We start from the raw sequence: 60948 nt of genomic DNA on the forward strand, positions 1-60948 counted from the left end.
TGCTTGAGAAAGAACCAAGTGGAAATGAAAACTAGAGACAATTAAAAACTCAGTAGCTGAGACTTCCGGCCAAGATGGAGCCATGGGTGCAAACACTGTGCCTCCTCGCACAACCAAAATTAAGGACAACAAAGATTTAGAAACAAAAACACAACCAGAACAGACAGAAAACTGAACCATACAGAAGTCTGACAACCATTCAACCAGATCAATAAGAGAGGCAGAGTCGGCAGCCGCCGGAGAGGGGTCCCGGCAGGAAGAGGCGATGGCTGCCAGACCCAGGCATGCCGGCAGCGCGGGGCCAGCAGACTTGGGTGCGGGGAGAAAACAAGCAGATCTAGTAAGGTGCGCAAGGCGGCCGGCTGACCGTGGACACACATTGGCGCACAGATAAACTAGACAAAAATGAGCACTGAGACAGACTGTGCAACTGAGCCCAGGGCTCCAGCGTCGGGTAATAAAGCCTAAAAGCACTGATTGAAAACGTGCTGGGAGAGAGTCCCAGCCTCACAGGAAGTTCCTTGGAGAGACCCACAGAGTCCTAGAACATACACAAGCCCACCCACCCAGGAACCAGCATCAGAAGGGCCCAATTTGCTTGTGGGAAGTGGCAGACGGGACCGAAATCTGAGAGTGAGCAGAGCAAGTGCCATTGTTCCCTCTCTGACCCCGCCCCCACATACAGCTTCACAACCCAGCAACTGGGCTGACCCGCCCTGGTGAACACCTAAGGATCTGTCCCTCATACCTAACAGGTGCGACCTGACCAAAAAATTATGGCTCAAACAGAAGAACAGTTCAAAGCCCCGGAGCCAATACTTTTATGCGACCAAGAGATAGCCAACCTATCAGATGCACAGTTCAAAAACCACAGGTGATCAGGAGGCTCACAGAACTGGTTGATTTTGGTCACAAATTAGATGAACAAATGAAGGCTACACTAAGTTAAGTGAAGCAAAATGCACAGGGAACCAATAGTGATGGAAAGAAAACTGGGACTCAAATCAATGGAATGGACCAGAAGGAAGAAAGAAACAACCAAACAGAAAAGAATGAAGAAACAAGAATTCAAAAAAATGAGGAATGGCTTAGGAACCTCCAGGACATCTTTACACATTCCAACATCTGAATTATAGGGGTACCGGAAGGGGAAGAAAAAGAGAAACAAGTGGAAAACTTATTTGAACAAATAATAAAGGAAAACTTCCCCCATCTGGCAAAGGAAATAGATTTCCAGGAAGTCCAGAAAGCTCAGAGAGTCCCAAAGAAGGTGGACCCAAGGAGGAACACACCAAGGTACATCATAATTACATAAGCCAAGATTAAAATGAAGGAGAGAATCCTAGAAGCAGCAAGAGATAAGGAGACATTTATCTACAAAGGAGTACCCATCAGACTGTCAGCGGATTTCTCAAAAGAGACCTTACCGCAAGAAGGGGCTGGGAAGAAGTATTTCAAGTCATGAAATCCAAAGACCTACATCCAAGATTTCTCTATCCAGCAAAGCTTTCATTTAGAATGGAAGGACAGATAAAGTGCTTCTCAGATAAGGTCAAGTTCAAGGAGCTCATCATCACCAAGCCCTTATATGAAATGTTAAAGGGACTTATCTAAGAAAAGAAGATAAAAAGTATGAACAATTAAAGGACAGCAAATTCACAATTATTAACAGCCACACCTAAAACAAAAGGAAACTAAACTAAGGACAGCTAGATCAGCAGCGGAGCCACAGAAATGGAGATCACACGGAGGGTTAGCAACAGGGGAGTGGGAGGAGGAGAGAAGGGGAGAAGGTACAGAGAATAAGTAGCATAGATGGTGGGGGAGGTTAAGAATAGTATAGGAAATGTAGAAGCTAAAGAACTTATGACACATGGACATGAACTGAAGGGGGAGAATGTGGGCGGGAGGGGGTGTGCAGGGTAGAGGCGAATGAAGGGGGGAAGGGGACAACTGAAATGGCATAATCAATAAAATACATTATAAAAAAATTCAGTAGCTGGCTTAAATAGCAGTTTAAATAGAGCTGAAGAGAGACGCAGTGAGCTGGAAGACTGGTCGGACCAGTCACCCACGACTCTGCTCAGGGAAGTCAAGAGCTGGAAAACGCTGGACAACAAGCATGGCACATGGAGAGCTGAGGTCTCAGACCATTCCAACAGGAATTACAGAGGAGGGATTAGCAAACACAGGAAAAGGCAAAATGCAGAGATAATAGCTGACAATTTTCCAGAATGAAAAAAAAGGATGAATATTCGGTTTGAAGAATTACCAATCCTGAACTGAATGATTAGCAAAAATCCATACTTGATTGTAGAATACCAATGACCCAAAAAAAGCATCTAAAGAAAACAGAAAAGTGAAAGATTATATCCCAGATCCCCCACTTCAAAGACGTGAGAGGCACAACACCGAGTCAGCAAGAGGGGGATCCTGAACCAGAGACCTGACCGGGAAATGGAGCCCCGTCTCTCAGAAAGTCTGTCAACTCTGGGTAAATGCCGCCCTCTCTGACTGTTTCCTCGCCCTAATGTGGGCGCCAGCCCCAGAGGACCGCGGCGCACATGAAATGACATTAGACAGACAGCCATGTAGAGACACGGCTTTACAGCATGTGCCACCCATGAGCACTCTGAGAAGATCAGCGGCCAGTATTATAATTAAATCACTGGCTCGTTCATGACCCCAGTTCTTAGGTTTCTATCTCTCGTGTTCAGAGCAACCACAGACTCTAGAAAGTGTGCATGTGTGGGGGAGGGAGAAGAAGGGGAGCTTCTGGAAGGAGAAACGTCAGTAGGGGGTGCCTCTCTATCGCACTGAGCCCCAACCCGGTCTTGCCCGAAACCACAATTTGTGCGGCAAACCCCACAGCACAGCTGGGGCTAAGAGGACTGGACTGACGCTGGGGTATCATCCACTAGAGGAGAGACAGGCACCAGTCCGACTCGGCCAGTTTAGGTCCCTACTAAAACAAAGCCAAAGAACGCAATCGATGCTTTTTGAATGCATGTAGCAGAGTCCGGAGAGTTCACGGCCCATAACACCACGTGCCAGGCTGCTGCAGACGCCCGTCCTGAAAGCAGAGGAGGACTGCGGCCATCCAGCACGAGGGGGGACGGCTCAGTCGTCTCCAGCTCCTCCCCGCAGCAGTGGAGGCGGGAGGCCTTGGAAACGCATCTTCAAAAGATCGATCCACAGCTTCACAACCTGTGAAATATCCTTGTGGAATGAGGATGAAATAAAAACAGTGTGAGAGCAAAAAAAGAAAAAACCCTAAGAATTTATTTTTAATACACCCTTTAAACACAGCCAGCCAGTGCAGACTACAGAAATGCAAAAAGAAGGACCGCAGGCTGAAAAGGAATGTTACCATTTGGAAATGTTGTCTTCCAAAGGAACTGAGAGCATTGGCCATGGCAAATATGTGGGAAAATATTTTTAAACTATTTTTCCCCTTAATTTCCTGAAAACACATACGCTGGTTTAAAGCAACACAAAGCAAAAATTATAACTTTGTACTGTGGAATTTATAACCTATGCAGATGAACTATGTAATAAAAACTGTAACACCAAGTAGGAGAGTAATGACTGGAACTACACTGCTGTCAGGTTTCAGCGTTTTACATAAAGTGGCGCATTATTAACTCCGAGGAGACTGTTTCTATCTCCACAGCTAAACCCGCTGGCCCTTTAAACCCTGGGACTGTGTCATATAAAGACATTGATTTCTATAGAAATCAGTCTCCCGAGACTCTGATTACCAGGATTCAATTCATGAGAGTCTCGCAGCCCCTGAGAAAGCTGAGAAAATCTAGTTTCCACAAAAATGAGGTGCAGCAAGTAGGTAGCTTCAAGCTGCCTGGAGCTGCACCCACGTGAGTTATAAAGCAACCAAGACATTAATTCATTCACTTCTGCTTGGAGAAATGAGAGCTCTTAGCTACAGAAAAGAGAGAAGGCCAGTCAAAACCTATAATATCACTGCTAAAATAAAAGAATGAATTCTAATAATCAATACAAAGTACATGACTTAATCAAAAATATTCAATCATTCCAACAATGAATATAGTAGAATTAAATTTTGGTAATCCATATTACATATGGATAAATTTTGGTAATATATATTATATATTCTACTATATATAGTAGAATTAAATTTTGGTAATACAGATTATATATGGAAAAGGGGAGGATAGAAGAAAGAGGTAAAATTCATCTGAAACAGTAACAAATGTGAATTATCGGGATTTGTTTTTCTTAAGAAACGGACTGCAGCTTCAGTCTCCTCCAGAACAAAGAACCAGGCTGCCCGACGGCTGCGGCTCCAGCAGAAGACAGCCTGCTGGGGGCTGCCCACAGCCCAGGAGACCCAGCTGCCCCCTGCCCCCGGTGGGCTCCACACTCTCAGACTGCAGCCCAGAGCCGGCCAGCCAGGCTGTGAACCCACATCCCGTCACCTGGCCTCCAAGGATGGGCAGCCGGGGACCGCACATCCCCAAGGGTGACACATGGAAGGTCCACTCCACGCCGCTACGGCACCTCGCGGGAACAAGACGCCGGGCCCAGCCTCCAGTCAGGGCAGAGCAGGCCTCCTCTTGGGGCCACTGCGTGGGTGCCGTCCTGCCGCGGGTGGCCCTCCCTTCCTGACGCAGAGCGGCTATGTCGGGCTGGATGGCAATTGCGCTCTTTTATTCTTGTCGTAGATTTTGGTAAAGTATCACATTGAACAACTGATACAGATCTTCTACAATGTGTTTAAATACAAAAAGGTTATCTGATGGACGGAATAATACAGGTGGCATACTGATAAAGCAGAAACAGGAAACCAGGCGCAAGCCACCCGCCTCCCGACAGCGCCGCCTCCCGACAGCGCTGCACTGGCGCAACCCGGGAACTGTTCCCATCGACAACGTCGCATCCCCGTGTGACAACTGTGCCTTGTAGGCCAGTACTGAAAGTCAATTTGGATTTTTTAAAATATGCAGGTGATTTCTCTTACCTGAATCACCATCCTAGCCCCTTTCGGGATTAGAAAATCGTACTTGAGTCCACATGAATAAGATTGTCGGTAGGATTATTACTATCTGCCTGTACATACCACATCAGATTTTTCTGACTACTCCGTGAAAGCAGCTGTGCACTAATTCGGGCACACAAGCAAGGTCTGGGTCTGCTCCCCTCTGAATGCACATGGCCAGCAGCATGTTTAAGTAGGTGGTGAGGGTGCTCTCCCCAGGCACCGTGACGGACACCTTCTTCCCAGGACCTGTAATGCCACCCTTCTATGAAGCCTTCGAAGGCACAGGAAACCTGTCGGATGAAGTGTGTACTAGCAGAGCAGGAGCTCAGCTGCAGCGCCGCAATGTGACCACTTTCTGTTGCAGGGGCTGTGCACGTGGGGCGTTCGGCTCCCTAGATGCCAAAGGCACCCACCCTACCCCCAAGTGATGACCATCAAAAGTGCCTGCAGCCGCCCAGTGGAGAACTGCTGTGAAAGGGAAAGGTGGAACAGGTGTGACTACCTGACCCCACTGGGAGAGGGATTTCTGGTTAGTAGGACCGGTCTGACTGCCTTGCCTCTCCAACCTCAGGCCCCACACCCCCTCCTCCAGCCAGAACCTCCAGTCACTTCCTGGGCTGAGGGCTATTCATAGGCCCGGTCCTCTCTGATAACTCTCTTCTCCTCTGATGAATCTTCGCCCACCCATTCTCTCAGTGACCCTCCCTGCCCCCGTCAGAGGGACACTGCAAGCCTCGCACCCACGCCCTGCCTGACCCTGATCTAGCATCTATTTTTCCAGGGAGCTCCTCACCGTCTAACACACATTCACTGCTGATGTTCGCTGCTCGCTGGCGGACGGCTCCCTGCCCTCTGCCCCTGTGCCCGCACCCAGGGCAAACCTCTGTGGCTGGCTTGGCGGCAGGCCTGGCACACGGCGGGCACTCAACCAAAGCTGATGCACGAATGGATGGGCCAGTGGACAGGGAGCATCTGCCAAGCAAGCATGTTGTGCCTCCAATGACTCTGGTCCCCCAGAATTTTCTAGAATGTACATTTGTGGCCACTGCTAAGAGAGCATGCTGTCTGGCAAGTGTCCACAAAAACCACGGCGGTGTCACAAGCAGTCGACCACTCAGCAAGTTCAGGTCACCCAGAGGCATAGGAATCTTAAGTGTCCTGTTAAAAATGAAATATGAAGTTGCACATAAATAATTCCTTGTTCAAGGTTTTTCATTATATTTCCTAACCTTTGAAAAAAATAAGTTACCTACTCTGTTCATAAAAGCTTCACAGCATGCAGAAAAGCCCAGCCCAGCTGTCTTGAAAAAATACTTTCTAATAGCGCTTTCAAGCCCTCTTGGTTCCATTTAAAATGCAACAACAGAAACCCGGTCACGCAGCCTCTACGTGCTCCCCACGCTGCGATGGCCTTCTAAGCAGAAGCGGCCAAGTTTCTGCCCCGTGTAGGTTCACTGGCAAGTGCACACAGGACAGCACTAACCCAGCTCCAAAATGACGCATAATTCATCACTTGCAAAGATGAGCAGGAGCAGAGCTTGGAAGAGCTGCCGGTCTCCCATCATATCTTGTGCACAGCACCGGTCCCCTGCCACACCCCGACATGCCACTGTGTCTCCCTGAACTGTATGGCCAATGTCCCGGCGACTCTGTCGCATCACACTCAGCAGCTATGGCTGCCACCTGCCCCCCAGGGGACAGTCCCAGGTTAGAAACCCAGCTCACAAGCTAAGGGATACACGGCTCCCCTCCACCATCTGACAAACGCAGAGCGGTCCTGCAGCAGGAGCCTGGAGCTCTCGCAAGCAGCGCCAGCACCGAACCCTTTTCAGGGACATCCTGGTCAGTGTGCAAAGAACAACAGGGTCTAGTGGCCTTGGACCCTGATGTTAGGTGACTAAGGAAAAACAAAAGGGACTCTTCCCTGATCAGAAGTCTCTCCTGAAAAAACCAACTTCCAGAACCTACCTACAACTCGGGAAAAAAATGCACCTTACTCCATGCTAACGAGTTACTCAAGAGTTATCTACTAAAAATAATGAACAGAATCAAATGGAAATAATGAACATCGTCAGTGTCTTCACCATGGAAAGCAGGCCAGGACATAACACAACCTGGAGGGAGCTCTGGGGAAAACACAGCAGGCCCTTCCTTGCCTGTGTGTCTACGGTGTCGCAAAGCACCAATCTGTCTCCAAATGGCTAAGTATACACATAATTAATGTTTCAAATACAGGGATGTGTTTACAGCTTCACAGTACAGTAGACATAATCCAGTAAAAGAGAGAAAGAAATGAAATTGTAGAGGTCACTTTGCATCAAGGAAAGGACTACAGGATCTAGTACTGGGTTGGCCAAAAATTCGTTTAGCTCTCTGTACAACAGCTCTTGTGGCGCTTAGCTGTCTTAAACTGCATTCGAAACAGTTTTGTTAGATTGTATTGTGACAGCTGTCATATCGACATGCACTTAAAAAACTTATCAAAACTGGTGAATTTTTGTGCAGACATTTTAATATTGAAGATGGAAGAAAATAGACAACATCTTTGGCATATTATGCTCTATTTCAAGAAAGGTCACAACACAACTGAAACGCAAAGAAGATGTATGCTGTGTATGGGGAAGGTGCTAAGACTGAGGGAACGTGTCAAAAGTGGTTTGCCAAGTTTCTTGGTACCACTGACATTTTGGCCAAGTGATTCTCTGCTGCGGGGCAGACCCATGCACGGGAAGATGTTCAGCGGCCCCTCTACTCACTGGAAGCCAATAGCAGGAGAGAGCTGACGTACTCAGAATATCCAAACCAATGAAGCTATTGGTGAAAATGAAACATTGGTCTTTTATTTTTTTAAGATTTCATTTATTTTCAGAAAGAGAGGAAGGGAGGGAAAAAGAGGGAAAGAAACATCAACGTGTGGTTGCTTTTCATGTCCCCCTCACTGGGGTCCTGACCCACAACCCAGGCATGTGCACTGACCGGGAATCGAACCAGCAACCCCTTGCTTCACAGGCCGGCACTGGATCCACTGAGCCACACCAGCCAGGCCTATTTTACAGCAGAACCGTAATGGACTTTTTGGCTAACCCAACACAAATACAGAAGGCATCCCTACAGCAACCCCACCTCCAGCATGCTCTTCCCCGCAACGTGGCTCACTGCAGGGACAACAGTGAACCCCAGCTCAATAGCCAACAGAGTACTGCTGATAAGGGATGAGAACGACATGGTCCCTTGATTCCAAAAGCTCCCAAGGGAACAAGGTCATTGTGCACACGACAGCCCCTCATTCTCCACCAGCAAGAGCCACTGTGTGAACAAGCAGGCAGGACCCCAGCTGCACTCGGAAAAGGGAGGAGGAGGTGGGAGACGATTCCGTGGAACAGAAGTGACATTTGAGTTGGGTTCTAAAGACCAAGCGGGAACCCACCCCATCGGAAGAGACAGGATCTGGGACGGGGAGAAAGAACATTCTAGATGAAGGAGAGAACACGCAGGGGAAAGTGCACTGAGTGCCCGTCTCGTTTCGGTGATGCCAGGAAGCCAGAGGGTTCCAGTGAAGACATGGAGCCCTGACTGAGCAGCCTCACTGGAACCGGTTTTAAGTTAAAAGGGGGAGAAAAGAGAAACCCAATAAAACCCAAACCCATTACACCCAGTGAGAGAGGTTTATTGGCCCGGACACAAGCAGAGATGGGGACGCAGGCAGGGCGTCACAGCGCGTCTCTCCCCGGAAGCACTTCCACTGAGAACCCCTTCTCCAGGTGCTCCCAACACGTACGGTTCTCCATTCACCACGTCATCCTGTGGCGGTGACTCTGTGTGAGACACGCCGCCCTGGGCCAGCCCAATTACCCATTGGCTCCAACGTCCTGTCTCTGACACAGGATGAGGGGACCCTGGCAGGGGAGCATGACAGGTGTGGCCACTCTGTCCAGGTCTGTCTTGAAATATCAGGGATGAGGGGCCATCACGGAGAAGGAGGCTATTCAACCTATGCACCAAATTTGTACTTTAAAAAAAGGACGTTTCATATGGAACTTACATAACTGATCTTTTTTAGAGCTTCCCATTAGCCACTCTTCAATGGATAACGACCAAGTCTGTAGGGCACGGGTGGCAAACACCAGGCCCGAGGGCTGAATCCGGCCCTTCGCCTTGTTTTACCCAGCCCGGTCCCTTGCTTCTACCTGGTGGCAGCACCGAGCTCTCCCTTAACTGTTAAGGACCAGTTACATTTACACAGTCCTAACATTACATTCGGCCCTTTGAAGGCAACTGCAAGGCTGGTGTGGCCCCCCGTGAAAATGAGTTTGACACCCCTGGGGTACAGTCCTAAATGACTTGGGGACAACTGAGTAAACCACCCATGAATGTGTTATTTAAAGCAGTTTCATCATCTTGCTGATGGGCGTACAACTACGACCTCAGGTTCCTGCCCTGGGACCACTCTGATAGCTGGAACAGACAAGCCCTCGCCATCTCGAAGACGGAGAGCCCTCCAGGCTGTTCACTGGCTTTTGCAGGGAAACCGACCTCCACCCAGGGTGGGTCCTGGTTGGCTTAACTAAATTTCAACATCAAGTTGCATGGGCAACTTTCTCCATAAAAACGTCATTCTCTAATGAGACCCAGGCTGATTTATTAGCTCTTGCACGAGCAGATCCATCCAGTGCACAACGCTCTCTGCTGCAGACCTTTGAGGGCTGCCCATGGTTATTGCCGGCACCGTGCAACAGGCTGGCTGAAAACACGAATTTAATGCACGAGCAGCCGTCTGTTCTACCCCATGCATGTATGGAAATTCCTCCTTGATTTGTGGCTTTCATCACAGCCTCCAAAACCTGTCATTACTTATGAGTCTGACTTTTACGTGGACGGCCAACAGGAAACATTTACTCGGGTTCCCTGACAGGGAGAGCTGCCGTCCAGGGCGACCGTGAGCTCCACTTCGATGCTCCACACCTCCGTTTTCACCGGGCTGCAGACGGACCCAGAGGAGACGGGGAGCTGGAGTCTCCACTGACTAATGAATAGGACGACGCTACTTAGAAATGTACCAACTTCTCTGGTCTAGTCAGACTTGAGGCAGATCGGAAAAGAAAAAAAGGTTATGAAAGAAAACCAACAACCTGCATGGGCTTGTAGGTCTCCATCTTCCTACTGTCCACAGAATTTGAAACAATCAAGTAACGCGGAGGAGCGTCAGGTCCCTTGTCCTCTGCGCCCTGACCACACCGTGGGGAAGGCGCCTCCCTCCGCCCGGTGCAGCGAGTCCCACGCCTGCCCTCTTCTGCTCTGCTGTCGTCCTCTTCTCACCGATGCGTCACCGCAGTTCATGGTCCTGCTCCCCCGTGCCTGATTTTAAAATTCAAAACGTTGGGGGGAGAAGGAAGCATAACATTCATACAGAAAAGTATGCGGATAATGAATTTTCACAAACTAAACAGGGCTAACTGACAGCACTCAAGAAAAACTTCCACCAGCACCTCCCAGCGCCCCACCGGCTCCCTCCCGCTTATGGGACCCCAGGAGGGACGACTCCCGTGCCTTCTCACCGCCTAGACTGGCTCTGCGTGTCTTGTACTTTGTGTAAATAGAAGCAGGCGGTTTGTACTCTTCTCTGTCTGGCCTCTTTGACTCGTCGTGATGGTTGTGACATTCGCCCATGTTGCCACCTGGAGCTGTAGATTGCGCGGTCTTCCAGCTGCACGGCTTTCCGTGGTGGAAACACGCCCCCAGTGAACACTCCACTGTGCTCATGATGAACATCTGGGGGTCCAGGTTTTGACTCTAAGAACAGAGCTCCTCCGACTGTGCCTTTTGGGAACCTACGTCCATGTTTCGTTGGACACATAACCGGGGGTGGAATGACTGGGCCCTTCAAATCCTATTTTTTTAAAGATTCTCAGAGTAGGTATAAATAATGCAGATGTGTTCTGGGCTCCTCTATCCAAGAAGAAAAGTAGCTGCCGGCCTTCCAGCCCCTCCAGTTGCTGCTTCTGGAGAAGCTACTTCCTGCCGCCGCCAGCTGGCACCTGGCATGCTCACAAAGGAAGGCCCGGCTCCGGGCCACAGGGGGCCTCACCCCCCCTCACAGGGGACCTCACGGTGCCTTCCCAACCAACTCCGGTCTGCCTGCGGGCACCAGGGAAGTGCTCACTGAGGTCACCACCAAAGCCCAGGGACGTTCTGCAGCCCTCACCTTACCTGACCCCCCTGTCTTAAGGGGCATGAACGATCACCCCACCTCACACTGCCTCAGGACCTTTGCCCTTGCTGTTCACTATGCCCGGCTGCTTTCTCTGGCTCCTCACGGGAATATCTCCATTCTGTAATTCAAATGTTAACTCAAGAGCACTTCTCAAAGCTCCAGAGCAGCCTTCTCTGGCTACTCGAGGTAAAGCAGCACGTCCGTCCATCCAGCAGCCCTGTCCGGGCACTTCCGTTCACACTCAGCTGTTATAACACCCTTCTCCGCACCTGCCGCACCTGGCACACCTGCCGCACCCAAACGGACCCCACTCCTTCCTGTGGCCTTTTCCGTGGCTGTCTCCGTCCCAGGACTGAAAGCCCCAGCACAGCAGCAATCCGGGTTCTTTTATTCACCCGTGTCTATGAGGCCTGGCCCAGGGGCCTCGGACTTAGTGAGCACGAATGAGCACTAGTCAGATGGACGGACAGACTGATGGCTGGCAACCCCTCCAAAGTGCAGTGGCTAAGAGTATAAATTCTGCAGCCAGGCTCCCTGGTTTGAGCTCCACCTCTGCCACTCGCTAGCTGTGTTGTTTGGGGCAAGTTACATAGCCTTTCTGTGCCCCACGAAGCCTTGCTTGGCAATCACACGGGGTTAAAAATACCTGCCTCATCAGGTTTTTGTAGTTAAGTTAAAATACTAGAGGCCCTCACAACAGAGTTTGGCACATTAATGCTAAATACATAGTAGTTTTGTGCCACTGCCCAGGTTGCTTCCTAAGACAAAAATCCCAGAAAAACATCCTGGGACACTACCACCTCTCAGGTCAAGTACAAACCCAGTGGCTGCTGAGGCTTTCTTCCCAGATGGTCTCCACCGCTTCACTCAGTCTCTGCCCACTCTTCCCCTCCAAGACTCCCCCTCGCCCCCCAGTCTCTGACTTTCTCACTATGGCCCTGCCTCCCTTTGCCTGGAATGCCCACCATCTTCCTTGGCCTGACCCAACTGAAAGGGCACCTCCCCTCCCACCCCTGGCGGAGGGCGTCATTGCTTTCTCAGTGCCCAGCTCTGCTGCCTGCACCATCTCTACACAGGCACCGCCCCTCCGGGCAGGAGCACCTCTGGGTAGAGCCCAAGGCACAGTCGCCCTTCTACCCCCACAACCGGCACCTCAGAGGACCAGGAGAGCCCTGGGTCACCGGGATGACTTACTCTCCACGCAGAAAGCAACCACCGCCCTCATCTCTTGTCTTCCACCCCCACCCCACCCTGCCATCCTGGTTAAGACTAAGTGGCATGCTGAAGGGCCTTTCATTAGCTGGGTTTTGCTGCAAGTTTTCCATTTAAAAGATCTTAATTTGTGATGTAGAAAGCCATTTTAAACTCTTTTTAAACAGAGACAATTTCAGGGAATCTCTGATTATGTTGGCCTCACAGGAAATGGAAAATACAGACAACCAAAGTAGAACGCATCACGATTTACGGGAAGGGAAGCCAAAGTCGACTCTGCTTCTGCCACTGACTCTCCTGTCCCCTGCCACCCTCATCCTGCTGGGAGCAAACAGGGCCATGTTTTTACTCTCAGCGCAGCAACAGGGAAAATGCTACACTAAGTCTGAGCGACTGGTCGGTCAGGGCTATTCAACAAAGCAGAGGTGAACATCTCAGCTCATCCAACTGAGTCTAGTCAGAGAGGCGGCCTGTCGGGTTGGCTTGGCTAATCCACAGACGTATGGGCTCTGTTAGGATGAAATCAGCTTGATTTAGAACAGCGGCTGGCAAACTACACCCCGCGGGCCATATCCAGCCCCTTGCCTGTGCTTGTGAATAAAGCTTTATTAGGAAACAGCCAGGCCCATTTGTTTATATTATGGCAGTCGGGGCCTCTAGGCTTCTCGGCTTCAGTGGTGACGTCAGAACTTTTGGCTCCAAAGGCCTAAAAATACAAGGGGCGACCCTCCAAAACACGGAATTTAGTTATTGGGTTAGCCAAAAAGTCCATTTCATTTTTTCCGTAAAATAAAAGACACATTTTTCATTTTCACCAATAGCTTCATTGGTTTGGGTATTCTGAGTACATCAGCTCTCTCCTGCTATTGGCTTCTAGTGAGCAGAGGCCAGGGGCGCCGCTGAACATCTATCTTCCAGTGCACGGGACCGCCCCACAGCAGAGAATTGGCCAAATGTCAGTGGTACCAAGAAACTTCGCAAACCACTTTTGACACGTTCCCTCAGTCACAGCACCTTCTCCATATACAGCACAAATTGGTTTTTTGCGTTTCAGTTGCATCTTCACCTTTCTTGAAATAATAAAGCACAATACACCAAAGATGTTGCACACCTTCTTCCATCTTCAGTAGTAAAATGGCCACACAGAAATTCACCAATTTTGATCTTTTCTAATGAATGCATGCTGATAGGACAGCTGTCCCAATGCAATCCAACAGAACCGTTTTGAATGCGGTTAAAGGCAACTAAGCACCAGCAGGGCCAGCTTACAGAAAAAACGTAAGGCACATTCTGCCCAACCCAATAGAAAAAATTGTGTACTCATTCTCACATGTTTAAATTTCAGTCACCTTCCACATACTCTCCATTTGATACATTACACCTACCAAGATGTTTGTTCCATTGCTCAAAACAGTTTTTGAACTTGTTTATTTGGGCGGCTTTTAGCACTTTGGCTGTTTTTTGCATTGGCAAAATGTTTCCCCCTAAGGACTTTTTTCATCCTGGGAAACAAAAAAAAAGTCACTCAGGGTGAGATCAGGTGAATAGAGAGGATGGGGCATGGGGGTCATGATGTTTTTGGTAAAAAGTGCTGAACACTCAGCACGGTGTGGGCAGGTGCACTTGTAAATCACCCATCATGAAATGGGCAAACGCACTGAAAGAGTCTTAAAAAAAATTCCACTGAAGCCAAACGCAGCCTCTCCCAACAATGCCAGCTGGTACACTGATACAGATGGGTTCCAAGAACACTCACCTAGCAGAAGCCTGTACTACAGGGGGCCTGCCCTCCAGAATATAATTCTACTGTTTTTTTGGGGGGCCCCCTTGTATTTACTATTTCACCTTTACAGGAAAAAAAATTGCCCATCTTTGATTTAGAAAATCAAAGATGTCTGGATTTTGTTCTATTTCCCAAGATTAACATACTCAAGTTCCTGTTCCTATTCAAACTATTTCACTTAACAGGGAGGTCTTTATTTCTAAAAAATTGACAATCTTTGATTCAAATTTATAGGCGAGGAAAGTTTGGTGGTTTGGTTTTAGGCTCAAATTAATATGGTTTCTCTGCTTTGGGGGCATCTGGCTTGGTCGGGGTCCTTGAGCAGAACATATTTGCAAACCTGGAACAACATGGGAAGCTGAAATGGACCTCTTTTTGCTCAGGAAGAAGTCTCCCATTGTAGCGCCAACAGACACTGCTCCTTCCAGCATTAAGACTCAAAGAGTCTGTCTAGAGTCCTCTGACTTAGCCAATCCTGTCTTCCACCAAGGCCCAGAGAACACCTGTTGGCACCTACTTCCCACTTCTTTCACAGTAAGTCTTAAAATACGAAACATTTTAAAAGAAGCGCAGTGGTCCCCAAATACTAATATATTCTGCATCTGTCTTCTGAAATGGAACGCTTCCAACAGCAACTTTGCAGCCAACTCCAGAACTACTATCTGGCTTTCCAACACTTTGTGCAGGTGTTTAACCCTATACAAGACTCTCATACTGTGTTTTAAAACTTTGCATTGTGGAAATGTTCAACTGTAAGCAAAATACAGAACAGTACAATAAACCCCATAAACCCCCTGGCTCAGCCACCAGCAGCAAATGTCAATATTTGGCTATTTCTCCCTATTTATCCTTCCGACTCCTTGTTTAGTGTTTGTTGTCATATTTCAAGGTAGACCTCACACATCAAATCATTTCAACCGTAAATGCTTGTTTGTTTCTGTTAGACAAGCCCTTTCTCCTTCTGACAAAACTGCAACACCACAATCCCATTCAACGAAATTTCCTAACGTAATCAATCTCACACCCAGTCCAGAGAGGCTGAGCTTCCCTCGACGGGTTTGTCTCACTGGGGATCCAAATTTGACCACATACCGCACTTTGTTGCCAGGTCTCTTGGTCTCTTTGTATCTTTGTATCTCTAACAGGTTCCCCTCATTTTCTGTCCCCCACCACTGACACACACTTAATTCTAACTGGCCGAGCAAATCTTACCAAGAATACCTCTTCAGGGTCCACGTACCAAGAGCACCCAGACGGCCACAGGCCTTTAAACCCCTTCGGCGAAGATGCACACAGCTCACCATCTACATGCAATCCGCCAGCAGGATCAATGTACCAGGCCATCCCCACACTTTCTGCTCTTAAGAGGAGGAAGTTAGATTGCTTAGCAAGCTAATTCTCTAAAATTAAATCTTTTCTGAGTTGCGATGGCCCGAAGACTTGGAATGATTTAAAGAAACGAGGCATGCATTCATTAAGGCTTCTTTTTGAAGTTAGCCAAATTTAATCAAGAACCACAAAGTAAATCAGATAAGCTTTCTCATCGGTTACTGTCACCAATAACATTAATTGAACACCTAGATCATGTCAACCATTGGGTTATAAAAAGGATGACCTGGGTCCCAGCCCAAAGCCATTTGTAGCCTAGATGGAGCGTCTAGCACATCGTTTAGACCAAAAAAACAAAAACAAAAACACACACACACACACACAAAAACAACCAAAAACCACCCAAGGATCACAACAGCCTTAGAACAACCCAAAGCAACACCCCTGCCCCTGCCACGGAGTTAAAAATATTTTTGAGGTCTGTGTGGTGGGTTAAAACAAAAAGAGTCAGAACAGCAGAATTCCCTGGCCAGTTCTATCATTTGTGAATCGTGCCACATGGGACAACTTACTTAAGCCCTGTCTCTCAGTCTCACCATTTGTGACATAGGAATAACCCCACCTACCTCACTGAGTAGCAGCTGCTGTCACAGAATCAGAAAATATTATGTGGAAGCCTAGCAATAATGATGATGATTAAAATAATAATAACAAACCCTGGCTAGTGTAGCTCAGTGGATGGAGCACAGGCCTGGGAACCACACCATCACGGTTCGATTCCCAGTCAGGGCACATGCCTGGGTCTCAGGCCAGTTCTCAGCAGGGGACTCATGAGAGGCAACCATACATTGATATTTCTCTCCCTCTCTCCTTCCCTTCCTCTCTAAAGATGAATAAATAAAATCTTTTAAATAATAATAATTATTATTATTATAATAACGAAGTCACTGAATGTAATGCTCATTGTGCCAGTCAGTCCCTGGGCTAAAATGTTTTATGTGCACTATCTCATCTACTCCTATCAGCCTGAGAATGAGTCACCTCCTACTCTCCCGTCTCCTTCCAGAAGAAGAGACTGAGCAGAGTGAGTGAGTGCTCTCCCCAGCGCACACAGCTAAAGGCAGGAAGTGGGTCACAGGACCTCAGGGCTCCGGCTGCCAATCATGGCAGGATAATGCCTCCCGATACCAGCACAGTAGGGTGTAAAGACAAGCCAAGGGCAGCAGAAATTATTGATGGCTGTTAGAGCAATTATGCTCTGTAAGGTCATGAGGTACAGCACCCCACAGGCCCCTCTCTGGAGGCTTGCAGAGCTGCCCTATCTGAGGCATGGGTATGTTCAGAGCCACAGCAGAGGTTCCCTTCCTTACTAGGGTAAGTCTTCAGGTGCCTGCTAAAGAGTATTTAAGGCCATCTTTAAACACTCTTTAAAGTAATACAACCCCCAAAACCCCAGTATTTGCTGAAATAGAGCCAGAGTAAAATCATCATAATTTTTCCAGTGAAATCTCTTACTTCCTTTTTGTATACACACTGTGTACAGAAAAGACTGGAGGAAGTCAGCTACAGGAAAGCGGTCCAATTGCCTGCAGCCGCCCAACCCTGAAAAGCGACCCCCACAAACCCAGCTCAGTGAAAGAGGCACCTGGAGGACCCAGGGGCTGACGCCTGCCCGTCTCCTGGCCCACAGCCAGGGAGGGGAGTGAAGCCAACGCAAAGCTTCTCACCTACTCAGAATTTAACTGGAACATGTGAAGCTTCTGTATCCCCCAGTCAATCCCTGCATGTCAGAATAATAAAATGCTTTTGGTTTAAGACACTACATTTAGGGGTAGCTTGGTAGATAACCAAGCTATCTACCAAGTTATCTACCAAGCTACCCCTTGGTATAACAGCCAGAAATTGGTTTTTCCAGCCATAGATCTGACATTTATCAGATCTGTGAGTGAGAGGGGCCTTAACAGCAACTCTCTGTTGTTTATCAATATCCTTTCATTTGAGGATATTCATCGGATGAAATTTCAGCTCAGTGAACCTGGTCGTACACTCTACCTGGGTCACCAGTGTCAAGTAAATATGGATAACAATCACATGAATAACAGTAATAATGGCAGCTAATATTTACCAAGTATTTCTTATGTGTAAGGCATCACACTAAACCTTTTATTAATTTAACCTTCACAAAGGTCTTTCTGGACCACTATTATGCCCATTTTACAGATGAGGCCAGTGAGGATCGGAGGGGAACAGGACTTCACCCTCTGATTCTGGGACCCATGCTCCTAGCCATTGCCTTTAGCGCCCCTTCAGGGACCATTCTATTTGCAAAAAGTTGCCCCTCCTAAAAGAGATAACATCCATAAATGTTTTAAAACTATGCCTCGCCTGTGATGGGTTTTCAATAAACACCAACACTTATGATCAGGAAACTTGTAGGTGGGGAGGGGAAGCGCACAGGGAGACTTCCATTCACGTGAGTTGGTTCGGTATTTCATACAGGTGCCTTGCATCAGAGAGCGTCTGGAATCAGGTCATTTTCTGCCTACAAGTGGGCTCTCCACCTGGACACTGAGCTCCCCGAGAACTCACCCAGATTCTGGCTCATCTGGGTGGGTCCAAAACAAGGAAGTGCTCAAGAAACGTCCGTGGGATGGAACGGAAAGCTTCATCAGCCACAAATGCGAATTTGCGCTTCCAGGGTGACATCTCCCCAGGCCATCTGCCCTTAAAGGGATTCCAAATGACAGGAAAGGAGCGGACAGGTAAGGACTTGTGGAGGAGACCCACTGAGAAATGTGGGCGCCAGTGATCAGCCTGGGACAAGAGAAGGCGCTGGGCTTGTGCCAGGGCACTGGGAAGTCTGTGCTACTCTGCGGCTTGCCACACGGAGAGGGGGACCTCCCCAACTCCCCAGTACTCGTAAAAGTGGGGGTCCCTCCCGGGCCGCCACCGCCGCAGGAGGAGGAGGAAGAAAAAGAAAGTGACAGCAAGTCATAAGTTTCATAGCAACCAAACTCCTAACCCCGGGAGGGGAGGGCTCCCCATCCTCCGCCGCCCCGCCCAGGGAGGAGGAACCACCACCAGCGCATCAAGACAGTTGGGGATCCCGCTCCTCTAGTTTTCACATGGTTTTCATTCTTCCTGAAAAGTAGGAGAATGAGTCTCAAGCCCTTCTCACACCTGTAGCACCCCGCCCTGCGCTCCATGCACCCCGGATTCTGAGACGCTCCCAGAGAGGGGCAGGGACGCCCCAACTGTTACTTACAATCCTCTAAGTCATCCTGCAAGTCCACAAAGTTCAAGGGGATCTCTGAAAACCAAGAGACACAGGAGCTACGAGGGGGCTGCCGCAGCTGGGTTCGGCGCTGGGCGGGGGTCCCTGAGCCCGGTGGTCGCCGCTAAGAAGGAGGGGTCCCGCAACCGCGCCCCCGGAGCGCAGCCCCACGTACCCGCCATCTTAGGATGGGCTTGGAGGCGTGGTCTGCGACAGGGGCGTGACCTCGGGCTCCTAGCCCCGCCCGCGAGCCCGCGCCTTCGCTGGAGCCTCGCGGCGCCGGCCTGCCCCGCCCTCGCTGCGAAGGTGGCTGCCGTGGTGGGCGGGGAGGTCAGGTGACCCGGCCGGCGTCCCAAGATGGCGGCGGCGGAGGCGCTCGGGAGGCCGCGGGACGGCTACTGAGACGGTCTTCACGCGGCTGGCGGCGGACGGGCCGAGCCGAGGGCCGGCGAAAAGGCGGTCGCCGCCTCTACGTGCCCCGCGGCCGGGGGCTGGGCCGGGCGGCGCCGGGGAATGCCCGCACTGGGCCTGGCCTGTCCCTCCTCAACTTAGGGCGGCGGCGGGCGCGGCAGGCCCGCGCCCAAGCTCCCGGGCCATGGCGCTGAGGGAGCTCAAAGTGTGTCTGCTGGGGGTAAGTGGCGGCGGGAGGCCCGCGGGAGGCCCGCGGGAGGCCGGGTGGGCCGGGATCCAAGCGTGCCAGCGTCCCGTCCGCCCCTGCCCCCAGCCCCCCGCGGGACGCCGCTTACCTGCCCGGACCCGCCCTGCTGCCCTGGTGCTCAGGGTCCTGCGGGCCAGGGGAGACCCTCTCCCTGTCTCTGCTGGAGCTCGAGGTCTCTCCCCCGCCCCCGAGGGGTAGCGAGCCCGCCCTGCCTCTCCCTTCTGTCTGAGTTCTAAACAGCTGTTAAGTTTCCTATCGCGGCACTAGATAGAGTTGGCCAGGTACTCCCAGAGGAGAACCCATAGCAGCTCCTTCGCTTCTTCAAGCACATGCATCTCCTTCCCCGTCTGTTTGGTGTTTTTCAACTTGTAGGTCCACCCTGACACTTCTGGCAGTTACTTTTCGGGGGGCGGGGCGGTTAAGTGAGGAAACCCCAAGACTAGGAGAAGCTGCCGCTTCCTGTCTGGTCCGAGCGGCGATGCCAGGGCAGAGCCTGCGTCTTGGGTTGCCGCCCTGCCCGAGAGGCTGCTCGGTGACCCGAGGGATCCCTAGATCTAATCTGTCCCCTTCCCAAGCAGGGTGAGGCTGGAATCTGCCCGGGACTGCCCAGAAGGAAATCAAGAGTCCATAGTTTACTTTACACAGTTAAGAAGCAAGTGAGTTTATCGCTGTTAACGCGAAGCAGGCACTTTGAGTCTTTCGAAAGGTCCTAACATTTCTTAAAAACTGCGAAACCCCTCTCCCACAATACGTTCGAAATCTCAGGACTCCCACTGAATCTTTGTGGAAACCTCCTTTGTATCCCTTAACTTCTAAAATGTATCCCACATGAGTTTTCTAAAGTCCTGAACTTACCCCACGGCGCAGTTTTCAGGTCTGCAGGCAGATGAGTCTTACTCACCACCTCATTCTCTTTCAGGACACGGGTGTGGGTAAATCAAGTATTGTGTGGCGGTTCGTGGAAGACAGTTTTGACCCAAACATCAACCCAACTATCGGGTAAGAGATTGTTTGTTGTGTATACATCTCAAAGTGTGTTGAAAGGCCTTCCAAATAAAGAGCGTGCCACAGGGGTACACATTAGCGAATGCAGAGACACCGGTTCCCATCATTTCTGGAAGGACTTGAAAGGGCACTCTGAGGCTTGCTGTGTTTTAAGAAAATTATCTTTTGATTTGTGAGGACTGAAAACCTCAAAAGGAAAATAGGAATTAAAATCCAAAACCTACAAAGATGTTTATGTGTCTTCTTCATTTATATATACGAAGATGATATATAATCGGAATGGACCCATTCCAATCGTGTATCAGTAGCAGTTGCACGTAAAAGAAGGCAAGTGAAAACAGGTCTGTGTTTCCAGGCACGTCAGCCAGAAGATGCTTAGGTGGTTTGCATTCTTCCTGAAAAGTAGGGAAATGGGTCCCAAGCCCTTCTCACACTTTCCTGCTCCAGTAGTAATAGTGAACTAATAAGCGAATGCTGAAATGTAAGATTTTTAGGGTGTCTAGGTTCTTTGGATAAGTGGCATTGACAATAGTAGGTTTTTGACACTCAAAAAAAACTTTTCAGGGTATTTGAATATCATAATATTAATACTTTCTCTGTGAGTCATGTTTTATAGGTTTTAATACTATATGCGGCTTATAAAACCAAAGAGCTGTTACGCGATTTCTATTGCAAACCCCCCAGTCGAGTGGTTTCTTCCATTGAAAGAGAAAGTCTGTTCTGCCTTTAGAGAAGTGTCCCCCGGCAGACACATACAAATTGGAAGGCCTGGAGATGACACCCCCACTCACTTTCTGAAATGAAGGTGCCTTTCACTGGCCTTCAGAAGAGAACTGGGTTTGTCCACGTGTTTAAAGGGTGATCTCATCCTCCTTGGGGCCTACCTGTTGGTGCCTGCTTGGGAAAGTGAAGTGACAGGAAGTGATAGCAGCTAGTGCCTGTGACTCAGTGAGTGACACACCAGACACCTAGGCAGAGCTGAAAATACAGCTCTGAAGCACCCAAGCGCTCCCTCAGAGAAGGGAGGAGAGACAAAGGGTGTGTTTCCGGCACCCGTGTGCCCGAAGCCCTGCCCTGGCGTCCACCCCCTGCTTGCCGGCCCTCCCAGTCTGCTGCGTGCTGGGTTCCTGGCCTAAGTCTTGTCTCCTCCCCAGACAGCCTTGGCTCCTACTTCACAGCAAAGAGGAATTCAAGGCTCGCCCCTCATTTCCTTCCACCTTTCCTTATTCCCTCAGCCTCAGCCAGTGTCTTCCTCCTTCACAGCCAACCCCCCATGCCTGACCCCTGCAGCTCCACTCCCCTCTTATCAGCTCCCTCCCCTCTTACCAGCTCTCCACTCTGTCCCCGGCCCTGCCGCTCTGTTGCAGCTTGCACACATGCTTCTGGGAGACAGTACTGCTCCCCAAACCTGCTGCCCACATTGTGGAGCCCTTGAAAGAGAAGTGACTACTTCCTCAACTGCTGCTCAGTCTTCAGACTGCTGTTGTCTCAATTCTCCGCCCCCCCACCCCCCATTCCCCCGCCACTAAAACCAGCTTCCCTGAGCACCATTTCCCTTTAACTACAAAGACCAATGGCTTTTCTTCTCTTTCTTCATTCATTGCGTGCCTGCCACATATGCCAGATGCTAGACTGGCTGCTGGTGGTTTTTAGTCCCAGGATTAACAAACTGTGGTCCATTGGCCCACTTCCAGTTTTTCTAAATAAAGCTTTATTGAAACAGTCACACCCATTCATTCACGTATTGTCTACACGGCTTTGGGGCTACAGTAAGTGACAGGATCAAAGACTCATGACTAAGGCCCACAAAGCTGAAAACATTTAGTGTTTGGCCCTTTTTGGGAAAATGTGCCAACCCCTGATTTAGATAAACTTGGTTCCTGCTTTCATGGACCTGGCCTACAAGGAGAGACATATTCTGTAACCTGTGTACAGGAAGTGATTTATTGGACTATTTCCTGTGCTACAAAGAAGTGTGGCGTGAGCGACTTTCTAAGGGGCCTTACCTAGGCTCCAGGGAATGACTGATTCTTAAGGGGACTAGTAAAGGTATAGAGGACTTGAAAGCCCTGACATTTAAATACTGAAAAATGAGTGGATTATACTTTAATAGAAAGTTTTAGGGGGAAAAGTTTTTGAAGAACAGAAGTTAACTAGGTGGTGGTGCTGAGGGCTGTGATGAGTAGCAGGGGGCAGGGCTAGTTGAGAGGGTGGCCTGGAGGCTGGAGAGGCAGCAGGCCGGAGAGGCAGCAGGCCCAGGCCCTGGAGGTCAGAGGAGGCCTCCGTGTCACAGGGCGTCTGGGAATGGAACCCACCTCTTCCCTGGTTCTCTTCTGTGTCAGTGGCCCTGCCCCTTCACTGTTTTCTCCTGCTGCTCCTCCCACGTGCTCCGTCCATGGCGGTCTCCCCGAGGCTGGTCTGCTCACGTGTCCTCCCACGGCTCTGTTCCACTCGTGTAGCCAGACTCCAGGTCATCTTCTCCAGCCTTCATCCTTAGGGCCAGGCCCGTATCTGCAGTGCGTGACCTGGACCTTGTTCCTCCTGCCCTCCCTTCCACACTCATGGCCTTCCCTAATGGGCCCAGTGTGTCAAGTGGGGGAGAGCACAGGCCCCGAAGAACTGTCCTGCCAGGACTTAAGTCTGGGCCTCAGCCATGTGCCAGCTGGGAGAGCTTCCAGGCAGTTGTCTGAGCCTCGCTGTTGCAGGTAAGGACAGTGCTAGTGTGCCCACCACCTGAGGCAGTTGGGAGAATTTGGTTACACTGGGTGTGCACAGGAGGTGTGCAGTGAGTGTTGGTGGTTGGTAGGAGCAGTGTGATCAGGTGGCATTTGTCCTCACCCCTCTCCGCCCTCCCAGTCCACTTCCCCAGGCCTGTTCGTGCCAGTTGTGCCCAGTCGCTGGGCCCAGGCTGCCCTCTTCCTGCCTTGCCCGGACCGTCGTGCCACACAGGCTATCACTCCAGTCGGCACTCACTTCTGTTGTCTGAGCCTCTTCAAAACAAGTCTGATGTCCCTGCTCAGGACCAGGGCAGAGAGACCTGTCCCAATGTGGGCCCAGGCTCAGCTCACCTGCCCCCTCCACGCCCCCCCTCACACCAGGTGATACCCTTCCCACACCAGTGTGCTCCCTACATGCTGTTGGCTCCTGAGTGCAGGGCTTCTCTCTGTCCCTTGCGTAAGTGCCTGTTTATTTGTTAAGATTCAAGTACTGCTTTTAACCCCTCCAAAGCTGGAAAACCCAGTGCCAACAGGGGCCTGGCAGGAATGTAAATGAGGGAGGTGGCCCAGATAGAAGAGTTGAGGTTCTCAGGTGCAAAGTGCTCTATTTCCTGTCTGCTCTGCACCATACTCTCCTTATCTTCTCGCCTCCGTGGGGACTTCCTTCAGCCGCCTCTGCTTCCTCATCCCCGGCCGCCCCTTTCTCTATTCCATCCCAGTTGGGCCTCTCGGGCTTCATACTCCTGCGTGAGGCCCTTAGTCCTCTGGTGGCCACAGGTGCACCCATAACAGGGAGTTTCAAAGCTGAAGCTGTGTCCAGACGTGTACATGCCCATGGCCCCTCTCCCCACAACACACGTTCCAGGGAGGACACGGCCCCCGAAAGTCCCTGCAGTGGTGAGCCTCGGCCACTCGTGGGAGCACATCACGCTCCTCTGGTTGCTGGGATGAAGGAACAGTTAAGGATCACCAAGAATTTTACTTCCTCCTTTGTAATCTATGTGCCTTTTATTTCTTCGACTTGTCTTATTACATTAGCTAGGACCTCTAGTACTTTGTTGAGAAGTGGGAAGAGAAGACACCTTGCCTCATTCCCTATCTCAAGAGGGGAACGTGTTCGGTTCGTTGTCATTAAGGGGACAGCCAGGCTGTAGATTTTCTATGGGTACCTACCATTTGGTGGTAGGTGTGCCTCTCTGGCCCTAAAACAACGAGATTTTGTATTATGAATTGTGTTGAATTCTGTCAGGTGGGTTTTTAAACATCTTTTGAATTGTTCTTGTGCTTTCTCTTTTTTAGTCCTAAAATAATGAATTACAGCAATCAGCACTGAAATATTAAATGAATGTTGTGTTCCTAGGATAAATTCCACTTGGTTATCATTATTTTAATACATTATTGGATTTAATGTACTAAATTTCCCTAAGGATTGTTACCTTCATATTCGTGATGTATGTTGAGCTACAGTTTTCAAGATTTTTCTCTAGGTTTGCCATCAGGGCCTCCTGAAAGATGAGAGGTGTCTCCTCCTCTCCTACTTTTTTGGAAGAGTTTATGTAGAATTGGTATTGTGTTTCCCTTAAAGATTTAGAATCATTCACTAATGAAGCCATCTAAGCAAGGAGTTTTCTTTGTCTGAAAAATTGTACCTGCAGGTTCATGTTCTTTCATGGATGCAGGCCTGTCCTTTCTTCCCAAGTGTTCTGTGTTGGTTTGTGTCTTGGAGGAATGTGCCCTCTGTATCCGTTTTTTAAAATCTGTTGGAATAAAGCTGTTTATAATATTACTTTATTATCCTTTTAGTGTCTTTAGAAACTGTCCAACTATAAATATATCAATTTTAATGGTCTTCTCAAAGAGCCACTTTTTTATTTTATTAATATTTTGTTCTCTATTTGGCTCAAATTGTTCTTTTTTTTTAAACTGGAAGTTTAGAATATTGATTTTTCAGGCCTCTTTTTTCTTATGTGAGCATTTAGGACTATAAATTTCCCTGTAAGTACTGGTTTAAGTGAATTCCACAGATTTTCATATGTTGTGTTTTTATTTTCATTCAGTTCAAATTATTTCTTATTTCCTTTGTGACATCTTTGACTTGTGTTTTTAGAAATGTGTTTTCTAACTTCCAGTTATTTGGGGATTTTCCAGAAATTTATCAATTATTGGCTTCTAGTTTAAATCCATTGTGGCCAGCAAATGTACTCACGATTATTTCAGACCTCTTACCTGTGACATTTGTGTCCTAAATGTGGTTTTGTGGCTGTCTCGTGTGTACCAGGAGAGGTGTCCCGCTGTTGTCACGGGCGTGGGCCGTGAGTCTGCAGCAGGTCCCCTCGGTTGACAGCAGCTTCATTGTTTCTGTCCTCCCCAAACCCGCTCCTCGCAGGAAAGAAGTGTTTGGAATTCAGCCCTAATTGAGGGTTTGTCTATTTCCCTTGTCGGTTGACTCAATTTTAGCTCCCACGTCTTGACCGGAATGTCTATACACACCCAGTGGTGGTGTTTTTCTCAGTAACTTGACCCCTTCGCCATCACGAAATGTCTCACTCTCTCGCGGTCCCGATTCTGGATTCCCCTCGTCCTCGCTTCAGCGCGGGCTCCTCAGCCTCCGCTGGTGGGCTGGTTTTCCCGTCCATTTGCATTCACTGCCTTTGTACATTCAAAGTGAGTTCCTTACAGACGCATCGTGAGTCCTGCTGTGATACAGTCTGACATCTCTGCCTTTTGATTGGAGTCTGTAGAAGACCGCTTGTTCAGTACGGTTACTGGTAGACACGTGTGGCTTCATGGAGTGTAAGTTAAATCTTGATGTTCATTCCTTCGGTCACACAGACTACTTTTCAGAAGAGCCCTCCCTGTAGAAAGCTCTGTTGGACAGTACTAGTTTAGGCCGTTTTCATGTATCATGGCTATCAATATGGTGTGATCGAATCCACCCTCTTACTGTATTTTGATCGCTCCAGGTTAGTGCTTCCATTTCGTCTCCACTGCTGGCGTGTTGGCACTGCCTCTCTGCCTTGTCGTGCTGGCAGCCACGCTGAGCGGGCAGTGTGCTCCCTGTCCGTCTGCTTTCAGGTGGCGCCTTCAGGTGGCGCCGAGGCGAGCTTTGATTTCCCTCCCCTGGTCCTTCGTGCTGCTGCCGCCACGTTTGACTTCTGCGTCTTCTAAAATCCGCAGACACTTTCTATTCCTCAGTCGGTGATCTCGTAAAGACACCATTAGTCCTTTTTCTCTGTCCTCGTAGCTGTGTCACAGCTTCTCAGGTTCCGTGTCTTTGTAATAGACCCGGTGACCAGTGATGTGAGTCCCCCGTGTTATTCTTCAAGAATGCCTGCGCTGTTCTTGGCCTGTGGCACTCACACACGCCCATTTAAAGTGCTCTCTGTGTGCACACACAGCTCCTCCCACTTTACGTCTGACGGGCCTCCCGCTGAGCTTGTAGATTGGTTCGGACAGAAGTGACACCTTTACGATACCGAGTCTTCTGTGCGCTCTCAGTCGTTAGGCTTCTTCATTTTCTTTCAGCGTTTTCTTCTGCTCTGTGTAGTGGACCTGCGCGTCTCTTATTAGATTTACTCCAAGGGATTAATGCTTTGTGCTGTATTTTTACCTCTTACCTTATTGGCTTTTTAAACTTTTTATTTCATATTTTCTCGAATCGGGTGTGGTCTCCAGGACAGTGTTGAGTAGAAATGGTGGTACTGGGTACTCTCGTCTTAGTCTGTTCTTAGCGCGGACACTTTCACTCTCATACCATTAAGTTCGCGTGTTGTGTGTTTTCCTCCCTACCCCTTACCACGTTACGGAAGTGTCCTTCTTTTCATTTGCTGGAGTATTTTTTTGCATGATTAATGGTTTTATCAAAAGAATTTTCTACATCTATTGGGTTAAACACGTTATTCTTTTTCATGCTGTTAATTTCATAAATTACATTGTTGTGTTTTTGTGGGATAAATCCAGTGAGATCGTGACGAGTTCTTATGAATGTATTTATATTGCTGGCTTTGGTGTGCTGTGATTTTTAGGGTGTTAGTGTGTGTGTGTGAGTGAGGTTGTTGCGTACTGCTCCTTTCTGTGGTGTGCACGGCAGGTCTGCTCCCTGAGTTCTGCTTGCCTCATCACACTAGTTGGGAAGAGTTTGTGTAAAACCGCACTGATGTCCTCCGTCAGTGAGTAGCAGCAAAGGCAGCGGTGATGCCATCTGGACCATGTGAGCAGGTTTGTGCAGTCAGTTTCTTTGAGAAAGTTGTAAGAGTATTCAGATTCAGATGTTCTCTTCTTGTACTGGTTTTGATTGTGGGGTTTTGTTTAATTTTTTAAGGAATTGTGACTCATACACATTTTCCTATTTGTTGGCATAAAGACATTGAGATTCCATGCTGATAACCCTTTTACATCTCCTTTTTTAAAAAATATATTTTGTTCCTGGCTGGTGTAGCTCAGTGGATTGAGCGTGGGCCTGCGAACCACACGACTGCGGTTCGATTCCCAGTCAGGGCACATGCCTGGGTTGCAGGCCAGTTCCCAGCAGGGAACTCGCGAGAGGCAACCATACATTGATGTTTCTCTCCTTCCCTTCCCCTCTAAAGGTAAATAAATAAAATCTTAAAAATATATATATATATATTTTTTTTGTTCTTGTTGTTGTTGATTATGCTATTACAACTGTCCCATTTTTTTCTCCCTTTTTCCCCCTCTGCCCTGCACACCCCCTCCCACCAGCAATTCCCACCTTAGTTCATGTCCATGTCATGCATATAAGTTCCTTGGCTTCTCCATTTCCCATACTATTCCTAACCTTCTGCTGTCTATTTTGTACCTACCATTTATGCTTCTTATTCCCTGTACCTTTTCCCCCATTCTCCCCTCTCCCCACTGATAACCCTCCATGTGATCTCCATTTCTGTAGTTCTGTTCCTGTTCTAGTTTGCTTTGGGGGGGTTGGTTTTTTTATAGGTTCTGTTGTTGACAGTTGTATTTGTTGTCATTTTACTGTTCATATTTTTTATCACCTTCTATTTTTTAAATAAGTCCCTTTAACATTTCATACAAGAAGGGCTTGGTGATGACGAACTTCTTTAACTTGACCTTATCTGGGGAGCACTTTATCTGCCCTCCCATTCTAAATGATAGCTTTGCTGGGTAATCTTGGGTGCAGGTCCTTGCCTTTCATGACTTGGAATACTTCTTCCCAGCCCCTTCTTGCCTATAAGGTCTCTTTTGAGAAATCAGCTGACATTCTTATGGGAACTCCTTTGTAGGTAACTGTCTCCCTTTCTCTTGCTGCTTTTAGGATTCTTTTCTTATCTTTAGTCTTGAATAATATAACTAGGATGTGCCTTGGTGTGTGCTTCCCTATGTCCAACTTCTTTGGGACTCTGAGCTTCCTGGACTCACTGGCAGTCTATTTCCTTCTCCAGATTAGGGAAGTTCTCATTCATTGTGTTTGCAAATAAGTTTTCAATTTCTTGCTCTTCCTCTTCTCCTTCTGGCACCCCTGTGATTTGGATGTTGGAATGCTAAAGTCATTCCTGAGTTTTCTAGGCCTCTCCTCAGTTTTTAGAATTCTTGTTTCTTTATTCTGTTCAGCTTGAATGCTTATTTCTTCTGCTGCTACAAATCGTTGATTTGAGTCCTGGTTTCCTTCCCATCACTGTTGTTTGCTCCCTGTACATTTTCCTTTATTTCACTTTACATAGCCTCCACTTTTTCCTCTATTTTGTGACTATTCTCAACCATTTCTGTGAGAATCCTGATTACCAGTGTTTTGAACTGTACATCTGTTAAGTTGGCTAACTTTTCATTGCTTGTTTGTATTTTTTCTTGAGCTTTGATTTGTTCTTTAATTTCAGCCATATCGTTTTGTCTCGGCGCTCCTGCCACGTAGTAAGAGGTGGAGCCTTAGGTGTTCACCTAGGCGGGGTGACCCACCGCACTGCGTTGTGCCCTGGTTTCGACCAATGTTTCTTCTTTAGCTCCTTGGTTGTTGGACTTCCATATAGTTCAATTTTTCTGGAGTTCTGCTTGCATTTTGTTTTTATATTTGTTGTCCTTTGATTGTGTGAGGAGGCAAAGTGTGTCCACCTGCACCTCCATCTTGGCCAGAAGTCCCCACATTTCTGACATTAGTTTTGCCTTCGATCGACTCCAGCGCATGTGTACTCTCTGTTTCACTAGTTTCCGCTCTGATTTACTGTTATGTCCTGTTCTCTTTCTGACATTGATATACATGATTATCTCACTGATTTCCGGTCTTTATTCTTTTCAGTTGTAGTCCTTATATTTTAAAACTTTAACCATGGCTTTTGCTGGACCCAACAAATTCTTACATATCATAATTTCATTATCATTTAGTTCAGAATATTTTGTTTTCTAATGTGATTTCATCTTCAATCCAAGTTCATTGAGGTGTTTGTTTCTCAGTTCTCAAATATAGGGACATTTTCTAGTTAACTTGGTTCATGATTCCTAGCATAATACATTGAAGTAGAGAAGATATTTGATATGATTTAAATGCCTTAAAGTCTCAGCATTTTCTAGGTGGCCCAGCATGTTGATTTTAGTCAGTGTTCCATATGTGTTTGAAAAGATTGTTCACTCTGTAACAATTAGGTGCCGTGTTCTATGAATGGAATTAGGTTAAGTTTATTAATCATGTTTACTTTTTCTGAAACCCTTGCTGGGTGGTTTTTTGGTCTCGGAATCCTTCAGTTACTGAGAGAAGTGGGTTCAGACCTCCCACTGCGGTTGTGTATTTGTCTGTTTATCCTCTTCATTCTCAGTTTTGCTTTGTTGATTTTTGTAGCTTCATTAAGTGTCTACAAAGTTAGAGCTTTCTGTCTTTCTTACTGAGGACGCAGACCCTCTAATACTCCGAAGACCCTCAAACACCCTGAATCGCGTCCTTCAGCTCCGGGGCCACCCGATGCCGGAGCCTGATCTGCCGCCCTGGGAAGTCTCTGTCTGCGCTGGCCAGTGTCTGAGCGGTGCTCCCTTTCTCGCCCTTTTGTCTGTAGCCTTTCTGTGTCTTCATCATTTCGGTGGGTCTTACAAGCAGCTTAGGGTCTGGTTTTGATAAAGTGTACCCCCTTGGGCCACTGCTAGAAACTTCCATCACCTCAGCAAGTTCCTTATGGGAACCCCACTCCCCAGAAGCAGCTGCTGCAGTGATCTCGGTCCCTATAGACTAATTTGTTCTTGAATTTCACAGAAATGAAATATTACGGGATATCATCTTTGACGTTCCATTTCTTCTCTATAAAACAGTGTTTTGGAGATTCAACCATACTGTTGCATGTAGCATGGGCCTTTTTTAAGAAGTTGGTGAATAATATTCTCTCATGTGAATAGATAACGATTGCTTTATCCATTCTCCTGGTTATATCCAGGTCATCTTCAGCTTTGGGCTATTATGAATGTAGATGCAGTGAAAATTGTTTTACAACTCTTTCTGTAGACATGGGCCTTCATTTCATTTCAGTAAATGACTAGGAGTAGAATTTCTAGTTCATGGGGAAGGTGAATATGTAAATAACTTCAAAAGAAGTTGCCACCAAACAGTGCCCAAGTGGTCGTATCGTGTTATGCTCCCACCTTCAACCTATAGAATTCCAGACATTCTCCATCCTCACCCAAGTTTGCCCGTCTTTCTCACTTTTGTCATTCTGTTGGGTATAAACAGTGTCTCATTGGGTCTTAATCTGCGTTTCCCAGATGACCGATAATGGTAAGCATCTTCGCATGGGCCTGTCATTCACATATCTTTTGTGATGTCACTATTCAAGTCTTTTGCCCACTTGTATTTGGGGTTTTTGTCTTGTGTCTTACAGATTTGTAGAAATTCTTTGTATCTTACAAGTACAGCCCTCTTACCGGCTGCATTTACCACGTGTATTTTGGCAGGCATGTTTCTTCCACTCCGCGTGTCGCCTCTGCCTTGTCCTCAAGGCGTCTTCTGTTGAAGAGAAGCGTTCGTTGTAATGCAGTCCGTGTTATCCGTTCTGTCCTTTTTGGTTTATACCTTTTTGGTCCTCTCTAGGTGAGTTCTGCCTGCCCTAAGGTCTCGGGCATTCTCCTACGCGTTCTTCTTAGTTTTGGCTTTGCATTTTGTTCTTTGAGCTGTCTCAAATTAATTTTCCTGTGCTGTGGTTTCCGTTGAGTAGCTATCATCATCTTTAGCATCTTTGCACTGTATCTTTTTATTGTCTGGCTGCTTTTAAGGTCCACCTTTGTCCTTGGTTTTCAGGAATTACTGTAACACTGTGGGTGCGTACTCCGGGTCTGCTTAGTCTCTGTGGTCAGAGATTCTATTGTCTGAGGCGTCAGTTACTGTTTCTTACAATGGCTTGTCTGCCCCATTCATTCTCTTGCTCCTCCTATGGGATTTCAATTGCCTACTTGTTAAACTGTTAGATACTATCTCACAGGTGACTGAGACCCGGGCGTTTGGGGTTTTTCCATCTTTTTCCTCCGTTCTCTGGATCACGTTCTTTCTGTTGCTCTGCCTTCAGGCTCGACTGCTCGCTCCCTTGTTTTGTCTGCTCTGCACGTCTAGTGTGTTTTTTCCATCAGATGTTGTCTTTAATTCTAGCATTTACATTTGGTTCTTTTTTATGTTTTATGCTTAGATTCCCCATCTGTTCACTCAATATGGCTCTTTTGCTGTGAGTCCTAATTATATTTGTAAGAGGCACTTTTAAGTACATTTCCGCTGATGCCAACATCCGGATCAGCCCAGGGTCTGTTGCTGTATACCCTTTTTCTCTCTTGACCTTGGGTCATTTTCTTGCGTATCAGTAATTTCTTATTCTACAGTACAGCATGCTGCAGAAGATACATTGCAGAGGTTAGATTCTCTTCTGGTGAAGAGCGCAGGGTTTTGTTTAGTGAGAAGTCAGATTATGGATAGGCCGGTCACCCTGCAGGTGTAGAAGCTTGCTGTTACACTTTGTTGGATGGCTCCGTTGGAGCAGTGCCTCCAGCCCTTGGGAGAGTCCTTGTTCTTGTCTTTATGTCTGAGGTAAGGCCTATCTGGGTTTCCGTTCAGTGGGTTCCCTGGGCCCCCCCGTGAGCAGGCAGGATTCAAACTCCCCACTCTTCCTTTGCTGCAGTCGGCAGCAACTAGAACCTCCACCCAGCTCTTGTCGGCCTTCTACTGTTGCTGTCCTTGGGGTCTGCCCATCGTGTGTGGTTCAGGAGTGGCCTCAGGTCTGGAGAGGAGTCAGGAGGGAAGTTTGCAGGCCCTCCTGTGCAACACCATCCCTCCCAGGACCCAGCTTCTCCTCGCCATCCGCGCTGGTGGCCTGGGCCTTGTCCTGCGGGGGAGGGGGGGGGGTCAGGCACTGGTTTCTCTGCCGTAGGTCTGCAGGTCTGCACGTAGGCAGGTGAGGCTTTGTTCTGGGTGGGCTACCACCACCACAACGGGCTTGTCCCTCCCCAACTTTGACTTCTGATTTGAGTTTGTAATTATTTTCGTTTCAGTGTAATGATGACTTTGTGTCTAAACCTACTGCTTTCTACTTTGCTTTTCAACTGCCTGGTCTGTTCTGTGTTCTTTTGGATTGCACTTTGTTTTTTAATCCCATGTTGCCAAACCAATTTGTTACCTTGGTAATTATACATTCTTTTATTTTTTAAGTGTTTCCTCTAGAAATTATCCTTTGCATCTTTGACTTACTCAAGTCTAATATAAGGTGTCACTCTTACCACGTTCTGACAATGCAAGGATCTTAAATCCAGTATCTCCGCCTCCCGTCCTTTGTGCTCTTTAGTGCATTTTAATTTTGTACCTTGGACCTCCCAGGACATGTTATTGTTATGCGGTCAGCACTGCTGTCAGTTTCCTCCATGTGTTGACTCTTTCTGTCGCTTTATATTCTGCCTGCATTTCTGACTTTTCATCTGGGATTATTTACTGTGTTTTGGAGAACACTCTTTTGTTTTTCTTTTAATATACTCTTCTTGAACTCAGTTATCCGATTTCAGATGTCTTAATACCATCTTTTTAATTCAGCTTTCATTTGCATATAATAAAAAGTTTGTTCAGTGAATTTTCACCTGGTACTTGTGTCCGTGTCATCACGACAGAGAACCTCGCCGTCACTACTGAACGCTCCCTTCCGGTACGGCCACCCTCACTTCACCGACCTGCCCCCCTTTCTGTAGTTGTAAGCTCGATGAAATGGAGCCGTGTGTACTCGTTTATGCTGCTGCCGCTTCCTCAGGACACTGTTTTTGTGTTCAGCCACGTTTTGTATGTATAGTTCGTCCCTTTGACTGATGGCTGGTGTTCCATTCTGTGAGTATACCACAATTTGTGTGCCAGTTTCCTGTTGATAGATGATTAAATGGAGTCCAGTGCTGACTATTATGAATAAAGCTGCTGTAAATATTTGTATACAGTTCTTTTTGTGGGCACATACACGTTACTCTTGACTATGTACCTGAGGGTGGGATCTCTGGTTAATCGGCATGTTTATTCACCGTTGTCTAATAGGGCCCCTTAAAACCACGGGGGCTCAGGTTGTCTCTCCCGGTTTTTGTGGGTCAGGAGCTCAGGAGCAGCTCGCCTGGGTTAAGGCTCTTGAGGATCTTCTCAACCTGGGAGCCATCTTCCTCCCAACGAGGAATCCAAGGGGCCCGATGTGAGCTAGGTGTCTTTGTGACCGCCTCAGTCGTTTCCATTCTGGCCTGTTGGCAACAACGGCCATCCTGTTCACGGTGGGGCGGAGACTGCACAGGGCCTCAGGTACCAGGAGTGAAGACCCTTAGGGTCGGTTGTCTTGCATGCTGACTGCCGCCGTGGGTTCAGAGGCATGTTTAACTTCATGAGGATCTGGTTTTCTGGGGTGGTTGTATGTACGTGTTTATTCCCACCAGCAATACATGAAAGGGCCATTTGTTGCTCATCTTCACGAGCGGTTTTTAATATTAGCTCTTTTGGCAGGTCATAATCTTTTTTGAGGTCTGTGTTCATTGGATATGGCATCCTTAATTCTCCGTGCTGTCTTTCAGACCTTTGAAAACAGGCATCCCATTTCCTCCTGTCTCCACCTATTTTTATTGAAATCCTGTCGGCCATGTTGCTCTCCTGACGCCAATGCCACTTCTGCTAGGTGCCTCCGAGCGCTCTCCGGTGTGTGCGGGCAAGGTTGGCACCGGCTTTATCCCACTGGGCTCACAGCGCTCCTCGAAGCTGTGGTTCGAGGTCTCTCGGGGTCGACGATTCTTAACCGCTCCCTCGCCATGTTGCCTTGGCTGTGGTTTCTTCTCGCGTTCTCCGGCCGGTACTTCCGAACGCTATCACTTCTTGTTCTGTTTCCCAGAATACTCTTTTCTGTATTTCCATCATTTTTCTCATGCTCCAGTCTAAGTATTTGGTTCCAGCCCTTCACTCATTCCTTTTGTCATTTCCCAACTCATTCTCGTCTGAGTGTAACCCATCCATCAAGTTCCTGATCTCAGTTATTATTTTTCTGAAGTTCTGAAACACCCAATAGGTTTTGTTTGCTTTGGTTTCTTTTTCTCTGCTGAAATTGTTAGTATTAGTTTTCATTCTCTGAAACTTACTAGGCGTAGTTATTTTAAAGTTCACTTCTAATACAAAAACAGAGTGGAAAGTAGATGATTATTGGAGTTGAATAATGGAGACTACTTTGTGTATAAGTGAAAAATTTCATAAGAAAAGTTGAAAACAACCCAGGTTGGTGTGGCTCAGTGGAGTGAGTGCCGGCCTGTGAACCAAAAGGTCGCCGGGTCAATTCCCAGTCTGTACATGCCCCGGTTGTGTCCAGGTCCCTGGTTGGGGGTGTGCGAGAAGCAGCCCATCGGTGTTTCTCTTGCACGTTGGTGTTTCTCTCCCCCTCTCTCTCCCTCCTGTCCCCTCTCCAAAAGATCAAATGAATATCTAAAAATTAAAATATCAGTCTGAGAAACTATCTGTTCCTAGGATCACCTGCATTTTCTTCATTGTCTGGTGGCTTGATGGCCACGTTGCCCATCCCCTCGTCCACATAGTTGGTGGTCGCTGTAGTCCATGTGTTGTTTACTGAAGCGTGTCACAGATGACAGGGGGCTCTGGGCTGGGGCCCAACAACCTGCAGCCCCGGGGCCGGGGCCGGGGCCGGTTGTTACAGCCGGTGTGCACACTGCCTGTGGCCCCCGCGCCGCAGCAGCGGAGGTGACGGAGGCCAAGCCCCGCTCCACATGTTTCCCCAGACACACAGACCCAGCCCTACTACCAGGCTCCTCCCTGGGGAGACAAAACCTAGATCAGCTTCCTTGGTTTGGGTCTCTGTTCACCCCGGCAGTCTCTGCTAACACCTCCTGCTGCCTTTACCCCAAACCAGTCTTTACCCATGTTTTTGCCCGTTTTGGGCCTTATTTTTTTGGCCTTATTGTCTTGGCTAGACCCTCCAGTATAGGGTGAAACATCCATGCCTTGTTCTTAGGACAGGGCTAAAATTAAATAATGACAACCAAAATGTTGGTGAGAATTAGAACTTGAAACATTTCCGGAGGGAGTGTAAACTGATGAACCACTTTGGAGGCCTCTTCAAATCAGGTTAAGCTGACAGCTCTCCTGTGACACAGCGACCGCGCCCTTAGGTGTCTGCCCGAGAGAGATGAAAATGTTCACAGGAAGACTTGGGAGAGAGTGCGTGCTCCAGCCTTATGTGTAATAACCAGAACTTAAGCCACCCAGACACCGTCGCCGGAAGGATGGGCGAGGTCAGAGGACTGCCACGCTCAGGGCTGGGCGGAAGTGGTCTGCAGCAGTGAGTGTGCGGAGCAGCGGGCCCCGTGCTGTTGTTTAGTGTCGTGTTGTTTCCCGTGCAAACAGCTGTGGGCCTCCCTCTGCCCACCTCTGTATGCATAGGTTTCGAAAACGCTCTTCCGTGGAAGAGGCTAGACACAACAGAATACATGTGTTCCGGTTTCACTTCCATGAAATCCAGAGATAGTGAAGACTGATCCCTGAAGTAGAAGGCAAAAAGGTATACCCTGGCCAGTGTGGCTCAGTTGGTTGGAGCGTCATCTTGTAGACTGAAAGGTTGCGGGTTCAATTCCCGGTTGGGGCACGTACCCAAGTTATGGGTTCGGTTTCCAGTTGGCACATTCGTTTTTCTCCCTCTCTCTCCCTCTCCTTTCCCCCTCCCTTCTTCTCTCTAAAAGCAATGAAAAAAAAAAATGTCCTCTGGTGGAGACTTAAAAAGGGGGCAGTTCACCTGGGGTAGGTACAAGAATTAATTGGAAATGGGCACTAGGGGACCTTTGTGGGTTATACAAATGTTCTTTTTTTTGGGGGGGGAGCAGGAGTTACACAGGAATAGAAAATGTCAGAACTTGCTGAACTGAAAACTTACACTGTGCACCTCTTTGTATGTTAATTATACTTCTACAAATATATATAATATTTTTAAAGCCCTGTGTTATAGCTGTTGAAGTTACTCCTGGTTTTTAAGTGAGAGAACAGAGGCAAAGAGGTGAGTGGGCTTGCCCAGCGGCGCACATAGCGGCGGGGCTGGGGTGCGAGGCCGCGCACCCGTCAGTGTGCTCCTGCCTCGCACCCCGCGGCTCGGCACCTCTGCTTCCAGGGCTGTGCCCTCCGGCAAGGGAGGCTCCAAACCCCGAGGCTAGTAAGTGTACAGAGTTAACGGCCGCAGCGTTGTGGAGTAGTAGGCTCTGATCCTATAAATTGCCGCACAGCCCTTCCGTATGAAATGATAAAGGAAAAAACTTTATACGCTTCTCTTGGATGATCTCCTGGGTGTAGTACAGAGTGAAAAAAAATCATAGATACGTAGTAAGTGCTACCACCTGTGTTAAAAATAAATGAAGGCGGATGGATGCAGGGGAAGCTGCGGAGTGCGCTTATACGAACCCGAAGTGTTTCTGAGAGGAAGCCCAAGAAACTAAAAGGTCAGTCTCCAGGGTGAGGAACGGAATGGTGAGGTGAGGGGGGAGGAAAGGCGTTTCAACGTGTGCCCGTTTGGAGCATTTCAGGTAATAAGGCATGTTAATCATCACCTATTCAGAACATTAATGAGTCCGGTTATAATTTGGAACCGACGGAAATAGCTCATGAGACATGCAGTTGCCTGCGCAGACAGAGGCCCGCCTTGGACTTGTAGAAGTCCCCATACCCTCACACCCGCAACACCCCCGGCCCCAGTGTGTGCGCCTCAGAGGCCCCTTCTGTTCTTCAGGCCTGCCGCGTCCTTCCCCGGGGCCCTTGTGGGGCCTCCCAGTGTGCTTCCCTGCCTTTCTCCCCATTCGGTGCCCTGTCCTGTCCTTAGAAACGGAGACCCAGCCCTGGCCCCGCAGATCAGGTGGTTAGAGTGCTGTCTCATGTGCCAAAAGGTTGCGGGTATGATTCTTGGGCAGGGCACATGCCTAGGTTTCGGGTTTGATCCCCAGCTGGGGTGCGTACAGGAGGCAGCTGGTGTGGGTGTTTCTCACATGATGTGTCTCGCACTCACTCGCCCTCTCTCCCTTCCTCTCTAAAATTAATCAGCATATCCTTGGGTGAGAATTTAAGAAAAGACTCGTCTCACTCATGGATGGTTTGCTGAGGGCCCAGTATTTAGCAGAGGGGCCCGTAAGTTAGGGTCTGTTGCCTGCTTCCAGAACCCATCTCCAGAACGGGTATGGTAACGTTGCCCTTCCTCCCCTCACTGGTTCCCCTTCCCCTGCGGCTGTCTTTCCCAATCATCGCCTGTGAGGGGACTTCAGCTGGTACACAGGTGAACATTTTAAGTTTACATGGCTAGGTATTTATGGTTTGTTAGGACAAAGAAAACTAGTCCATGAAACCTGTGTCCTGTCCCCATCTGCTCCCTCCCGAGCTCTCCTCTGAAGCCCTCCATAGCGTATCAGGTTTCTATTGCTGCCGTAACAACTTACTACAACACCTTCAATGGCTCACGAGGACATGCACTTACTGTGATGTCACTGTGGAAGTCGAGTCTGAAACCACTTTCACTGGCTTAAGTCGAGGGCTTGATGGAGCTGGCGCCTCCCCGAGGCTCTGGGGGAGGATGTATCTCCTTGCCTCACCCAGCTTCTCCCGGCTGCCTCAGCCGATGGCCCGTGCACTTGCCTTCAGGCCACACCCATGCAGTCCCCACGCCATCTCACGCCACCTCCCTGGTTCCCACCACTCCTCATCCCTCCCCTGAGGACCCTTGTGGGTTACGCTGGGCCTAACTGGGTAGTTCAGGCTCTCTCCCCATTGCAAGATCCTCAGGCTGGTGACATCTGCAGGCTCCTGTTTGCCACGGAAGGCCATGCGGTCTGGGTCCTCGGGTCAGGCATGTGCACCTGTGGAGGGGCATGGTCCTTCAGCCTCCTCCACCTGCCACTGCTGCCACTCTCTGGGGACGCAGACCTGGGCCCACCTGCACGCTCCCTCTACACACCGTGGGCATCTCCCCGAAGACCTGCCTGCCTTGTCATGAGCTGTCCACCAGGCCAGTCCTCCCACTGGAGCCCCCTGGGGGCAGGGATGCATGGGGTGCTCCTCCCCTGGCCTGCCTGGCAGTGCTGCGGTCAGCTAGCAGGCCTTGCATTTGAGGGCATAGAGCAACCAGTGCAGAGCGGTGATTGCCGGATGAGCAGCCACGCCCCACCAAGCCCCCAGGGAGGGGCCCCGACCTCGGTGAGCACCCCGTTGGGGCAGCAGGTTTCCTGTCCACACTGCTGGTTTTCTCGTGGACGCCGTGTGAGGTTGCATGTTATGCTGTTCTTGACAAGCTTGGGAGAGAGGAGGCCAGACTGTTTGTTGTTAAACTTTATATTCAAAGAAATATTTTTGTGATATTAAATATTTTCCTGAAAGTTGTTACAATGACAGAATGTAGAAATGATGAAAGGATTTGCTTGGGATGGCCCTGAACCTGGGGAAGAAGCCATCGGTGGTGCACCCCAGCATGAGTGGGCGGCAGAGGGAGGCCTGAGCCCATGGCTCTCGGCAGCTTACGGGACGGGGGTTAAAGGACGAGTTCAAGCTGTGCGTGACTGTGGAACCCACTCGAGTGACGGAACTTACGGGTATTCCTGAGGCCCTGGCTTCCTGAAGACAATGCGCCCTCGAGGTCGGCTCATGCTCATGGAGCCCCTGGAAGACTCCTTGCACGATCTGGACCTCTCCTGAGGGCCTTTGGTGTGTCACTAGAGAAACCACGAGCTTCCATGTGACCTTTTCAACGTCCCTGGGTTGGTGTGTACAGTGGTGTTTTCTGTGTACGTCCTGGAGGTCCACACACTGTCTGCGTGAGATCAAGAGTCATTGAGAAGTTCGGTGCTTTGTTAGTTTTTAAGTGTGCCAAGTTGTTCATCCTTAAAAGGCACCATACGTCATCATGGGCATGACAGCTAGCATCCCACGTGCCACTCCAAGAAAAGGGCTCTAAGTCATAGGGGCACTGGGATGGGGGACAGGGCAGCTGCAGGACAGGCACTGCTAACCCCATGGGGCCCATGCTTTCACTGGGACACGCAGTCGTCTCCCAGTGACTGCTTGGTGTGCGTGAAAGTCGTGTGTTAGGGTGTTGTGAGAAATGGAGAAGTCTGTGAAAGGCATTCTGGCTGTAGGAAATGATGCTAGTAGGGATTTTAGATTAAAGAGGTAATAAGATCTGCCTAGGCAGAGTGAAGAGAGATGGTTTAGTGGTGAAAAATAAGGTTATCAGACAAGTAAATGGCAGGCTGGGAAATAATGTGTCACTTGGATGGCACAGAGCCACTGCAGTTTTTCAAAAAGCCAGATACTGAAGTTATCACACCCTCCACGTCATTCCGCGTGAATGGTGGAGGGGTGGTCCCAGGGCTCAGGTGACGGTGGGAGGGAGGACTGGCCTGGGCCGTTCAAAGATGGGGGCCTGATTTATGGACCGCCATCAGGGCTTGAGGTTCCAGTGTAGATCAGACATGAAATGAAGAACGAGACAATTGTACAGAATTGAATGCGACAGCAAAGGATGGGGACTGCTGCGGACCCAGCCCCGCTCCTCGGACAGCCCTCGTGTTCTGAGGGGTGTGCAACCTGGGGCTGTCGGTGCTGGGGTGGCGCTGAGTGAGCCCTTCTTTCCCCCAGTAGTGCGAGCTGATGTTGAAGGTTTAGATCGTGCAGTTAAGCTGAAGTCCATCCGACTTAGAGTAATGTTGTCCTCAGCAGATAAAATGCGACGCTATGGGAAGACATTCATTCACTCAGGTCATTCTGCCCCAGAGCCCCCGGGGGACCAGAAGCAAGAGACAGCAGGCCACACTGCGTCTCGGATGGACATGACCCCGCATCTAGTAGTTGTCACTCTATAGGCCGGCTGAGTCCAGATGCTGAGCGGATTGAGATGGTTCTTTCCAAGACTGCAGACTCTTTCAAAAATCAACCAACAGAGATACCTGTTGCTGTAAGGAGGCATCGATGGGGCTCAGGGAGGAGAAGGGAGTGGAGTGGGGCATGGCCGCCTCACCAAAACCACCTGAGCCAGGACCCGGAGGCAGGGTCTGATTGCACACAGGGAGCACCAGCGGGGAGAACACGGCAAGTGGTATGACTTCTTCTGTAGCAGGATCCCAGAGTCGGAGGGAGGGAGAGACTGGTGAGTCTCCCCTACGCCTCCCAGGTTCTGCCTGTTGCCTACAATACTGGTTATAGCTGGTGGCTTGGCTGACAGGAAGGACTTTCCTAGGCATAGCCAGCCTGGGGCCAGAGGCCACCCGGCCAGTCAGAGCTGGCGCCGTGATCTCAGCTCCAGGGCACTTCGTGGCCCCTGTCACTCCTCCGTGCTCTGTGAGGGGTGCTGCCAGCACCCCCTGGAGCAGGGATTGGAGACAGCAGCACAGCCAGCATTCCGTCAGAACTTTGGGGACAGCGTGGAGGAGGTAGAGAAGGAGAGGGACAGCAGGGTCCCTGCTCTCCTGGGGCTTACATGTGTTCTAGGTAAGGGAGACCTTGAACAAGTAAATTAAAAAAAACAACACAACTAAGCTGATCAGACATTGCAGACCTTGTGGTGGGTGCTCTGAAGACAAGACAGGGCGGTGTGTGTGCTGCAGAGTGAAGGTGGCGGGGTCTCCCAGCTTCCTGTGACCTTGGGCTGGTGACCTAAAGCCTAAAGAATGAGGAGCATCGTGCCACAGGAGAGCCAGTGAAAAGCATTCAGGAACAGGGACAGGTGGAATGAAGGCAGCAACAGGCTGTTGGAAGGATTTGACACTTGAGAGGAGGCAGCTAATTTATGACTTCAGTGGCTTGGGAAAGATATGCTGGCATCTGGCCCAGGGCAGAGGTGATGGGCGGCGAGTTAAAGACAGGGCGTGCCTGACTCAGCCAAAGGCAGGAGAGTGGAAATCACAGTGAGTGTGAAGAGAAATCTGCTTCCTCTCAAGTCAGGGGTGGGGGTGGGGTGTTGAACGAGGACCAAGTTGGAGGACTTAGGGTTCCTAACCTCTGTTTCTTCCACAAAGGCCAGAGTGAGCTGCTGCCCAGGAGTGTAGTAGGGAGTGGGAGGGAGCCGCAAGCAGGTGGAAGAATGTGGAGTGATGCTGTGAGGGGTGGGAAGCCCAAGAGGGGGCCGAAACAGCCGAAACAGGACGGTCCTCACGCTGGCCTGCAACAGTTGTCTGGCTTCTCTCCAGCAAGGCGGCTGGCCCCGCCCACCCCCAGGTGGAAGGACCCCATGGAGAGGCTGCCTGGGGCTCCTCTGGGTGGTTGAGTCAAAAGGACAGATGAGACTCCTGAAGAACTGGCAGTGTGGGCAGTTCTTCCCAGGACGAGAAGCCAACAGATGTAGACCCAAGAAGACGCAGGTGCAGAACTCTGGACAAGATGACCTTGGTGTAGAGAGGAAGGGTGTGTTGGGGTGACCCTGGGGGCGAGCTGGAAGGATGGCCCAGGGTCAGAGACAGGAAGTTGGGTTTCATCCTTTGATCTACTTCCGTTATGTGACAGCCCCCCTCTGCCTCTCCCTCGGGCAGTGAATCTGTGCTCTTGTGGAAGGGGAAGTGGTTGGCAGGTAGGTGGGACCTCAGTGAATTCCGATCCTATAATGAAACATTTCCGTTTAATTGTTACATATACCTTTCTCAGCTTTTAGTTTACGCCAAGTGCATTTCTTCTCCCATCCTGTGAGCCGCTGTAATGGATGTGTCCAACGCCCGGGCCCTGCTAAGAGGCCTCTGTGGGGCGCCTGTTGTCACTCTAAATGGAACGCGGCAGCCATAATTGATGGAAAGTGGGGTTGCAAGCTTTTAGGACTAATGGTAAAGTGTAAACTGAAGCGTTTCCGGGAACTGCCTTTAATAATAGTAACAGCAACCCCTTGTGTAGGCGTAGGACGTCACAACGTAGCTCACAAGGTACAGAGCGCTTTCATGTCCACCGTGCCATTGAGTCTGCGCAATAAACCGAGGCTGTTGGGATGCCTAGGTCTCTCCTGAGTGAGAAACCGTTCTGCACGTCCTGACTTAGTCATGGTGGGTTGCCAGAGGTTCTCAAAACAGCAGCCATTGATTGAGCACCTTCTGTGCATAAAGCACTAAATTTCCAATAAGTGAGTATCCAGTGAACAGTACCAACCCAAGATGTGGTCTTGCTTCCTGACTCACCTTTCCTTCCTCATCACTATCACTGTTTCAGAGGCTGCTTGTTAAACCATAAATTTATAAAATATTGCCAGGAATTCAATTGTAGCAGAATTTAGGTTTTAAAACCAAGGATTCTGATACTTAGCTGAGCTCAGTGATCCTGTAGAGAGTCATTCCATCTATTTCGACTCGCGCTGTCTTGAAGTTGATAGCGCTGTTAAATGAGTCTCAGAAGCATCCCACACATCCAGCACATTGAAAGTGCCCAGCCCGTGAGCCCATTTTCTTGAGTCCGCTGCTCAGAGTGTGGTTCCAAGAGGCAGCAGGGCCCTTGGTCCCACAGGCTTACTGTCCAGTAGAAAATAGGGCGTAACCATCTCTGGGCCATCGGTGTGTTGGGGAGCCTGGGAGCTGAAGGACTCCCAGGCGGGAGCTCTGGGTGTAGTGAGGGGTAGAAAGAAGCGTAGGAGCCAGGCCCACGCAGGACTGACTGAACCTGCGTCCAGGAGCTTCACGGTACGTGCTCTGGACCGCTGTGGCTCCTCAGAGATTCTCCAAAAAGTATGAGATCCCCCAAATAACAGGAACCCCTACTTCAAAGGCCCCTGGGCAGAGTGGTCCCTCAGAGGGAGTGGTACGAACGCACATCATCATCTGTTTCCCATGGAGGGTTGAGTCAGGCCCTGATGTGGCCCATCGGGTCAGCTGAAGGGCGTTGTCGCCGAGTTGGAGGTGATCGCCAGGGTGTTGCGTCTCTGGCCACCTTCCTGCTCCTTGGGTGGAGCAGTGTCACACTGGCCTTTCCCCGGTGGTTCATGTGGCCGTGTGCTGTGGGAATGGGGAGTACAAATCCAAATGGCCTAGTATTTTTTACTGGAGTACTCATTTCCTGTTCTAGAAAGTTTTTCCTTGATACCATATTTTAAAATAACTTCTTTATTTTACAAGGGAGAGTAATGTCTGGATTATCAAAGTATATCTCTTGATTCTTCTGATACGGAGCGTAGGCAACCCCAGGTCAGAGAACTCCTGCTGCCCTGTGCCAGGCAGACGTACCTCAGGCCTTGCCGTGACACAGGCAGTGCGGCCAGTGCCCGCACATCTCAGGAGCACTCCAGAGAGGGCCGTGGTGCGGACGGCAGGAGCGGGAGTCGGTGTGTTGAGGCCGAGTGATGTCTCCGACTGGGGCTGGCAGCATGCTTTAAATACTTGTGTTCTGATCATTTAGGTCTCTCTTTGTAGGGCATCTTTTATGACCAAGACTGTCCAGTACCAAAATGAGCTACATAAATTCCTAATCTGGGATACAGCTGGACAAGAACGAGTAAGTCACTCTTTAATTTCCTACGTGTTTTTCCAAGGCCCAAATCAAGGCTCCTACTGAACCGTCACTGTCCCTGTCGAGTCTCGTTAACTCAAACTCCCTTTTCTCCTGCGTGCCAGAGATGCGTCCGTTGGAGATGCATCCGTTCCCATTTGCAGAGGCTGGCCTGCTCCTTTGCAGTGAGAGCCACCACATCCAGGACGGAGCAAGCAGTGGTGGGCACTGCGGGCATTTCCTTTCTGCATAGTGTCTTAAAGTGAAAGCTGCCTCACGGCCCGTGCAGGCCCTGCTCAGGTGTTTTGTGTGACAGGGGTGTCCTCTAGCGCAGATAGGGCGGAAGTAGTGGCAGAGGGGAGAGTTAGACACGTCTTGTTTAGGGCCACCTTTTAAAAGCTGCAGACGGAACCTCACAGCAAAGAAGTCTAAGCTCTAAGTGAAGTGGATGCGCTAACACAACGCCTTGCAATAGGCACTTAATAAACTGACGAAGAAATTGTCGGAGACGGCTCTCTGCTTAAGGAGCAGCCGGAGCTGAAAATGGGAGCCGGGCAGAGGCATCGTGGCGCAGAGTAGGCATAGGTGAAGCCCAGTCTAGTTACACAGCAGTGTGGGGGCAGGGTGGGGGACTGACGCCTGTCTGCTGCCCCGTCTCGTTTCCCCTCTGGGCCCTCAGTCTAATGTCCCTGTCCTGATGCGTCTAGCATCCACCCCGTTACTCTGATTAATTTTTTTTCCAACAGTACTATCAAAACAACATTGGATGGATGCACGGTGCGCTCTCAGACTCTTAAACGTATAGAAGTGACCGGGAGAGAGAGTCTGTCCTCACAGTGTTATCCGAGACGGCGGGGATACCGTGTGTGGCAAAAAGCCCGGCAGGACCATCCCAGACACATGGGGGGACACAAACAAGCCCGGACCATTGTCCTGGACGTAGACACCACGCATTTGTACGGGTGTAATATCCCAAGCTTGTTCTGTCTGGTTTCTTCTGTTTGTTCTAATGCTGGGCCTCATACCCTCTGTTCAGTTACTCACCTGACATCCATCTGCTTTGACTCCCGCCTCCACTCCTGCGTGGTTTGTGCATCTGAATGGGGCATTTAGGACAGGCGGGCCTTTGTTTGCCGTCACCCTTCCCTCCTCCAGGGGTGTTGCTTCCCACAGTTTTCCTGGTCGTAGACACAGGTCCATTGTAGGCACAGCTCCATTGTCGTGTTGGCCAAGAACTGGTGTGGCTCTTCACACTGCTGTAATACACACACCCTCCCACCCAGTCCCAGGTTCCTGTCACCCTTCCCACACGTCTGATAACACAGCAACGCCCTTGTCATAAAGACTCACACTGTGATGCAGAGTTCGTGCTGCTACGGGTCAGTTCACACAGGGATATACAATGTCTCTCTTTTCTAGACCCTAAAAACGAGTAACAGGATTTCCTACCTCTCCCTTACTGCTACCATAATAGCAGGGTTTTGTTAGGTTTTATAATTAGCTGGCTCACCTGCCTCTTCTTCCCCCACTTCCGTGATTCTGCATTAGGAATAGGTGCTCTGAGATGTGAAGAGGCCTCACCCCTGCCTGAAGGGCCATCTCATAGCCAGGGGCTTGCCCAGGGGGGTACAAACGAGGAAGGCAGGTAAGGGTCGAGAGAACTGGCCGCAGAACCTCGCCAGGAGACCAGAGAGGAGCACCAGCTGGTCAGCATGTGCTCCAGCCAATTGCTGCCCACCCAGAATGCCAGGCCACCACGTTGAAGATAAGCTAAGCATCTAATAGCCAGTCACAGATTGTGTGAAGGGCTGTGAGCATTGTCCAAGATACACTTGTGAGCCTACTCTGACTACCAGTCTGTCCTTGGCACAGCCTCCAAGGCCCTGACCAGGCCAGCCTCAGCTAGAGTCCCCATCTGCACCTCCTCCAACCGTTTGTCCTCTGGGCCCAAACCCTGATGCCCTACAGTTTCACACCTGCCCACCCATGCACCGTGGTTCTCTCTGTCAGAGTACTGCTCCCACTTGTAGTCCAGAGAACTCACCTCTGATGTCACCTCAAGGTGGGCTTTCCTACCTGTCCCTGCTATTCTCAGATGAGGACCCACAGTGCCTCACGCCCACATTGCCCAGACCCAAATCAGCGGTGGTCTTTGATTCTTCCCCCGCCCCCGGCCCTCACCTCTGCCCTATCAGCACGCCCTCCGCACACATCTCAGCTCGTTCACTGCACCCCACCTCCATTGCCAACGCTCTGCTCTCAGCCATCTGTAGCTTTCCACCCAGGTGTCCCTGCTGTCCCTCTTCTCAGCCCTGCCACCCTGTGTCAGGTCTCCTCATAGGACCCAGAGGAGCTTTTTGAAACCATGAATCAGACCTACCATCTTCCTGCTTAACACCCTTAGGACCTTCCCATGGCTCCGCTCCGGTAACCAGACTTGGCCCGCCAGGCCGTGTGGCCTNACATCTCAGCTCTTTCACTGCACCCCACCTCCATTGCCAACGCTCTGCTCTCAGCCATCTGTAGCTTTCCACCCAGGTGTCCCTGCTGTCCCTCTTCTCAGCCCTGCCACCCTGTGTCAGGTCTCCTCATAGGACCCAGAGGAGCTTTTTGAAACCATGAATCAGACCTACCATCTTCCTGCTTAACACCCTTAGGACCTTCCCATGGCTCCGCTCCGGTAACCAGACTTGGCCCGCCAGGCCGTGTGGCCTGCTCTGCCCCATGGGGTGGTCTGAGGCTGGCCAGCATGGCCTCCGTGGCCCCTGGCCCACACCCGAGAGCACCCAGCTCCCTCTCCTCCAGTGCCCCTACGTGTTTTCCTCAGGACCCTTGTCAGAGGTTGTAGTTGGCTGTCTCCCCGGGGACAGTGAACTTGCAGGGCTGGGACTGCCATGTCTCGTTTGAGCGCTGCTATGTCCCCACTGCCTCGCACGGTGCCTGACATGGAGCCGACGTGTGGAGGTCAGTGGGACCAGTTGGCAGGCGGCTCTCTAGCCTATTTCTCTGTATCCTGAGGACTCATTGATTGCCCTAAACCATGGGATTGTCACCTGTTTCCTTCCTTGTTACCTTCTGTCAGATTGTGAGCTCCTTTGGGGGTAGGGACTGTCCTCTTCTCTTTTTTTTCTTTTTTCTTTTTTTTTAGAGAAGAGGGAGAGAAACAGTAATTGGCTTGTGCACGTCCCATCTGGGGACCTGGCCTGCAACCCGGGCACTTGCCAGTGACTTCAGTTCGCAGGCAGGCACTCAGTCTGCGGAGCCTGCCAGCCAGGGCGGGGGCTGCCCTCGAGTCCGTACTCTGCACCCCGGCACCCAGTGCAGGGGCCAGTGGACGGTGTCCTCTGGCTGTCGGCCCTACCCTGGCGCAGAGAGGGACAGAGTCTGGTTTTGCCCCGTGCCTCAAAGTATAAGTTCCTGATACTTGCATGTGTGTTATTCTGTTCTCTTTAGTAACAAGATTCTTTGCAGCACGAAATGAAAACCGTTTTGGATGAATTGAGCACTCAAACACCCTCCCACTTGGACCCTGCAGCCGCTGCTGTGCGGACTTGCGATGGTCCGGCTGAGCTGCAGTGGCCGCAGAGGGACCTCACTGAGACCTCACTGAGGCAGGGACCTGCTTCGGGAGGACTCCACAGGTGTCGTGCCGGCATGACTGATGGCCAACGTGGCCAATGTCGTTGGTGTTAGGGGTCTTGTTAAATGGGGAGAAAACATCAGGGCAGTGATGCAGTGCTTCTGAAGGTAATGATTCGTGTTTCTAAGGACCAGGAGGCCTAAGGAGAACTAATGGAATCCTCAAATGTTTTTATGAAAGTCACCTTCTTTAAGTAGGGCCAGGAGAGGCAAGATGAGAGGAAGGATATCACCTTCTGCTAGCACGTAGCTTTATCAGGAGAATCACAGGCAGAGCATCAATCACCCTGGTGTCAGCGCTCACTCAGGAAACCAGCTCCTGGCTGCAATAATAGACCTAAGTTTTTTTCAAATATCAGATAACATGAAACTTGTTTCCATAATTTAAAATGTATTTTCTCAGGACGGAGCCTGTCAGACCTTTTTATCCCCGCTGTCTCCCCTGGAAACGGACTCGTTCTCCTCGGCACTTCTTCATCCATCACCCTTCCCCAGGGAGGGCTCGTGCCGTGGTGGGGGTCGGGCACGCGTGCGCGCCACAGACTCATGCCGCAGGTTCCTGCGGTCGGAGCAGCACCTCGGGTACCTGCGGCCTGTGTCCGAGCAGCAGACGGCGGCTGCTTCAGTGTAGCCCCATGGGGCTGCTCTCATCCGCCGAGACTCGGGCCCCTGAGCCCTGGCACAGCTGGCCGTGGTCCCATAGTCACTCGAGGGCTCACTCCTGAGTTTCAGGTCCGGAGCAAGAGCCGTGGCTGGGTGTTGGCGAGAGTGGAGGTCTGCGCCACGGCCTGTGGGCTCCCTCCAGCTCCTGTTTCTGTAAAGGAGACTTTAAGGCGCAGCCACACCCTTGTTTGCGTGGTGTCTCTGGCTACGTTCACTTCTCAGTAGTACAAAGACCCACAAAGCCTGAAACATGGAATCTCTGGCCTTTTCCAGAAAGCTTGTTGACCCCTGATCTAGCCATACTCCCCCAGACAGCAGTGGTGCTGAGAGTGTGCGCAGCACCACGGCGCAGCTGCGACGGCCCTGCTCCAAGCAGCTAGATGCAGTCAGGGACTCAAAGAGAACTCCGCTGGCTCAGACCCACAGGCGTGTAGTCTCCCCAGAGGACACCCCTGTCCACACAGCACAGGGCAGCGAGCACTCAGGCAGAAAGCCTGCCTTCTTAGCTTGCGGCATTTTGAGACAGAGTTCAAGGCTACAACACAACCAACAAAGGAGTCAAAGTGCAGGAGAGGTGGATGCACCAAGGAGGGCAGCCCTAGAGCCTGAGTATACGTTCCCTTTACGTCTTTGCCTGACCCCGGACTGTGGACACACAGGGGAGACGCTGGGGCGCCCCGCAGAAGGCAACCGCTGGAGGGGCGACGAGGCCGAGCAGGGAGTGGGCTGCTGCTCCTCGCCGGGAAAGGGTGGCTCGGGGGTAGAGTCCAGTCCTGCCGTGTCAGGGGGATTGGTCAAGACCCTGGGCTTCATCCAAGCTGTAGAAGGACCAGCCCCACTGCGTCCAAGGACTCAAGTCCCAGGCAGACCTGCCCTGACCACAGGCAGAGCCAGTCTCACGGTGCGCAGTCAGCCATCGCCTGTTCCTCCGAGGAGGTCAAGAGGGTCCCGAGGTTAAAGGAGAAGTAGCTTTATCTGCTTCATGCAGGTGTGAAGCCTGCGCAGAATGGACACTAGTAATCAGGTGGAAATGCCGACCCTGAGCCCTGGGGCGTCGGGAGTGAAAACCCACTGGGTGGGAGGCAGGAGCCGACCAGTCAGAGGGGCAGAGCAAGTGGGGAAGCAATGAATGTAGTTGCCACACCTCGGGGACAAAGTCACCCAGTTGGACGTTTGTGTGGCTGACACCCTGAAGGAGCTGGGGGTGGGGGACAGAGAAAAGGGGTATTTTAAGAAATAATGGCTGAAAATGTCCAGAACTGGTGAAATAGCAGCATACAAATTGAAGGAGTTCAGCACACCCAGGAACACAAAGAGACCCACGTCTGGGTGCGTCACAGTCAAACTGCTGAAAACCAGAGCCAAAGGGAAAGTCTCGGAAGTGGCTGGAGGTGATAGACACGTTACATACGGAGGAACGACCTGAGTGATGGCTACCGTCCCACAGACACAGGCCAGAGGACTGAGGAACAGTGTCTTTGAAATGTTGGAAGCAATAAAATAAAATGGAAAGTCAACCTGCCAAAATTACCTTTCAAATGTGGAATCAGAGTAAATAAATGCCAAGAGGCTGCAGCAATCCCAGGTGTTTCGGGCCGAAGCGGGAGGCGCCAGGTGGCAACTCGGGCCCAAGGGAAGAAGCAGCAACAATGGCTGTGGTAGATGTACAGTCTCTTTGGTCCTGTAACTTCTTCAGAATACTGCTGGCCGTTTATTTATTTGCTTTTATTCCTTACCCCAGAACAGCTTTTCATTGCTCTTAGAGAGGGGGGAGGTGGGGAGACATCAGTGAAAGAGAAGCATCAGTTGGTTGCCTCCCATATGTGCCTGGACTAGCAATTGTGCACTTGCAGAAAAGGATTCAAACCCGCAACGCAGACATATGCCCTGACCAGGAATCGGACCCACAGCCCTTCAGTTACTGGACAACGCTCCAACCAACTGAGCCACACCAGCCAGGGCACACTGGCTGTTGAATGCAACAGTAACGACATTGGGTTGTACAGTTTGTAGTGCACGTAGATTTAAGGGATTTGGCAGAAGTAGCACACGAGACAGTGGGGTAAAGAGATTTTTGCAAGGCTCTGGTCCTTTACACGGGGCGGCCCGCTCTAAACTGAGCCGGCGTGGGTGGGGGCACTGTGTTGCAGAAAAAGGAACGCAGGAAGGAAGGTATAGCCAGAAAGCCAGTGGGCAGATTAAAATACTTAAATACTAAAAAATATTCAGTTAATGCAAAAGAGGGAAATAAAGGAAGAACAAGATTTTTTTTAATGGAACAAATGTAAAGCAAATAGCAAAAAGGTGATATGACATGAGTCCAACCTGTACGGAAACCGCACACCCACTCAGAAGGCCGCGGTCGTCCGAGGAGGTGGGCACGCAGGGTCAGCGCCGTGCTGGGGGGGAGGAGGGCTGCCTTAAAACAGATGGCTTGAAGAAAAAAGGAAGGAAAGGGATATTCGATGCTAGTCACAAGCAAACAACCATGGTGGCTGCATCACGATTAGTGTCAGAGATGGTATCGGGTGAAGAAGGGGCCTGAGTATGGGGGTGTCGGGGGAACTTGCTGTCTCGGTAGAGACATTTTCTGTGTGGGCTGCTTTTCATGTGGGCGCATATGTCCAAGTTTGTCATCTTATCAAAACTAAGGTCTTTTTGTAGTTGAGAGATTTGAGAGAGAGAGACGCCAATTTGTTGTCCCACTTACCGCCGCATCCCTTGGTGGGTTCCTGCCTGTGCCCTGCCCAGGGTGGGCTCACAGCTTGACCCACTGGGGCAGCGCCCGGCCAGGGCAAAACCCAAGGCCTCTGGTCAAACTTAAGATTTCTGCGCTTCTCTATGTGAATTTACCTCCCAAATTGGAAGGCAAAAAACGCCCCCAGAACTTGTAAAGGATGGTGGTGGTGCAGCGCCACGGGGAGGAAAGCTGCTGCTGACTCTGTCCCTCGGGTGCGCGCCCCTCGGGGGTCAGCCGGTCTTTCCCTCCGGGCAGCACCTCCTCGCTCACAACCTGTATTTTCGGGATCTTTCTCTGTACACCACGGTATTTGATTGGGAGTCATCAGGCTTGCACCTGGAGGCGGGTCTTTCTCCTGGAGATGAGCGGAACTCCTGTGTCTGCACATCGGGGTCTGGCTCTGGTTTGCCACCGTCCCGTGCTCAGCAGTGCTTCCTCGCTTTTCCGCCACGTCTGGCTTTCCTGCAGTGTCCACGCTGGGCCCCGCAGAGAACACAGTGTGAACAGACAGGCTGTCTTCCCTCGTGCGGTTTCACCTTCTTTTGTAAAGCTCAGCATGCAAGTCTAAAAGCCAGAGGTTAAGCTCACTGGGCGAGGAATTGCAGGCCTCCATTCTGTATGTGAGTCGTGCAGAGCACCAGATGCCAGCCCCCTGGGGTCAGCCCCTGCCGGTGCCGAGGGGCTGGCCCCCAGAGCAGAGAGCAGGCCTGAGTACAATAGCGCCCCATTCTACGTGGGGTCAGGGTTCAGAGTCGAAGGGAAAGATGAAGATCAGGTACAGGGGAAGTTTTTGTCTTTAAATGTTGGCATCACAGTCACTGAGTGAGATGCCCAAACCAGCATATTCACGTGCCCCAAGAGCCAGGGCTCATGGGTACAGAGCTTCAGCTCAACGTCTCACACCCATGGAGAGAAATGGCCAGCTGAGTCGGCCTTGCCCTTGAGGTTGTTACCCCTCTCCCTTCCTTCCTTTCCTTTCCTCCCCGTTGTGTGTGGCGCCGGGAGGGTTTGGTGGGTGGAAGGAGGCTGTGCATACAGAGTTAAATTCATGTAAATGAAATCAGATAGCTCCCTGCTTTGGGGAATTGCTCCCTGTGTGGAATTAGCCAAAAGTGGAGTTCCAGACTCATCCGAGTGTCTAGTGTTAGCGTGTACTCGTTTCTGTGACACCATCACCACTCAGGTGGCAGGGTGGTCTTTATGACCACCGCCCCTCCCCCCCAGCCCCCATGTAGGCACTTCTCTGGAGAACTGTTTACCGAGTGGTTTTTGTCTCCTTGATCATTTGGGAAGCCCAAGTTTAAAGGACTATTGAACAAATGAATTTGGGAATTATAACACTGAGGTCAATTTAAAAAACCTTTTTAGCAGAAACAATTGTTTATACTACCATATTTAATTCCTATAAAACTGTATTCTAAACTATCTTCTGAGAGACATTTCAGTGTTACCTTAAGACTTGTTGCCTTTGGTAATCACTGTTTCATTTGCTTTAAAGCATCATGTCATCTTCTTGGGCTAAGAGAAAGATCACCTTTTGTGCAGGGATAATGGGCTTAAGAGTCTATAGAAAACGTATTAACCAGTTTTCCCAATTTTGTTGTTTCTTTCTCTGCAGTTCCGTGCCTTAGCACCCATGTACTACCGGGGGTCGGCTGCAGCTATAATTGTTTACGATATCACAAAAGAAGTAAGACGTATATTGTGTTCCTCACACTATTTTGAAAACTCTCTTGGCTGCTTAAATCTCTAGTTGCTTTCCTCTTTTATGTTCCAGGAGACATTTTCCACACTAAAGAATTGGGTAAAAGAGCTTCGCCAGCACGGCCCGCCTAATATTGTGGTTGCCATTGCAGGAAATAAGTGTGATCTTATCGACGTCAGGTAAGTTATTAGAATGGGAGATCGCAGTGCCGATTGCGTGTTCCTTCCCTCGCTGAGCAGTATCCAGCATAAGAATCTTGCTTTTATTTTTATCTCTGACATTGAAAGATATGTTTCTGTTGTTCGGTTGGAGTCTTGGAGTTTCAAAGTAAAACCAAGAGTTCAGGCATCTGGAGCTAATTAGGTTATGGATACAGGCAGGTCCGTAACGCATCCAGTGTTGGTTGCCTCGGGCTTGACAGAACCTGAGCTCAGGGTGGCCCCTGGCTCCCGTGACAGGATCCCGGATTTCAGGGAAGCACAGGCATTCGAAGTCCCTGGGGCCACTGCCGTGATCCCCACGGCGGGGCGTTACCAGTCCAGGGGAAGAAGCCCCTGCCTGTCATTCTCTGGTTGCCCCCTGTGCGCACTGCGGGCAGCATGGTTTGCTCTGTTCCAGTGCAGGCGCAGGCCCTTCGTGGCGTCCTTGTCGTCATGAGTCTGTTGAGTTTCGGTAGGTGGGGTAACGTGCAGCTCTTGATGGATTACATTTCTGACTTGCATTCATTGCCTTCCAGAGAGGTCATGGAGAGGGATGCTAAAGACTACGCTGACTCCATCCACGCAATTTTTGTAGAGACCAGCGCCAAAAATGCGATAAACATCAACGAGCTCTTCATAGAAATTAGTGAGTATCTCCCTGCTATGTGGTGTTCCCCTCTGCGGGGCGACTTACAGCATTACCTTGCTGGGCGGAGCTCCCCCCCCCCCCCCCCCCCCCCCCCCCNCCCCCCCCCCCCCCCCCCCCCCCCGCTTCCGTCCAGGCCGTTGGTGCTGAGCAGACGACGCACAGGGCCTGGACAGTGTCGCCGCTCCCCCTTTTCTCTTGGTGTGTTTCAGTTAGTCGTCCAAAGTCACTGACAATCAACAAAATAAGTTGGGGGCGGGAAACGCATGTGGGATTCCACTGTAAGAAAATCCTCCGAAATTAATACTAGGCGAGTCATGGGTAAGCCCTGTTCCCCCCGTCCCCTTCTCCTCCATCTCCCGGGAGTGTTAACATGATGACACTAGATGGGAGAGAGGCTGCTGCGTACCTGTTGGCCCCTCTACAGATTCTGTCTGTTTATTCATTTCGTTCAAATTCATCACAGTATTTATCGAGAACCACCCCAGGCCCAGGGGAGACAGCGGTGGACAGAGCAGGCTGGTGCGGCATGGCCTCTGCTGGCCCGGAGCGCTGACCACCCTGTGGGAGACAGGCAGTGAGCACAGAAAACAAGTGAGACCCTTGCAGGGGATGGCGGCAGTGGCGGGAGAAGAACACGGGACACAGCAAAAGAGCGTCTGCAGGGGGTCGGGTTAAGGCTGCTCCTGAGCAGGTGGCACTGGCATGAGAGGTGACAGAGCAGGCCATGCCCAAACCTGAGTTCACGTCACTGGAATGTGCCAGGCTTCAGATACAGGATGGGAGACAGCCGCCCGGGCACTATGAGCTTTCTCTTCACAGTCCTCTGGGTGAAATCCAAGCCGCCCTGTAAGGGCGGGGCGGTGAGCTCCAGTCCCTCCCTGCCAAGACCCAGCAGGACCTACCAGGGGCAGCCCACCCGTCGGGCAGTCCTGGGGCCTAGGGCTCCTGTCGGCAGTGGGGCCACACTGGAGTGGGAGCCTCTGGGTGCCAGTTGCTGGGGTTGTTTTTGTTGGTGTTTTTAGTTTTCAGTTTGTTCAGAGCACCAGAGATCTGAATTTTACGTGACATCTATTGTTTAGATTTGGCCACTAACTCAGCCATTTTCCGAGCACCGTGCCTCCCACCACGCCCATCTGCCAGCGCACAGGGCCCGCGGGCTGCTGCTTTGCGGCCTCCTGTCCGGCCGCTTTGTTTCAGGGTTGAAAAGTCAGGGTATTTATCATCTTCCTAAGTTGTAAATGGTGGTTATCCAGATGCATTTTTGAAAGGCACCTTGAGGCCAGTGAGAAATTTTTCACGGTTGAAGTCAAAATATCAGGTGCGCACTGAAGCCATGCCTTTTACATGGTCTGTCCTCTGGCAGCACTAACGGGACGGTAGTGAACTGTACCAACAAAGAAAATCCTTAGGTAGAAAATGGCATGTACATCCTCGTTTGAACTGAAGAATAAAAACCACACGTGCTCACAAAGGTGCAAAGCCTGTAGAGAGGTGTAGAGCGAGGCGCTTGTGTCCCGGGTACCGCAGAGCTGCGTTGGCACAGCGCCGGCCCACTCGCTGTCGACTGTCAGTGCTCGAGTGGGAGTGAGTGTGAGTGCTCGCGTCCAGAGTGAGTGTGAGTGACTGTCCGTGCTCAGGTCTGAAGCGTGAGTGTCAGCACTCACATCCGAAGTGTAACAGTGTCAGTGCTCCTGTCCAAAGACACTCAAGGCACGTTCGCCGGCAGAGGGCGCGCCTGGGATCTGCACCGAGCTTGGCCCGAGCTGCCCCAGGAGCCCCTTTCCGCCCCCAAGGGAATCACTATCCTGACTTCTGGCTCGTTGTGCCTGTTTTCATACTTCACAGTGTCTAAAACACACTGGGTTTACTCGTGTCTGGCTTCCTTATCTCTACACACACTTCTGGGTTCATCCCTATCACTCACAATCCCTTCCCGTCACTGCGGTGTGCCTGTCAGCCACAGTGTGGGGAGTGGGGACCTGTCCGTGGCGTGGCTGTCCAGCGTGGCTGTCCGTCCTGTGATAGGCATCAGGACGGCTGTGTCCAGGTCTGAGCTGTTACCGACCGCGCCTCTCTGAACGCCCGCTTCTCCTCCAGCAGGCGCGCGGTCTGCATCTCCGTGACAGCGATGAAGTTGAGCGCCTCCCAGACGCTTGCTCGCACTAGCGCACTCTCAGGACGCCCTCTCTTGGAGGCGTGGCCTGCTTTCCTGTTCCGCTCCCTGCCTTCTCCTGGTGGTGGTGGTCCACTTCGGGTAGGGCTCACTGTTGGTCCTGTGCACTGGGCAGATCTCTCCTCCGTGGCCATTTCTGAATCGGCTCCGGTGATGCGCTGGAGTCCTTCATCTTAGTGGGGTCCCACTGATCCCAGTTCTCTTTTAGGGTTGGCACTTTGTGGCTCCAGTTTGGGAAGTCGGTGCCTATTCCCAGGTCAGGAAGGTGTTCTCCTCTGCGTTCTGCTAAAAATGTTTCAGAGACAGCCCTCACAGTGTGCCTCGGGTGGTTGGGCGTTGCCTCACAAAGCGGAAGGTCACCAGTTCAGTTACCAGTCAGGGCACATGCGTGGGTTGGGTTGTAGGTTCGGTCCCTGCTTGGGGCACACATGCGTATGAGAGGCAGCTGAGCGATATTTCTTTCTCTTTCTTTCTTCCTCCCTTCCCCTCTCTCTAAAAATAAAGTCTTTAAAAATGTTTCAGAGATGACTTTGTGGTCCCAGCTGTATTTCCATTATCTGTTTATTGAGAAATATGTAATGACAAGAAGCTTCAGTAGAGCTTTTAAATTAATTTGCAGTTCATTCACAACAGCGTGTGCAGGCATTTGAAAAATAGTGGTAGGACACATTGGGGGACCCTTTCTAGTTGCATAGACGCCGAGCTGGGTACCACCCACCCAGATTTGCAGGCTGGAGGCTCCAGGCTTGGTGACCAAGGACCCAAGAGATCACACCCTATTCACACCCAAATGCACGTGCCAGTTCACACTGTGAGATACCTCTGTGCCAGCCGCCATGCTAAACGGCCCTGGAGACAAAGGTGGAAGGACAGGACCTCTTCCTTCGAAGCGCTGAGGGTCCAGCCGATGTGAGGGAGATGGCTGTGTAAACAGGCACGGGACACTGTGCCCCCCGCCCCTGGGGCCTTTTCGTGCTGAGATGTGCAGGGGTGGGAGGGGCGGGGTCAGGAAAGCCTCGTGCAGCAGCAGCTCAGGACGTGTCGGCGAGGTGGGCAGGTAGGCGATTGGGTTTCCCTCCCAACTAACATTACACTTCATGAAGCACTAAAGCGAAGCCTGTTTGTTCGCATACGTCGTCGGTGGCAGAATGGCATGGCACGGCCTCTTCAGACAGCAGTTCGGCAGCATCTGTCAAAATTCAAATTGCACGTCCTTCCTGCCACTGTGCTGGGCGTACACTGGGCCACAGGGGATGTGTGGGGTCAGTGCCCAGGAGTGGAATAGTGTGGCCTGGCTCTTCCACTCCGTTAATCTACCCAGCACATCCACCAGGTTCACAGAGGGGTTTCTGCATCATTGTTGGTGGTGTAAGCACATCGTAAGCAAACCAAACATCCATCAACAAGGGAACACTTAAGTTACCGTCCATCTGTGCCCTGCAGCGTCACAGAGCTATTGAACAGAAGGTGGCAGCTCTCCAGGCCCTGGGCTGGGACAGCCCCAGGGCACATGGTGAAGACATGGGGGTGGGGGAGAGACAGCCATACACGCTGCTTGCTCCTCTCGGGGCTTAGGAAGGGGCAGGTGGAGGCGTGTGCACTGCCTTTGCCTGCGCCCTGTCCCTGGGCAGTGGGCGGGCCTGTTGTCCTTCATTCTTCTACTGTGTGCGAGTGGTGCCTGCTCAGAACAAGATGCTTTTTAACAGGTAATTTGTTTAAAGAAAATGTTACTAAATGCCGTGTGACGCCCTCACGTGGTCCCTGTCACAGACACAACACTGAGGGAAGAACTGATGACCTCCGAAAGGAGTTGAGCTCAGTTAACGGCAGTGCGCCAGTGTCAACTCTGCTCTAGATGAGGGGCCCCCCCGGCAGCTCGGGGCACTGACGCGAGGGGAGCGGGGTGGGGTGCACAGCAGCTCTCTAGGGTGTCTTCGCAGCTTTCCTGGAAACCAAAAAGCATCCCCAAAGTAAAAGTTTATTAAACTTTATTTTAATGAAACACGTCAAATTGCACCTACAAAATTGCTGTGCCTGAGAGTGAGCAGATTTGGAAAGTTAAAGCTCATTCCCCACCCTCCTCTCCTCTCCGTTGCAGGTCGGAGAATTCCATCCACTGACGCCAGCCCACCATGCGGCGGGAAGGGCTTCAAACTCCGAAGGCAGCCTTCAGAGCCGAAGCGAAGCTGCTGCTGACCGAGCCTCCGCCTCTCAGACTCGACGACGAAGTAGGTGGTCCCGAAAGCTAACACGAGGGCTGGGGGCCCACCACCAGGCTTCGCCGAGCTGGTCTGGGGTCTCCTTCATGCAAGAAGAGGCGCGGAAGTTGGTCAGCCCTTCCCGCTGGGAAGGCTGCCACAGTGACACCCCGGTCTGCGGACAGGCTGCGTGAAGGCGCTCTGCTTCCAGGGGCTCCATCACTGGCCTTTGACCTTGCAGAAAGGAACATGTAATTGTATGGATGGTAGGATCCAGTTGTTGAGTAGTTTTGTAATCAAGATTTTATGTGTAACATTTTGTAAAGGGAAAACGAGCACTTTCGTGGTTCTCGAGGGAAAGAAGACCTCGTGGAGACTGTAATTTCCTTGGTTTGCCGTGACCACTCTTTGGGGAAATTTATCATTTAAAATGGGGCAGGGTACTGCTAAGTGGGGAGGTGGCGATTGTTACCTGAAGATGAGTTGGCTGTTTACAGGACGGGTGGGAATGGCCACATCTGCCCTCCCCAGAGCATGTCCCATCGCACACGTTAGCCCAGATGCACACGCGAGGTACCAGGGACAGCAGCCGCGCTCCCTCTCAGTGTGTGCTCTGACCCTGTCCTGTGTGTGTGTCCCCAAACTCACTGTTGGCGTGTTTTGTCACAAGCTCTCATGACCAGGATGGTGGTGGGAAGAAGCTGCCTGGAATAGACTGAATGGCATATGTTTAAACTGACCAACTGGTTTAAAGAGGAGGAAAAAGAAAGTAAAGAAAGTGGTGTAAATGCTGTTGATTTTTTATTTAACCCAAATACTCTGGTGGTGAAAACAGTTATCTGTTGCTTAGCCTATGTAAAGTTACAGCCTATATTTATGAGACCATTGCTTAAAAAGTATAAATTATGTAAATACGTGAATAAATTCTGTTTCATTCCATGTAATCTTGCCCGCCTTGCACACGCCCAGCCCTTTCCTGGCCCGTCATGGGAAGCTCCGCTGGCACGTTGCCGACGGAGAGCGCAGCCCCATCTCCCGTCTGCAGAGGTTTCCCCGCCTCCCCTCCGCCCAGCCTGCCCTCCACATCCCTCCTGGAGGGCGAGATGCAGACAGATGCTGCTTCGACAAGCCGGGCCAGCCCTTCTTAGCCTTGGGGTAAAAAATGAAGCTCCGAGCTCAAGTCATTTACCTGGTCTTGGTATTAAGTTTCTTTTTGCTTTTACAGCGACCTCAGACCAACTGTTCGAAGAGAGCTTTCCTTGTTAACAACTTAGCTTATCTTTCCATTTCCTTTTTTTCCCCCTGCCTCTGTTAGTGGTTAACACTCTTTTCCCTCAGGGAGCCTAATGAGGTTTTTAATATAATCTAAAAATAAAGCACTGAAGTGAAGTTGGTGAAAATTTGTTCCTGGTCTAATTTGGCACCCTTCCAACCTGAGTATTGTAAGGGAAGGAAATTCACAAGATTAAATAGGAAATGAAACAGCTTGAATTTCAAGCTAAATTGTGTTTTCAGAGCTCTCCTTAAACTGAACAGTCGAAACTTTTAAAAATAATCATTATTTCTTTGTGTACCCCACTTGATATGCATAGATTTTAATGGGAAAATTATAACTCAGATAAAGTAAAAAAAATAGCTCCTTACTCTGGTGAATGTTTTAAGCATTTGAAATTGTTTATTTTCTTATTGAAATCAGATGGAAGGGATGTAGTTAGTGAAAATTCTAATATGGTTTTGTTTAAAATATATGTGGACGCCGTACCCCCGTAGCACCTTGCTTCCTTCTCAGTGTGAGCTTTAAGAGAAGAAAAGTAATTCCAAGGACTGGGCTCCTTGCACCTGAATGTGTCTGAACTGTATTTCCTGTACATCCGGGTGGATCTGGGCATCTGGCCGCTGCCCCGTATGTCCCTCGCCTTCCCACTCTGAGCCTCTGTCTCCACAACGACAAAATAAAAACAGAGGTGGCTTGACTCGTTACTGCAGAGGCAGTGCACCTGTGGCCCTTTCTCTCCTGTTTCACCAAAAGATGACGCGGATCTGTGACCTTCCCAACACTTCACCAGGTCTGGGCGCCTGCTCTCACCATCGAGGCACGCAGTGCCTCTGCTCCTGCTGTGGCGTTGACTGTCCTGAGCCTAGACAGACCCGCCCCAGTCGCCTGCAGCTGATTTCTTGGCATTTCTCAGACACCTTCCACGTGGAGAGAGATCCTCCCCGGCTGTAGCCCCGTGTTTATTAGGAGCATGGATGCCGTGTGTGTGCTGTTCTCGGCATTGTTGGGGCCTCTCCTCCCCTCGTCGCCGGCAGTCCATCTCAGAAAGTGACGTGACACCGTCTCTTGTGTGATGTCTTTTTAATCCTAACAACAGATCGCTTTCCCAGACGTGTAGTCCCTGCACAGAGGAACGGAGCAAAAAAGTTTTCCTTCATTTTGTTTGCTTATGAAGTGCAAAGATGCAAAGTTGGAAGCTGTGTTTTGTTTCGAACACACTTCGGGTCTCAACCTGACTGAGCCACACTCTAACACGCATATCGTGTGTTCTTGACCTTCATTCGTTAGGAGAAGAGGCTTTCAAGGAGTCGAGGTGTAGCCCGTCTACAAAAATCTCTTGGTTCCCATGTAACACGGGGCCTTTTTTTTTTTAATATTAGGGACTGAAAAGAGAAGCAGCATTAATTAGGTAGCTGTGAATGCGTATTGACTTCTCTCGGAGGCGCTGAAATAAGCTCTTGGCAGGCCTCTGATGCTGGGAACCGCGAGTCTCCAGCAGTGTCTGTCCACACGGGTGTCCTTCCGATCCTCTGATAACCAAGGAACCTGCCACTCAGTGATTGGAATAACTAAGTAGGAGTGGGGTCCA

At 50.3% G+C, this 60948-nt stretch overlaps 1 protein-coding gene across 1 annotated transcript; it reads left to right on the top strand.

Moving 5' to 3' along the window:
* The first annotated feature begins 19151 nt into the window (after positions 1-19151).
* RAB22A (RAB22A, member RAS oncogene family) lies at positions 19152-60726 on the top strand. The gene is made up of 7 exons (XM_037059970.1): positions 19152-19460; positions 20407-20486; positions 44042-44123; positions 52778-52849; positions 52937-53043; positions 53601-53710; positions 57985-60726. The coding sequence occupies exons 1-7, from the start codon at positions 19425-19427 to the stop codon at positions 58080-58082; spliced, it is 585 nt and encodes a 194-aa protein (XP_036915865.1). The 5' UTR covers positions 19152-19424; the 3' UTR covers positions 58083-60726.
* The last annotated feature ends 222 nt before the right edge of the window (positions 60727-60948 follow it).

This window comes from Sturnira hondurensis, unplaced genomic scaffold (assembly GCF_014824575.4).
Source record: "Sturnira hondurensis isolate 20B ecotype Veracruz unplaced genomic scaffold, ASM1482457v3 Scaffold0011378, whole genome shotgun sequence".
NCBI classification, from domain to species: Eukaryota; Metazoa; Chordata; class Mammalia; order Chiroptera; family Phyllostomidae; genus Sturnira; species Sturnira hondurensis.

Coding starts and splice junctions, on each gene's coding strand:
- RAB22A (XM_037059970.1), top strand. CDS start 19,425: ATGGCGCTGAGGGAGCTCAAAGTGTGTCTGCTGGGG. Junction 19,461..20,406: donor TCAAAGTGTGTCTGCTGGGG/GTAAGTGGCGGC, acceptor ATTCTCTTTCAG/GACACGGGTGTGGGTAAATC. Junction 52,850..52,936: donor TTTACGATATCACAAAAGAA/GTAAGACGTATA, acceptor TTTATGTTCCAG/GAGACATTTTCCACACTAAA.